Here is a 64,932-nt window from a genome sequence, read left to right as displayed (position 1 = left end):
GAGAGAAAGAGAGAGCTGTTTTTTCCCTAAGAAGTGCTCTTGGAGGACCTGGGGGTCATACACAGAAACAAAGAGAGAGAGAGAGAGAGAGAGAGAGAGAGAGAGAGAGAGAGAGAGAGAGAGAAGAAGGAGGAGGAGGAGGAGGAGGAGGAGGAGAGGGAGAGGGATAGAGATAGAGAAAGAGAGGGAGTGAGAGAGATACCTGCATGTGCCCAACAGAAATTTTTTTCTTCCCATTGCCCTGTCCTGGCTCCTCTTCCTTTACTTTTCTTTTGGTTCCGGGAAAAACCAATCAGAATAGGAGTCCTTCTCCTGCCTCCATCATTTGTGTCTGATGACGGCCTAGGAGAAATGGCATAGTCTGTTCCCCCAAGGTTCTGCTCCTTAGACAAGACAGCGACGTGGGAGCGTTTGAAGAATGCATTCTCTGCTGGGACCCTGGGACCTTGGCCCCATTGTTACATGTTTCCATGGCAATTCACAGGCTTTAAATTAAGCTTCCTGCTGAAATACTATGGTTGATGTTCTCCCAGCAGAGGCTGGTGAGGACCTGGAAGATAATTTGAACCATTCAGGTGCCTGTAGATGTGTACAAGTTCCCCAGGCACCTCCATGGCATAGCGGGGTGGATGGGAAAGGCTTCAGTGGCTCTCTGTCCAGCCATTGTAAAATAAAAAGGCAGGAGCGACTGTAAGCCTCCCACTTGCGGACTCCATTCCCCTTTGAAGGTCCATCTCTGGTCACCAGGGTCCTCCTGCCTTTCATGTTCCCAGTTTCTTCCATACACTTTTAAGGCCTACAGACTTTGTTATCTTTGACCTCCACATTTGAGTAGCGTATGAAAGAAGAGGCTTATGGGTAGAGAGCTGATTTGAATCTGATCTCCCATGATCTTCTTCCTGTGACTTTAACTCCTTTAGATCATCTGTCCTCATTTCTGGAAGAAGGTCAAAAGTAATCTACCTGTCACTTATTTAGAGCCAACTGTGTGGCCCATCCTGTGTGAGGACTCTCCACATAATGTCACACAGAGCGGGAGTGTTGTGTGGACTACATTAGGGCAGATCAGAGTCTCATGACTGTAAACAGACGGCCCAGTTTGTGCTTAGGTCGTCGCCTGGATATTTACTTTGCCCCTGATCCTTAATTCATGATTATGTCTGTCTTCGCATCTCTTACATAGGATATTAATCCTCATCTTATGGCCAGGAGATGCTCTGATGGGATAGCTTGTTAGGCTTTCTCCTTCAGCATCAAGTCTGATGTTTGTTTGTCTGGTTTGGTTTGGTTTTACAGCTCGTCAAGCCTTTGGGAATCTTTTTCTCAGATGCAGCATCAAATGTCTATTGAGACAGGCTCTCTTGATCCCCGAACGTTTCCAGATGTTGCCAGTGTGAAGGATAACTGTTCTTGTGAAAAGAAGTGATTATTATAAGCACCCTGCTGTGTGGAGGTCAATCCCCACCCCTGTGCAATGTCCAGCAATGGCAAATGACGTCACTGTTGGAAACCCGGGTCCAAACACAACTTGTTACTAAAACTAAGGAGAAGTGTGTCATGAAGAAAAGCATAAATAATTATCATGGGAATGGAATTTATCAACCAGCTTAGATCCAATTGGAACATCACAGAGAAAAGTGTAGTCACCATAGTGCTTAGCAGCTAGCTAGTGAACTCTCTCTGTGGCTTACTTCAGAGTGTTGTGTGCATATATGCTGCTATAATAAGACAGGAGAAACACAGGCCTCTGTATTCCAGGAAAGAGGACATTCATTATGAGAAGGAGACGTACTGTATCCCGTGTGGGTGTCCTTTGTTCTATGTGAAGCTTCAGAATGAGCATTAAATGAATGTTTCTGTCTGTGTTTAGCTTTGGCTTGATAGCAGGATTTTGCATTCTTGCTATGTCTGGGGGGAAAAGCTTGCAAGTGTGTATTTTAATGATTTGAATAGGTATAGAACTGTTGGTATCACTCTGAAAAATTCCAGAAGAAAATTAGTTAGACCTTGGGAAAAAAATGAAGTCAATAAAATAGATTTCATTCTCTATGTACAAGATTTACATTCTGTATTTACAAGATTTGATGGAGAATTTTGGCCCTGGGACTAAATTTGTGTTTTGTTAAAATTTGTGCCAATGGGAGCTCACTGATTCCAAAATGACAGCAGGGCCACTGGCAGAGGACCAGAGTAGGTCCTCTGAACATGGGTGACAGTGTTTTGGCTGTCAGAGTCTTTGGGGCCACTGGCAGCGGGACCAGGATTTATCTCTACTGCTTGAATTGGCTTTTTGGAGACCATTCTCTTTGGACGGATACCTTGTTCAACCCAGATATAGTGGGAGGGCCTTGGTCCTGCCTCAAAGCAATGTGCTGGACTTTGTTGACTTCCCATGGGAAGCCTTACTCTCTCTGAGGAGTGGATGGGGGTAGGGTGGAGGTGAAGGTAGAGGAAGTGGGAGGAGGATGGAGTGGGAATTGGGACTGTTATATAAAATAAGAAAAGAATATATTTTAAAAAATAAATAAATTTTAAAAAATTGTGTATTACCTGGGGATATAAGAGATTAAGTTTCCAGTTTATTCCAACAGTGACTTTCATTACAGTAGAGACAGGATCCTAGATTTGTATGTTGGGGAAAAAGCTACTTGAAGCTGTCTTCCTTGAATTCCTGAATATAAGCTGGAAACAGTATTAGTTATTTGATAGAAAGAATTGTTGAGAGGCATTCCGAATATTTAGTCTATTACTAAGAACTCGTTGGGCTTCAGTATACTTGCTGACCTTAGCTACATGGATCACTGGTCTATGTCTTTGGGCATCATCAGCTTTTGTTGGGATCTCCAAGAAGGCCCCGCTCGCTGGCTTTGACTCCAGAGCAGGAAGCCTGCTTTCCTGAGGCTCCCGATTATAGCCCAGAGCTCTTCAGTTCTCAGGACTTCTCTGCTTGCATGCTCCTGTAAGCATGCGGTCCAGTTTCTTACATCCTTATAGTATGTATGAACTCGTGCATGTTTGTGTGTAGGCATCCATCAATAGATATGTAGTGGTGTATTTATGTATACTTATAAACATATACCACATTGTTTTTTTCCTCCTTTGGGTAGCATTAAAGAAATAAAAAAAAAGTTAGGTGAAAAGTGTTTGCCAATGATGGGAGAGTAAAAATTGTCCTTTATATATTCTTTTTCTTGCATCTTACCTTATCAAAATTCATCAAGAAAATGATTTAGTCATCAAGACAAGTGCTTACCTGCAAGTCAAAAGCAAAGGCAGAGGGGCAGAATTCATCGGAAACAGCCCAATAGGGTGACTAAACAGCGGGGGGGGGGGGATATGGCATGGGAGCCGCATGATGAAACTACAAGCGATGAAACCTGGTTTCCCTAATAAAATTATTGGAATGACTATCATTATACTCAAGGTGAATCTTAGGTATCTAAACATATGATGGATGATTCTTAAGATGTTTGCCTGACGGCTTAGTGGTTTCAAGAATCACATTATATTGCTTAGAATCTAGATGGAAGTGCCAGGGCCTTCTCCAGGGATGTTCTCTGCTCTTAGGCCTAAGCAGAAGGTCAATGCGGGATGATCTGGAGCTCTTGTTGGACTGGGGTCTTATTTCACACTGCAACTCAGCAGCATCCGCAGTACCATTGAGTCATCACCAGGAGCAAATGGGCGAGGAAGCATGATTCAAGAAATAAACAAGAGTGGTATTAATTATCCGGCTAGCATACATTATAACGGATGTGAACTCATTACTGTTAAAATCGACACACAGCAGAAGGTGCATTTACTGAACTCAGCATGTTTAATTACGTTTGGGGTAATAAAGGGACTAGCCATGAAGTCCAAGGTCTCTCGAGCCTAAACATTAATTTTGGTCTAATTTTCTTTTCCTTAATGTGGAGAAAATGAAAAGGCAAAGAAAATTAAGAGACCAGTGTTAACTTCATTAAGTTTGTGAACGGAGGCCTGGAAGTTTTGTGTGCATGTGTATTCCACATTGTGATTCAAAGACATGATATTAAACCCATAACATTATAAGAATAGAGAGGCTCCCCCGCCTTTTCCAGTGTACTGGAGACAAGCCTCATACTTGAAGAGCCTCAACAACAGCAACACGGGGCCCACGAGCCTGCGATGCTGCAGAATTCCAGTCTAACGTCACAATTCAGGGGTTTTGTCACAAGATTTTCCTTTTCATCGAATCTCCTCTTTTTAAAAATCCAAACGACACCTAGACTTCTATTTTCCTTTGTGCTGTGCCTATATGTCTTCTGTCAGCAGAAAGAATGTGTGATCTTGCCCCCACTCTCACGTGTGTTTAGGTGATTTCCCAGCTAAGTAAGGACTCCAGCTCAGACCTGTTCACACCACCTGGCTCAGTGTTGGACAAAAATTAATTTTGTGTAAGGAATGTGAAGCTGAAGTCATTTATCTCTATTATGACGGATCCCCCTGGGTGCAGTTTTCCCCATTGAGGGGACAGCTAAGTTGGGTATCGGTTCTGCTGAGTACTGTTTTTATCATGTGACTTGGCTATAAGAGATTCATGATGACATTCAGAAAAGAGAGATTTGAGGTTCCTTTTTATCCACCCGGCATTTTGTTGCAGTTCAAAACATCTTAGTTTCTTTCCCTGTTGCTGTGATAAAACACCCTGAACGGAAGTAACTTTAGGGAGAAAATCTGGCCTCCTTTCCAGCCCTTCAGAGTGGTGTCAGCAGCGGTGCCTGAGGTGTCCACACAGGGTGTCCATGGGCAAGAGGCAGACAACAGTCTTTGCATACATATACTCAGCCAAGTTTCTTCATTCTATATAGTCCCGGGTCCTCTGCTGGAAAATGGACCTACCCACAATTCAGATATTTTCTGATGCCAAGTATTGCCATCAGGATACTCCATAGACTTGTACAAAGCTAACCTGGCATAGCTAATCACTCATGGGGTGCCAATAGGCCTGTCATCTAGGCAATTCTAGAATTTATCAAGTTGACAATTCTACCATCATACAAGATAAATTACAATTGCTGGTGACCTCATTCCAGAACTCTCCAGTCCATACATCACCAACTAGAGTTCAATACTGCCTTTTATCTAAAAATAAGCTTTAATCATCATATACTACACTATACATATTCAAAATTTCCTAGTTGCCACAGAAATACTTCTAAGTTTTAAACTCAGAATCTAATGAAGCAATCCCCATAAAAGTAAAAGAAAAAGAGTGACTAATTGGGCATATGTAGAACATAGAAGGCATAAAATTGGTCAGAGTAATAATAAATATCCTATGTTGAAGGTAGCAGAGGCAGAGATAAAACCCAATCTGTTCATATGATACAAGCATGCTAGCTTCCTTGATGTCCTAGGAAGTCTCTCTGGGCTGGATACTCTTGGCATGAGCTCATTCTGACTTGGCAAGTACTGAGATCATGGCATAGTCTACCACACAGCCCAATATCAACCTGTGGACTATGCACAAATACTACATCTCAATTCAAACTTTAAACACTTTTTTGAAAGTAAGAAAGTCATTATTTATTTGTAAAATGAACATGTTAAATAACCTTTTTCCTAAGTCCAATATTTTCTGTGTCAAAAGAAGAATTTAACACGGTAGCTGCTTTAGGGAGGTTTCTACTCCTGCTTCTAGTATGTGGTTTCTTGAAAATCTGTCTATTTTCTTCACAGTGCTACAGTACAAGGTTGGAGATGTTCAAGGGAAGCTCAGGTAATACCTGTCCCAGGTAGACTAATCCAGGGATTCTCGGCTCCTGACCCTCAGAAATAATTGGCAATGCTCCGTTAGTCTCAAGTGCTTCAGTGGATAGTCTCATAAGCATGAGCAGGCAAGTTCTCTGCTGCTCAGTTATAGTCACAGCTGACTCATATACCTGGGCTAGTCATAGACACTCACACACCAGCACTCTCAAGACTGTTTCCACACCACAGAATTTAATGAAGATTTCTTCCCTTCCCTTCCATATTTGTGATGTGTTTGTGTTGTATGAAGAAAGATGGCTCCATTTATCCTTAAAACACTTCATTTTTATTTTTTATATTGAGCATATATTTTTCTCTGATTCCTTCTCTTCTTCTCTCCTCCCCTCCTACACTCTCCTATGGTCCCCCAGGCTCCCAATTTACTCAGGAAATCTTGTCTTTTTCTACTTCCCATGTAGACTGGATCCATGCCTGTCTCTCTTAGGGTCTTCTTTGTTGTCTAGGTTGTGGGATTGTGAATTACAGGCTGGTTTTCTTTGTTTTATGTTTAAAAGCCACTTATGAGAGAATACATATCATATTTTTCTTTCTGGGTATGGGTTACTTCACTCTATATGATGTTTTCTAGATCCATCCATTTGCCCGCAAATATCAAGATATCATTATTTTTTTCTATTGTGTAGTACTCCATTGTGTAAGTCTACCACTTTTCCCTTATCCATTCATTGGTCAAGGGGCATCTAGATTGTTTCCAGGTTCTGGCTATGACAAACAATGCTGCTATGAACATGGTTGAGCACATGTCCTTTGGGTATATACCCAAAAGTGGTATTTCTGGGTATTGAGGTAGGCTATTTCCTAATTTTCTGAGAAATCACTATACTAATATCTAAAGCAACTGTACCAGTTTGCACTCCTACCAGCAATGCAGGAGTGCTCCCTTTACCCCACATCTCCAGCATAAGTTGTCATCAGTGTTTTTGATCTTGGCCATTCTTACAGGTGTAAGATGGAATCTCAGAGTTGTTTCGATTTGCATTTCTTTGATGGCTAAGTGTAGTGAGGAGGAGCGGGCCACTTCCCACCACCCGGCTCCCACATGGCTAGCTTTACACCCAAAATAATTACATGGAAACTGTATTCTTTTAAATACTGCTTGGCCCATTAGTTCTAATCTCTTATTGGCTAATTCTCACATCTTGATTAACCCATTTCTAATAATCTGTGTAGCACCACGAGCTGGTGGCTTACCAGGGAGATTCATAACCTGCTTCCATCTCAGAGAGGAGAGGCATGGCATCTGTCTGACTCGGCTTCTTTCTCCCAGAATTCTGTTCTGTTTTCTCTGCCTACCTAATTTTCTGTCCTATCAAAGGCCAAGCAGTTTTCTTTATTAATTAACCAATGAAACAACAAATAGAAAGATGACCCTCCTCCATCAGCTAAGGATTCTGAGCATCTCCTTAAGTGTCTTTCAGTCATTTCAGATGCATCTGTTGAGAGTTCTCTGTTTAGGTCTGTACCTCATTTTTTAAATTGGATTATTTGTTCTTTTGATGACCAATTTTGGAGTTCTTTGTGTATTTTGGAGATCAACCCTCTGTACAATGTGCAGTTGGTGAAGATCTTTTTCCATTCTGTAGGTTGCCATTTTGTCTTATTGACTGTGTTCTTTGCTTTACAGAAGCTTTTCAGTTTCAGGAGGGCTCAGTGTCTGTGCTACTAGTGTTATATTTAGGAAGTGGTCTTCTGTGCCAATGTGTTCAAGTGTACTTGCTACTTTCTCTTCTATAAAGTCCAGGGTGGTTGGTTTCATGTTGAGGTCTTTGATCCATTTGGACTTGAGTTTTGTTCATGGTGGTAGATATGGTTCTATTTTCATTCTCCTACATCCTGATATCCAGTTGTGCCAGCACCATTTATTGAATATGCTTTCTTTTTCCATTTTATATTTTTTGCTTCTTTGTAAAACACTTATTTTGTAGTTGGTCTCTATGTGTATAAGACAATTTCCCTTTTCTATGGGGCACCCGATCTCTCCTGTTCAGGGTCTGAAGCTGTGCCCTAGCTACGGCTTCTGTAGAAGCCCTCTTCACCACACCCTGGCTGCCTCTGCATCAGGATTCCTTCTTCACCCTGTCCAGTGTAGTCCTCATCCATAGGTGGGGCCACACCCTTATCCTGCCTGCACTACCCCTTCACAGTTGGTTCACCTCTGACCTTTAGTAGTAGTATGGCATGCCTTGCTCATCCAGCTTTCTTATTCCCTGCGAGGAACCCTTTCTACCACTCATGATCTCCAAACTTTGGAGTTGACAAAGAACTATTTATTTTGTGTGTGATACTGGATAGCAAAGCCAGGCCTTGTGTACCTTAGGTAAGCACTCTGTGTGAAGCTGTATCCCCAGGCCTTTCTGAAACTGCAAAAGGGTTCTTTCTAACCGTGAGGATGCAGTGAAGCCACCAAACAAGACCCCTTCATGGGTGTAAAGAAAGGTTTCTTTGGGGGAATTCAAAATTCTCATGACTACCTGTTGTGAGCAGAAAGAAGGGCAAAATGTTGGGAGAGTCTTACAAGGGTTTGGTTATGTTGCAACAGGAGAAAGGCAAGTTAGGGGAACAGCCCAGGAACTAGCTTGGCCTTTGATCTGTTAGAGGCCCATTTGAGTTAATAGGGAACTAGATACCCTTTCCAGAGGTGGGAGGTTGTAGGGGCAGATGAGAAAGTAATGGCCTTTCCTGCTAACTAGAAACCCACTTGACAGGATTTCTGAGGAGTGTTGAGTGTTTCCTGGCTCAGAGTCCAGCCTGAGCTGAGCCTAGATTGTCAGTGCTGCAGCCATTCTGGGGAATTGGGACCTAACACTGATTTGCTCAAGTTAGCCTTGAACTTTCCATTCTTCTGCCTCGGCCTCCCAGGTAGCTGACATTATGAGGAAGCATCCCAACACCTCACTAAGATGATCTTGATAGTCGGGTGGTGCCACATCAGTGTCATTCTGTATCCTTCTTCATCCTGGTGACCACAAATGCGACAGTCGCTAGTGATTGCAAGAGCCATCACAGAGAGTGTAGTAGGAGCTGCGTTCCCACCCAGCTCCCGTTTGGCTAGCTTTATACTCGAAATAATTACACAGAAACTGTATTCTTTTAAACACTGCCTGGCCCATTAGTTCCAGCCTCTTATTGGCTAATTCTCACATCTTGATTAACTCATTTCTATTAATGTGTGTAGCACCATGAGGTCGTGGCTTACCAGAAAGGATCTTAGCCTGCTTCCATCTTGGAAAGGAGAGTCATGGCGACTGACTGACTCAGCTTCTTTCTCCAAACATTCTGTTCTGTCTACTCCGCCTATCTAAGCTGCTGTTCTATCAAAGGCCAAGCAGTTTCTTTATTGATTAACCAATGAAAGCAACAGATAGACAGATGACCCACCTACATCAAGAGAGAAGTAATCCAAATGGGTCTCAATTGGGCCCTAGGCACAGAAAGCTTGCCCTTACATCTTTGCTGTGAAAGGCTTATCAGATCAGCATCTTAAAACACCAGCTAAGCCATGCCAGTTTGTCAGACCATCCATTATATGTTAATTAAGACTATACAGTGTGGTAACTTTCAGTTCTGATAAAATGCCCAAGACAAGCAGCTTATAATGAGGAAGTTTATATTGACTTACAGCTTACTTATTTCAGATCCTGACCAGCGGGCTCTGCTGTGTTGGGACCTGTGTCAAGGCAGTAAATCATGATAAAAATGTGTAATTGGGGAAGATGCTCCTCTCCTTGCAGCTAGCAAAGACTGAGAGGAATCTGTGGTCCAGATACCCGACTGAATTGACTGTCTCCCATTCTTCCCACAGGGCCACAGACTGGGGACCAAGCCTTCAGCATACGAACCTTAAAGGACACTCCTGTTCCCAGCTAACACATATAGTTAATAGAGTTATAAACCATCTCTATTTACCCGTTGCCTCTTCTCTGCACTATTACCTCCCTGGAACCTGCCCACTATCCATTTATCTGTTCATTCTTTAAGCTTCATGCTGCAGATTTTGAAAGTCTCTTTCATTGCCTTAGGATTTTAACCTCTGTACTCAAAACGAATGTACACAGAGACCCCTGTGAACTCATTTAATGCCTTATAACATCCACCAATGAACTTCCATCTCCGTGAAAATGTCCATATCCACAATCTCCTGAGGTTCCACTTTTCTGTCATAGGTTTGGGCTGGCCTTGGAGGCAGTGCACTTTTGTGGCCAGCTGACTGGTGCAGGGGCCTGGGAACTAGACTGGTGCATTGATTCATGATACACAGCGGAGCAGTACAGCTAAGATGGATGCAGAGCTGGCCCGGCGAAACCAAACAACAACAACGACAGCCTTTTAAACATCAGCCGTGTGACAGCACAATTGACAAGGATCTGGACCTCACTTTCTCCAGTGATGTTTTCAGATGATGATCATGCAGATGCCAATATGAAAGCCCGAGGATGCTACCTGTCAGCCTCTGCTTTGGTCCCCTGGTTCTCTGCTTTTGTCTTGTGTTTCCTCCTTCTCTGGGTGGAGTACCGTTCTGTGCTCTGTAGAGTAAGTGACAGCAGCTCTCGGCAAGAAAGGAGGTGCGAATCCCTTCAACAGTGAAGGGTTTATTGTGTGTGCGTGTACATTCCTTTGAGTTCATTTAAATAGACGCATATTTTCAATTTATTTTAAGAAGTGAGAAAATCAGATGTCAGTTATTTTTTTGCCTGTGTGTTTTTAACAGAAGGAATTGCTAAAACAAACTCTAAATACAGTAGAGAATTCCTTTATAAAATGCATTTGTTATAATCAGTACCAGCCACACACATTTACATACACACTAAAAAAAAAAAAGAAACCAAAAGCCCTTCTCATTTTTTTGGTTGTGAACCTAGCTTTCAATGGCTGAGCTATTGCCCCAGGTCTCTTTTTATTTTATTTACAAAGACCAGTTATGGGCGATTCTTCAGTGCAGCTCTTTCATATACTTCTTTTTTTTCTGAGTTAAATCTCAGTACTCAGGGAGACAGAGGCTGAAGTCAAGGCGGCACATGTAAAACTGAGACAGACCTGAAAAGAGAGGCAAGCTTCCCTTCAGGAGCCTGCCTCCGGCAGCCGAGCCTGAAGGTAGACCCCTAAAAACACTTGAAAGGTATGAACACGGTTAGAGTAGCCCAGGCTATACCTGAGGGTTTCAGAATAGACAAGCTGACTTCCTTTCAGGTGATGGATTAGACCTTTGTTATAGGGACAAGAACTGTAGGCCGGCAGAGCAGAATAGAGCAGGCCATTTGGCTGCAGGCTTGGGGCTGAGTGACGTGAAGTCATGCTTTGCAGTGAGACTAGGATACAGGCCAGTTATGGTCCTTACCAAGGAACTTTAGGAAGTATATCATATCCCCTGGTTTCTCAGTTTTGCCATGTTTGTATAATGACAGCTACAATGTACTTACTTGTTCTGTATAGGTGCCATAAAATGACATTCTACAATCCCACTTGATTGGCTTGTTATATCCATGAGGTGTGTCGTATCCCCTATGCAACATTTTATGGTGATCTCTTTATCACTTCATAGATGAAGAGTCAAACCCCGAAGTAGAAGGGGCATGATTAGCTCAAATTAACTTAGTAGAGTTTGGGGTTGACCAGCTCTCTATGATTTCAAAGGCCATGCTTGAGATTGTATCTGAAATGTCTCCGAGAGGACATGTGGTAAAAGCTTGGTCATCACTGACACCTAGGTGGTGACAGGCTCCAGTGGCAGGTTCTTCAGTCACTGGAGATAATGGAGTCTCAGCCCATTTCTGCCATTTTCCCTCCTCGGCAGAGAGCTGAGAGGCTTTGTCTTGTTACTCTCCCCAAAGAGACAATGCCAGTGCAAATTCTCAGTTAAGAGACATCTTGGCTTGCGGGTCCTCCCCCAGCCAAGTTTTGCATAAGCTCTCAATTAAATAAAAACAAACAAACAAAAAAATTGACCAACTATTTAGTCAATATTGTGTCTAAAAGGTTGTTTTAATACCAAAATACTAGATGGCTATAAAAGTCATTTTGTTTAATATAAAGTTCACCGTGTAATCCATTTTGTCCGTGTCCCTCTTATTTTGTCACTGACTAGCATCATTTAGAAATCACCATCTTTAGAGATAAGAAATGGCAAAGACTGATAAACTACCACGATTGGTAAAGCTAAATTACATAGATTAATAGTTGATTCTTCATTGGATTGTACACTTTTGCCTTTAATGTATAGAATTTTGAAAATAAAAAGTTATAATATCTTAAAAAAAGGCTTTGAAGCTTTAGGAAACTCAGATAAGATTTATACACTTCATACAAAAGGTACTCAAGACAAAAGGTAGCAGTCATAAAAGACAGATCAAAGTTAGGTGCCAACACTCCGGAATCAAACCAACATCAGAATCTGCAAGAACTCCCCTAACACACAGGGACAAATACTTCTCAAGCAAGGTGGCAGCATGTGTCTGAAATCCCAGTCATGGGTTCTCTGGGGACAGGAAGTTCCTTGGAATCCCCTGGCCAGCCAGTCTAGACAATCTTCAAGTTCAGTGAAAGCTCCCATCTCAGAATAAGTGGAAAGCAATTGAAGAAGAAACGTGACACAGACCTCTGGCCTCCATACCTACATGCATGCACACCCAAATGTACCTGTGCACACTCACACAAACATGTACATGCACCTTACACACAACGCCACACACACGCACACTCTGAAAACAAACTTTACAACATATTTTTTGTCTCTGGGCCAGACTCAGATATTCTTGGCCTGATGATATTACATGTGTGAGGCCACACATGTAATATATGTGTATGCACACATATATGGACCGATGCTGTCTCCCTGAAGACCAAGATGCGGCATTCACTGGGTAGCAGGCCAAGCTTTGAGAACACCAAGTGAAACCTGAGAGCAAGAGCCACATTTGAGTCTCTGGTTCCTATTTACCAACTCCCCATTGGCCGAAGCTGGTCACATGGCCTTGTCAGTCACAAAGAATAGAGGAAAAACCCACCTCCACACAGAGACTTGAAAGTATGCTCAACCAGGGCACCATCCTGTGAAAGTACCACACTATGCTGTCATGGACACAGGAAGGGGAGAATTGAGATCACTTTATGTAAAATCTTAGTTAATCCTTTTACACAGATGTGGTGTTTATCATTTTAGAGAGCCAGGCAATTTATTAACAATATGCCACAGAAATAATTTATTACTAATAAGCCCACATTCCCTAGCGGAAGAAGGCCTGCCTTGGTGACAAGAGCCCGCCAGCTTCAGGCAGAAAGGCAGTATGGACTGACACTCATTTCTTAGGCTTTTTAAAATTTCCATTTTGACTTTTAGGACACAGTGTGCCCATGGAGCCTATGATGCCTCAAACCCACAGTCCTTCTGCCTCTGTCTGCCTCCTGCTTCCTGCCGGATTATAGGCGAATTAAAGACATGCCTTACCACACTCAGCTTACAAAATCCCCTTTTAACTGGAAAAGCGATTCCTAAATATGTGATCAGCCATGGGGAGTTACTCAACTGACTGTTGTATAAGGATCCAAAAGCAAATTGTATTCTGTTGCAGCATGCTTTTAAACACAAGAAAGATGCTTATTAGAGACGTGGATTTTCTACATCCTTCCCACCCCCCACACAACTCTCTCTCAGTAGTCTCTCTCTCACACACGCTCTCAAGCAGTCTCTCTATCTCTCTTCACACACACACACACACACACACACACACACACACACACACACACTATTTAGAAAAGCCAGTTTTTTAAAAGGCAAAAGCAATGACATGCCCCCTTTTGAAGAACAGTGATTGTTAAAAACCCCAGCAGGAAAGCTGCTGCAGCAGATGAGATGCCGAGAAAAAGATACGGTATCATGGCAACAACTGGGATTTCTGTCAGGGACCATGAAGGTTACAGCAGGTGACAACTAGTGTTCAGATGCCAGCCAGAGCAGTGATTCTATGACCATTAACTCTGGAAACCATTGCTCACATTTACCAAGGCAGCTTGTGTCTCGCTAGTACCTGCATTGCAGCGTGTAATCTCGTGTGATCTGTTAATGTATTCTCATGATTGCATCTCACACTAGTATGGGCCCATATATCTGTGGATGGTCAGGAAGGTGACTTTTCATTTAGCTATATAGTTTCGATATATAGAATACAAAGTGGGACATGCTTCATAACTGGATCTATTTGTCCTACAAGGACTGTGGACACTTTAAAAACCTGCCTGTTCTTTTGCTCAGACTAACTGCACACAATTAGCTCACTTTGACCTCGAAGTAAGTTCAAACTAGACTAAAGGCATTTTGTAAATAGATTGTAAATTTAAAACTTCGCAGCTATGCACAAGGTCAGAGCCACAGATGTCCAACCAAGGTTACTAAGAAAAGCAAGCCAATTCTTTGCTCACCAGTCTGCTAACAAAAGATCTTATCTCATTGGGCTTTTAACCTCCCTCCCCGCACCATCTGATCAAGGTCTCGCTCCTGGAACTTTGGAACTTTACCTTGCCAAGGTAATGGCTCAGCTCCCTATTGCTTACCGTAGGAATGTGCTCTTGACCTATGAGGGGTAATTCCTGGAATTTCCTTATTGCTTCAAGGCTCCTGGGAAAAGAAGAGTTTTTAGGCTAGAGCAGAAGAAGCTGGGAGGAATTAGAAGTTGGACCGGAAAACGAGAATAGAAGCAGAACAATAAAGAAACTGAATCGGAAAGGCACAGAGTGAGATGTTCGTTGGCCCTCAGACCTCTGCCGGTTTCTATGTCCTCTCTGAACCCCGAGAGGGCATTGGGACTGACCCCCAGAGGCTCTGGTAAGATTTCTTTCCAGACCTTCCCTCGCCATTTGTTTTGTGGTTTCAGGGCCGGACATTTCCCTGCAATGTCTGCTCTGCTTCTTTTCCCTCACGCTGTTTTTGACAGCTATTGGCTCTGATGCCCTCTGTATGAACGAACTTGTTTTATCTTGCCTGGGAAACTGAGGCCCAGTTCATACCTTTGCCAGAGAGGGGAAAAACAACTTTTTCACCTCCCCACGGGATGGGACTTTGCAAGCCTGTTTCCTGTTTCCCTCTGTGTGAACATCCTGTCCTTACTTAAGTCAGCTTTTTGTGAAAGTAACATAGTTCCCTCTATGAAATAAAAGGAAAAACAAATACACTGGAAGTCTAGAAGGTTTGAGATAGCCATGTGTTTCTCGCCATATATTCATGGGAAACCACATAAAGAATTATTAACAGTGGAACAGGAGTTTTCCTTATTTCAGATCAGAAATGTTCCAGCCCCACATTCTAAATATACAAATCAGTCTCAGATTTCAGGTATCTCAACTGCTTTGGTTAAGTCCTTAGAACTGGCCTTTAGTAAGTATTAGCTTTGCCCTGTAAGGTCCTTAAGTCCAATATATTCAATAATTATGGTCCAGAGGTCACAATGTCATCTGATTTTTGTGAAACACTCGGGACCAGTTATGGAACTGTGTGCTATATGTATCTGCTTCAAATGGGTTTTCAGAAGTTGGTTACCAAAGTCCAATCCGCAGGTGGTAAATTGTCAGTCTGACTGATTTCCGCCTTGAGCGGAAGTGCCTGGGGTTGAGTCTGGACGTAGAATTTCCAATCTGACGTCACAGTTCATAACTGTTCATGAGCTCACTGGACAAAAACGGAAGGAGCTGAGGAAGGAAAACTATGGATATTTCAGAAAGAGATCACCAAACTACCTAAGTACTGAGGTGTGAGTCTCTGGCAGAGGTCACTATCTTGTGACCATCACACGAGACACTAATGTCTGCCTGTTGAGACCTTTCCATGTATTTCTGACACACTCTGCAGTTCAATTTTCTGTCTCTGTAAAGCTCTGAGATTTCTCAAATAGCTGAACTATTAATGAAATAGCCTGTGGTTTTCTGCTTTCTTAGAAAATGACCAGATCCATTGCTAAAAGTTCTGTCTATGCAGTGGCTTTACCTTCGCCTCCATTCCTATGGAGCTGACCTAGAATGAGGCCACACGGCTATGGAAGTCCTCTTTCAGGAATGCCGTATATCATGCAAGACTATCTATCCATATATGCTATGGGTATAGACTCCATATAAGCATGAGGGTAGAATATACACAGGGAATATAGGAATAGACCTTGTATAACTTATCTGTCCCCCTAGACATACTGGAACCCAGTTCCACGTACATCACATTTTCATTTTCTGATGAAGTTGCATGCTCAGTCTTGTATGACTTGGTTGGTCAGACAATGACCTAGTTTGAGATTATCAGTTCAGATCATATGGTGAATTGGGTCAAAGGTCATTGGTAAAGCCTAATCCCAACCTAATATTTCTTGCTCAACAGGAGAATCGGTGTCCTTGGAGGATGACAGATGCTCTGGCCCTGAAAGTCTTGTTACAGTTTACTCTGAAGAGTTGGCCGAGGGCTCCAAATGGGAGTCTTACCTGCAACGAATGGTTTAAGCCTTGCTGACTCTGTTTACCATATAACTCAACTGGGATCTCAGAGGTTCCTCCAGGAGGCTTGGAAAAGCGTGCACCAATGAATTACATATGGCTTCCTAACTCCAGCTGGTTCTAATAGATATTATGTCTTCATCTTCATGTTAGAAGAAGCTGCATGAAACAATTTGTCCTCCCCTATGGGAGAGATTTCTCTGGAGTGGCAGAGTCTGGAGTTCTTTGGGAATTTATTGCCTACCGTCTGGCATTCAAGTGTTTTAGTAAAGCTTGTAGATTGGTTGCTATCTCCTGCTTATCAGATCCAATCAGCGAAATTCCATTAACGTAATGGATCAGCACGATTCCCTTGGAGTGTTCATGGAGCAGGGTCCCTGGAGAACGGATGAGGACGTGGTGCTGAGGGTTGCTACAACCCAGAGATAGGATAGACAGAAGGGATTGCTGGCCATGCCAGCTGAAAACCAATTACTTCTGATGGCCTTTACTCACAGGTGTAGAAAAACAAGCAGCTTTGCCAGATCAATAGTTGCACGGCAGGTTCCAGAGAACAAGCTGGTTTGGTCCTGCAATGGAACTCCATTAAAGCAGGAGCAGCAGTAGCAGCAGTTTCTTGATAACGTTGATGATAACCCAGCCATTGACTAAGATCCATCTGTCTTCTGTGAAGGTTGAGCAAGTGGATAGGGAAGCTTTTCTCAGTGGATTTTCATTCACCAATGTGGCCTCCTTCACCTTCCTATGCCTTCCACTGGATCCTGCATTCTCGGGACACATTACTCATCTGCCACAGTTCCATGCACGTCTCTCTGGCTTCCGCCAACAGAAATTAACAAACTCCAGCCTTCTTTTGGTGTCCGTTGACTTCTTTGAGTCACACTTGGAATTTTTTTTGGTGGTGTGGGGTTTGCTGAAATGTAGCTTCAGAAGCCAAAAGTGGTAGGGCTAAGTTTTGAGTAAGATAAGCGATTTTAGGGAAGAAAGCTACAACAGGAGAGGAGAGGCCATTGTCTACTGTAGTCAAGAATGGAGCGGGGGGGGGGGGGGGGGGCTCCTGTAGTCAAGAAAGGTTCCATAAAATATCAGGTTTCAACTTTCAAAAATTGCAAATTTCATGGCAGTTACCCCCTTTATTACCATGAGACTGTTTTTGCCCTACCCATACCCAGTTGTCCCAATTGTGATGGTTGATTTGCATTATCAACCTCATTAGATCGAGACACACCCAGAGATTAGTAAGCTCATCTTGTACGTGTCTGTGAGGCACTTGAGTTATGAGCTTGGGTGGAATAAGAGGGGAACAGAGAGAGCCCACTAGCACAAATGTCTGTGTGTCTGTCCCCCCCCCCTTCACCTCTCTGCTTCACTGTCAGTATGGTGTGAGCTGCTTTGTTCTGTCCTGCTCCCCACCATGATTGAAATCTCGGAAACAACAAGCCAAAATAAACCCATTCTTTCTGAAAGAGTTTTGATCATGCTTTTCTTTTACACAATGAAGTTCTGACTAGAACACTAATCAATGTGAGGTTTTTAACAAGGGACTATACATGATAGCAAAAGCTTGGCTTTTGTTGTCATTTAGTGATGTATGAACTATGTTCTTGTTTCCCTGAAGTCACTCTCATCTTTCCTGGACACTACATTCAGTGCTGAGTCAGGTGATGGATTAGGCAGCTCTATAGATCAGAATTCCAATGTGGGTTTCATTGAGCTGCAAATCAAGTTATCAGGGCTATATTACTTTCTAGAAACTCCAAGAGAGTCTGTTTCCTGTGTTTTCTAATTTCTGGATATTTCTGACTATTATTGGCTCAAGACCACTATTTCTTCACTTTTGTTTTATCTATCTATCTATCTATCTATCTATCTATCTATCTATCTATCTATGACATAACAAGTCTCAAAGTATACACACCATAGCCTAGGTTGGATTGAAATAAGCCTGTGTAGCCTAGGCTGCCATCAAACTTGTGATAATACCCCTGTCTCAGCCTTCTGAGTTTTGAGAATACAGGCCTGAGCCACCACACCTAGCTTATCCTTCAACTTTAGAGAGAGCAAGGTTGTATTCTTGTTACAATTCTTTTATCATTGCTCTCTCTGCATTATGACTTTCGCTCTTCATTAGCAAGCAGGCGCTCTCAGCACCGAGGGAGCCATAGCAGTTTCTAGGGCAAAGGCCTTCACTGTAGGACTTCTCAAACACTGCAGCTCGTGTCTTCAAAGTCAACGGGAAGTCATTTTCTGTGATAGAAAACGAGCTTGAGGCAACTCGGAGGATTCGATGATGCGGTTAGCGTGGGTGTAACCTGAAGACTTAATCAGCTGCTGCAGCTAACTGGAAGGAGGAGGAGTCAGAAAAAAAGTGCACACAGGCCGTGGAGGCTGTGCTTCCCATGGCGCAATTACAGATTTATTCAGCTGTGCTTTCCTTCGAGACAAGAGAAGAACCACCTCAAGTCAGGCAGAGACCATCAAGGTTGTCTCCTTGGTCAAGAGTTGGAACAATTGCTTTGCTGTCAGCAGACCAGATGGCTTCTTTCCAGAATTGTGGATGTGGGACAGCCCAGCAGAAGAAGCCCGAGAGTAGAAGACCAAGGGGACAGGGATCTTCCCTTGAGAGCCTGGGCAGCAGAACATTGGACAAACCAGTCATTCATATTTCTTAGGATCTCATGACGTTTACTTTGCTATTTTGGGCTTTCCTGGGGCCCAGCATCGCTTCCCATTTCTCTGTTTTGGGATGAGAATCTCTATTCTATGCATAACCCTAGATTTTGGAAACCACTTGCTCATTTCCACACGTATGGAGGTGGAGAGGCATTCTACCATGAGTCTGATCCACAAGCCTCCAATTGGTACTGGTGGTTTATAAGCCATCCAGCCTATGTGCTATCACAGCTTGGATTGGGGCATTCTGAAAAGACTGATCGTTTGAATTTGTATGTATTTATGTAGTTGCTCTGTTTCAAGCATTTATTTAACCCATTAATAGAAACAAAGTGTGATGGACCAGGCCTTTAATCTCAGCACTGGGTGGGGGAGGGGCAGTGGTGGTAGGTAGATATCTGTGAGCTTTGACACCTGCCTTGTCTATATAGAGATTTTCTACAGGGTTAGACCCTGTCTCAAAATCAAAAGCAGAACAACAACAACAATAAAAACTATGTACAGAGTATTAAATGGCATTTGCAGTCATTTTTAGAAATTTATTAATATCTGTACCTGCTATGAACTAAAAGTTTGAATCTGCATGTGTGTTGAAAATGAACTCACTGATGTGATGGGATTGAGGTACTGTCTGTGGAAAGTGATCAGATTGTGGAGGTGTAGACCTATGCACGGGACCAGTGTCCTTCGAAGAGACACCCCGAGAGAACAGAGATAGAAGGGACCATCTAGGATTGGAAAGGCCAGCTGCAGAGACTACATCTGCTCACTTCTTGCTCTGGAGACTTCCAACCACTCGACCTGGGAGAGAGAAATCTCCAGCATTTGCAAGTGACCTAGTTTACAGCATGTGGACAGACCGGCTCTGCTGGAGGGAGGCAGCCCTCTGGCAGGACGGTGTACCATACAGGGAAGTAGGGTGCGAAATACAGGTTGTCCTGTTGCTGACGCTGAGATGCCCTTCAAAGCAAAAACCATAAAGTAAGGGATGAGTCTGGATGCTACTGCATGTGAAATGATGGGGAGAATGACCCTGATGCAAGCTCAGCACTGACTGAGCTTACCTGAGGACACTAACTGGCCTGTGTGCAGATGTCTTCCTGGCTCCTCACCCTCGGGACCCTGACTCACTTTCCTCTCCTGTCAGCCTTATTAGTTCATTGATTGACTTATTCATCCATATAGAAGCAGGGGTTCCAGAAGCCAGGCCAGCTTTGAACTCCGTGTCCTGCCTGCCTCAGCTCCTTGGTGCTGGGATTAAATTATCTGTTCATCCCTCACCCCTATGAATAAACTAGTCTACCCCCTTTGGAACCCTCAACTTTTTACATGAACTCTTTTGTTCTCTCTTTTTCTAGCTCGTTTTAGTCTCCCTTTTCTCGGAGAAACATATGACATCTTTTGTTGTCTACTAGAAGCTTCTGACCTTCAAAAGTAGGCATGGCCTTAGAGAAAATGGAGGGAAAACATCTTCTCAGCAAAGGGGCCCACAAAACAAGCAGGGTCACTATCCTATATGTAGAAAAGTAGATTCTAAACCAAGATTAGTCAGAAGAGGTAAGAAGGATATTTTACTCTGATCAAGGAAATAAATAACCAGGAAGACATTGTGTTATATATGTGTGTGTGGGTATTACCTAAGCCTGGCTCATGGCATTTCATAAACAATATAAACAATATACTACTGGACTTCAAGATAAAGATTAATTCCAACTCAGTAATAAAAAGTGATTTCAGCACCACATTTTTCCAATAGACAGGCCGTCTGAACAAAAACTAATCAGCTTCATTAGAACTAAATGACATTGTACACCAAGTGAACCTAGTAGGCATCTACAGAATACTCCACCCAAACACCAAAGAAGATACACCTAGTCAAAAGCCCATTGATATTTCTCTACAGTAAAGCCACTATTAAAACACAGAACAAATAGCAACAAATACAGAAAATTGAAATAACTCCATGTATTTCATCTGACCACAACACAACAAACCTCAAAATCAAGAGCAAAGTAATCTGAAAATTATACAAACTCATGGATTTTAAACAACACGCCTAGCGAATCATGAATGTCTCTGAGTAATTTTAGAATGCAGCTATAGGTTGCCTTATGGTGGCGTTTGTTATTATTTTTTAAGAGTTTATCCTAAAATTTGACTAATCCAAGAGGTTCTGTGAACTCGGAAAAAAAAAAAAAACCATCAGAAACTTCCAGAGACATTATTCCAGTTTTCTGGTTCTATCTTAGACATTGCAAATTCCTTCTAGAAGACTGAAATAGAAATAGAGAAAAAGGAGGAGGACAAGAGAGAAGGAGGAGGAAGAGAAAAAGGAGAAGAAAGAACCAGCAAGGAAAGAGAGTAGCAAAGGATGGGCAAGAGGAAGAAAACAAGGAAATGTCTGCCAAAGAGGCCGCTAGATTTCTGTAGGAAGACACCTTTTTTTTTCATTGGTATTTCTATGAATGGCCTGTGGTCTTCCAGGAACTTAATATCAGGGTGTTCTACAACATCTTGCCTACATTGAAAATATTGATTAAAAGATATTTTCAACAATTATATTTGTTAGAAGATGAATTCATTGTGAGATTAATTTACATTCAGCCCTAGTGTATCTAAGTTGTCTTGAAAAAGAAAAATAGGTTGAGTTATAGAAGTCAACAAAATAGAATTAGTTAGAAAAATACAGTAAAACAGCCATTTGGATGGTGGAGCTTCTGGCTCCAGAAAGTATCCCGTGTGTTCCAGCGTTATGTAGGAGTAGTTCCTAACAGCTATAGCAATGGAGGCAGCAGGGAGTGAATGATCAGGAAAGAAGTGGCGTGCCCCTTAAAGCAAGCTTCACTAGAAGTCAAGTGCAGATGTTGAAACTTTATTAGATCTTATGCCTAGGATTATGTTCACTATTCATGTGCATTAATTTGTGTTTGTTAATTATTAAAACTTAATGAGATTCTTCTGAAACAATATTGAAAGTTCTCATTTTGAAGTTGGCCCTTCCTTGCTTGCTTTATTTTTATTTTATTTTATTTTTTTAGTTTTTCATTATTAAACAAGAGGTGAATTAACCCCTCACATTACTTCTTTCTACTGTTGCTTTATAACTATTAATGATTATTTCTTTTTGCCTATTGCTAGCAACATTTTATCCTCTAGACAACCAGATTTAGACGTAATTTTATTATAGCAATTACAAGTTAAGCATTAGGAGTACTTGGTAAATGGGAAGAGTTATCATTTATGTATATTAAGCAGTTTATATTTCCAATCACTCAAATAGGTAGAGACTCTAGCATATATTATTTTTATAAGAAATTTCATTTAGTATTGCAATAGCCATGTCAGCTAATTGACCAGTTTTCTGTTGTTTTGCGACAAGATTTTACATAACCTAGGCTGGTCCCCAAATCCAAACCCTTCAGCCTCTAGCTTCAAGTGCCAGGGTTGTGTGGACATGCCATCATAACCTGTTACAACAGCCTATTAGGGATACATCATTGTCTTTATATCACAGAGGAATTAATGATGAGGATGAACCTCCTGGATGACAAATCTGATGGCTGAGCTACAGGGTCTCTGCTTTCCCACACCACAGTCCTTTAGAAACCCGAGGAAAGGAAAGGACACATGCGTTAACAGGCAGGTCCTGATACGCAAACCCCAATTCCTTTAGAGGTTCTGACTTTTAACTCCCTTTGTTCCGCAGTAGCTGCTTCTTTCTCGAGCTATTTATTTCTTTTTTCTCTGTAGTGATCTTAGTTATCTTTTTTTCCGCCACCTTGGCCTCATTAGAAAGACTGAAATGAACAAGGCAAGGAAGGAAAACATCTGAAGAAAAGTAGTTTTTCACCCATGAAAAAGCGTGTTTGGAGACCAATGTACCTAATAAAATAAGTCTTGCACACTAGGAGAAAAGTTTGCCACTGCCAAAATAGCAGAAAGATGGCTGAGGAGCTGGAGATTTCACCACACACACACACACACACACACACACACACACACTGCAGAAGATACATATGTGTGTGACATGTACCCTATATATTATCATTTTATAGATTATATTATACAATGCATATAATTGCACACACAAAATGATTACATTCATGCTTTTGTAATATACGTCATCCGGAAAACAGCTTATTCTACCAATTTTGTTGCCAGAGCAGAAGAGAGTTCATTGATACAGGAAGGCAAATCCACTCGAAGGCCTACAGCTCCTCAGGCACACACAGACACTTAAGGATGCTCTTACATACCAACTAGCCTGAAATGAAACAAAGGAGACTGAATGACGTATTTGAGGAGTACCCCTATTAGTGGTCCTGATAGGTGGGATAGTAGGCTCAACAGAACAAAAGAGCAAAACCGCAAAATGAAAGGTGAAATTGTACAGAAGGGTTACAACTGTAGACAGAATACTCTAGTTCGCAAGTGTTGAACAATAATCTTAAGCAAAGATTAGACAGTGTGGCCCGAATGAAAGCGGGATTTCTGGAGTCAAGCTGCCTTGAGAAGATTTCTTAATTTTTGTAGCTGTGAACTCTTTTTTTCTAAAGCTGGGCTAGAGATAATGTCTGTGAGGATCAAATAAGATAACTTATGTTAAGACTCAGGATGGCACCGGGCATGTAACAGATGCTTAGTAAGTACTAGACACATTTGTTCCGTGCAGGACGGAGCAGTGCTGGAGAAATGAATGTCCCTCCCTGGGCCTCCTGGTAACCTGGCCTCTCTGGGGCTGAGGATGGTAGCTTGGCTATTGGTTGCTTTACATCTAATATCCACCTCTGAGTCTTTCTGGGTCTGGGTTACCTCATTTCGGATGATTTTTTTAGTTTCATCCACTTGCCCGCTAATTTCATGATGTCATTGCTTTTTTTTTGTTTGTTTGTTTGTTTGTTTTTCCACTGAGTAATACTCCATTGAGCACCTCATTTTCTTTATCCATTCTTCAGTTGAGGGGGCTCTAGGTTGTTTCCAGGTTCTGGTTATTATGAATGAAGCTGCTATGAACATAGTTGAGTAAGTGTCCTTGTGGTAAGGTTGAGCATTCTTGGAATGTATGCCCAAGAATGGTATTGCTCGGTTGAAAGGAAATGGACTGCTGTGGAGGGGAGTAGGGTGAAGATGGGAGAATGGGAACATGAGAGATCAGGATGGTCGAGTTGGAGGCAGGAGGGAGGGGCAGAGTAGTGGGAGAGATATCTTGATAGAGGGGGCCATCGAGGGGTTGGGGAAAAACCTGGTGCCAGAGAAACTCCCAGGAATCCACAATGATGACTCCAGCTAAGACTCAGGGCAACAGTGAAGAGGGTGCCCTAACTGACTGTCCCTTGCAATCAGATTGGTGACTACCTTAATTGTCATCATGGAGCCTAGTCTAGTACTTTATGGAAGTAGATGCCGAGATCGCTGGCCAAGCACAGGGCCGAGCTCCCGGAATCCAGTTGAGGAGAATGTGGAAGGATTGTATGAGCAATTGGAGGTCAAGATTGTGATGGGGAATCACAGAGACAGCTGACTTGAGCTTGTGGGAGCTCATAGACTCTGGACAAAAAACTGGAGAGCTGGCATGGGATCGTCCTGGGCCCTCTGCATCTGGGTGACAGTTGTGTAACTTGTTCTTTTGTGTGCCCCCTGGCAGTGGAACTAGAACCTGTCCTCAATGCATAGACTGGCTCTTTGGAACCTGATGCCTATAGTAGGATGCCTTGTTCAGCTTTGGTGCAGGGGTGGCTGGGGTAGGTGCTTGGTTCTGCCTCAACTTGATATGCCATGCTTTGTTGATTCCCATGGAGGCCTTACCCCATCTGATTGGAGACAAGAAATGGATGATGTAGGTGGGGGGAGGGTGAGGAAGGGGGGATGGGAGTGGAAGGGAGGCTTGGGAGGGAGCAGGAGGAGAGGAGGGAGGAGGAACCGCTGTTGGTATTCTAGAGCTGTGGAATTTGCATAGTGCCAAAACAGCCCTGTCCGGCCCCAAAAATTCACCAAATAGATTAAAGATACAGGCTGTGTAAGCCTTTTTTGGCTCAGTATATTAAGTTCCTCTAGAACCCGCTCACTTTGTAGACTATAATTAGCTGAAATATAAATGCCTTTCCCAGGGGATATCCACTGTGAGAGTTTATAAGCAGATTTGTCACTCTGGGAGTATTTTAAGTAGTGGGAGGTAGTTATGAACACAAAGCCACTCCCTACCTTGTTGCCTCCGTGGTGCTCTATAGAAGGTCATCGGACTCAACTGTAAATGAAAATTCTTCTCATGAGAATTTTGGTACTTGGTCACATTGATACTTGGTCAAACCTTCTGGCAAAACTGAGAATTTATGTTCCCATGGTCCTTCCTTTGGAGCTGTACTTTTGGAGCTGTATGTTTAATAGGTCACTGTCCGATGACCCATTTTGTCGTTGGCAGCTACTCTTCAGAACTGCTGCTCATGCTGCCTGCTGGAACTGTCTTCCAGTAAGCGGGGCGTTAAGTGGAAAGGACGCCACTTGGCCTCCTGCCGTCTCTAAAGACCACCGGCTTTATGAGATTGAGATGCCGGATCTTGAACCTCTCTGGTTGCCTGATTCTGCAGCTTTCTGCTGTCAGACAGCTCTACAGGACACTTTCACGGGAAGCTTAACTTCATCTGCTGATTTTGCACTGGACATTCTAGACGGCACATATTTTGATGCTTGTCTTCCAGGTGTTTGAACATTTTCTACTTTTCTTTAAAATATAAATCTTACGTGCAGAAACATTCATCTTTCTGAAACTTTGGGTAAGGCCAGACCTTGAAAGGAAGGACAAAACTTTGATAAGAACCAAGAACTGTCCCTTTCCACCATCCACACAGTGTCAACCACTGATGGAGGAAGGACATTGGTTAATTATAATAAAGAAACTGCCTCGGCCCTCATAGGACAGAAAATTAGGTAGGCAGAGTAGACAGAAGAGAATCCTGGGAGAAAGAAGCTGAGTCAGAGAGTCGCCATGGTTCTCCCGCTCCAGACAGACGCAGGTTAAGATCCTCCCTGGTAAGCCAGCTCATGGGCTACACAGAATATTAGAAATGGGTTAGAACAATATGTAAGAGCTAGCCAATAAGAAGCTGGAACTAGCCGGGCCAGGCAGTGTTTAAAAGAATTCAGTTTCCGTGTAATTATTTCGGGCATAAGCTAGCCAATGTGGGCGGCTGGGTGCCGGGGACGCAGCCCTGCCGCCCCTATTTCAACAAACCACCCACGGCAGGCTCACCGGAAGATGGGGTGCTGGACTATTCTACCTTCTTTTTTAAGACTCAGTTCCCTACACAGTCACCTTTGAAGGTTATGTCTTCCTTTTCTCCCGTTGTCCTGTGCTCCTCAGAGAATCTAACTGCCCACCCACTGTATCTTCCTCCTGGCTCTTTCTTCCAGAACCCCTGGATTTTTTGTTCTTCCTGCACACTGCAGAAGCATTCACACCATGTGGCCTGGCCTATTCAACTGTTCAGTGTTGTGTTAGCAAGAGTTTCCTCTACCTACCCTGTATTCAATATGAAGGCCCTGTGTCAGTCATCAGGACTACCTCCTGTATTAAGAACTCTGCTTTTATAAATTGCAGTCCCATCCTATTTCCTGGTTTACATTGATTTATTCATTTACCTTCCTTTTCCATTATAGAATAAATTCTCCAAAGGCAAGGATTATGTTTTATTAGATATCATGTTCTCAGCCATTATAATGGTACTTGGCAAACAACAGGTGATAAATATGTATTTCCCAATGAATGACTGATATCTACTTGTTCCTGATCCTAAATGGGAGAATGTAGTAATTTATTTGTTTGTGATTAATTTCTCACAATGAGATGGAGCTAATTGCTAAGTATCCACCAAAACCTAGAAGGGCAGTGTTTATGGGTGAACAACAGAATCTTTATGTGTTTTTAGATTATCATTCCTATATGAGCTGAGAGAAGGAAAATTTGCAGCATATACTAATGACACTCACATGGGCTGAGGAGAGGAGGGAGGTGTAACAGTATTGTTAAGAGCCCCACTAAATGCTGGGTATGGTGGCCCATGGCTGTATTTCTGGTCCTAAGGAGGAAGAGGCAAGCAGGTCCTGGGGTTCGGTGACCAGACAATCTAGTAGAACCAGGGAGGTCCAGGTCACATTGGGAGACCAAGACTGAAGAAAAGGCTGATGGCTTTTAAAGAAGGAAAGTCTGTAAGGTTCAGTGTGGCTGGCTTTATGTTGAGGTCTTTGATCCATTTGGACTTGAGTTTTGTGCATGGTGGTAAATATGGATCTGTTTTCATTCTTCTACATGTTGATATCCAGTTATGCCAGCACCATTTGCTAAATATGCTTTCTTTTTTCCATTTGATATTTTTTTGCTTCTTTGTCAAAAATCAGGTGTTCAAAGGTGTGTGGATTGATATCTGGGTCTTCTGTTCGGTTCCATTGCTCGTCCCGTCTGTTCTTATGCCAATACCAGGTTGTTTTCAGGACTGTAGCTCTGTAGTAGAGTTTGAAATCAGGGTTTGCGATGTCAATAGTAGGTTTCTGTAGTGATATTTTGTATATGTTTTAACAAATAAAGCTTGTCAACAGAGCATTTTCGTAAAGAGATGTGAATCAATCCAGGGTTGTCAGCCAGACTATGTGTTACTATTTCAATTTTCAAGAGTGCTAGAAGCATCATTTGTTGATGATATGAAACATCTTCCCCTCTTTCTATCATGTCTTAGAAGTTTTGTTAGTGTTTTTAAGCTGGGCATTCCCAATACTCTTAAAGATTTTGTTTGCAAATGAAGGAACAATTTAGAATTTATTCTGAAATTAATCTATAATTAATCTTTGAAGAAATTACATATGAAATTAACCATATCTATAGCTTTAATATTTAGCTGTTTCAATGTTAATGGCTTCATTTGGTACCGGGAGACCAAAAATCATTCTATCTTAGGTCTTTTTCAGTTTAAAAAAAAAAGCTGAAATCTTGTTTATTTTGTTAAGAACATTTATTATGGAATCTATCCTATTAGTTGATTTTAAGCTTATTAAAACTTTTCAGTGGATACAAGATTGTACATAAGATTTTTAGCATTACTTCACCTAGTTGAAATTTCATCCAACTTGATTCATTTGAATTTTTATGATGATACAAGAAAGAGGTCTGATTTTGTTCTTTGAACAATATCCAATTTTCTCAGCTTATTGACGAGGAAATCTTTCCTGTGGTCTATCATTAGTGTCCAAGTAAACTACCCAGTGGTCATGTGGGGTCAGTATGGTCTCTGTTTCCCCCCACCAGGTGATAAACCTGTCTTTGTGCTGGGGCAAGCTTCTACAGTCCAACCATGGCCGTCTGTGTCACCTTGCACATCATACCCGACTGCCTCCTTCCTTTCTTCCCACCTCCCCTCCCCCTTTCCTTTTTATTATTCTCATTTCTCTTTGGTCTAAAGTTTAGAATTACTAAACTATCAATGAACAGAGTCAAGCAATGCATCAGAAACAGGTGGGTTAAATTCTATTTAATGAACATCTATTTCTTTATTAATCCTATTGACGATTTTATGACTTCTTATTTTACTAATTTCGCTTGTACAAACACGCTCTTGAATAATAGCTTATGCATAAGATAGCTTATTTAGTCGAGAGGCAATACTTCATTTGTCGTTCTTGTATTAACTCTGTGTTTGTGATTCCTTCCATCCCTCTTGGTGATTTTATTAGGTACAAATTTAAGCTGGATGATCCAGCCCAGGTGTCTGTACACAAAGCCCATAGATACCAAACATCTTGGTTTTTTTGTTTGGCCTGCAAGATAATACTGTTTTAATATTCTAAGTGACTGAAAGAATTCAAGACTAGTATTTTGTGATTTAATAAAATTATGTAAAATCAAATGTTAATGTCATAATTCAGGGTTTTCTGGGAACATAGTTCTTTGTACAATGGCTGTGGCTTCAACACTGAACACCTACAGTATGGATCACATTTCTGAAAAACCTAGCATCTCATCTACTTCCTGGCCCTCTACAGGTAACACGTGCCATGTTTTTTGTAGGCTCTGCTATAAAAAACAAGAAATCCAGGGTATCTTCATAATTAGGAGTTGGGGCTTCCTATTGGATGCAGGAACTGACTCCAGGGGAGGTGGAGTCAGTTACAGAACATTTTGGGTTCTTTTGGCATGAAAGACTCCTATTAAAATGGGCAAAGAAACAAAAGCATCCAGCCTGCACAGGCGATAAAACTCAGAAGCCTTCACAAGGGATGCACAGAAAGCCTGAATTACCCACCTTCGGCAGGAGGCTCTTCCCAGAATTTTAAAGGGTCTTTGCCACATGCCTCAGGATCCAAATAACATTCTAGAAAGTTACATAGGGTAGTCTACTGTCTTTAAATGTTTCCTAAATATTTATGACTTATTTCATGTGGGGTGAAGGAGGAGCCATGTCAGAGGGAGAGGTCAGACACGTGGGAGCCATCTTCTCCTCCCACTATGTGGGTTCTGGGGATCAAATACAGCCTGCCAAGTTTTTCAGCAAGCATTTTTAGCAGCTGAGACATCTCATTGGCCCCAAGAGGTCTTTTATTTACCATTAAAGGCTTTGGTAGACAGATCATTGTTGCAAAATAATTTTTAATTTACCTTCCTTTATTACTCTCTTGTCTTTTTCTAAGTTACTGTCAATTGTATTATATTATATTTGGTACAGCAAACACATTGGATTTTTCTACTTTGATTTGCAATGTCTTTATTTAAATTACTCATAATAACTATTAATGAGTCAATGGTAATTATTATTCAATGAAGACTGTGATTGGAAATATTTAAAATCCATTAAATGAACTATTTGGAGCTACATGGGGAAAATGTAAAGTAGAAGTACATTGGAAACATAGCAATAGATATTCTTTAACGACACAAATGTTATCCCAAGTTATGTCCTCATACAGTATTCATATGTATACACACACATATGCAAGGCAACCATCATGGTAAGTAAGCTTGCCTGTAATAGTAAGAGAAAAAGAGATTGTGTTTATGGAAACAATAATCGCCAAATGAAGTGTTTTTGAATACCAGCACTGGGCCAACTAGTGAACCATCTGGTTGCAAAAGTTGCTTCTAGGGAAAGAGGTCAGTGGGTGGTGTGATTTAAGTGCACACATCTTGGAAACTGCTTTCAAAGCCAGTGGAACTTCTGGAAAGACTCAGATTGGCCCATTGTGAAGAGGAATTTTACTGAATGCACCCAGGTATAGGGGAACTAGGATTAGATAATAAAACTGCCCCACTTTCCTGGGACTAACCCGGAAGCTGCATTTCACACTATGAAAGTGGTAGTGTTTGTGGTCTATACTCTGGGGGTGAAACCGAGTTTTAGTTCAAAGCTTGTAGCACACTGCTGCTTCAGAAGCTGTTCCTGCCTCCTCAGGCCATTTCATTAGCTGATTTCTTGCAGGTATCAGGTACCGTGAGCAAAAAGGAGACCAGCGTCTGACTGACACTCTGTAGGGCCCTCTTGGCTGCAAACGTGCGTTGCTTGGAATGTCTCTAAAGTGAAGCTTGTCTAACTAATCCTGCCCATGTTCAACACACACATTCCCAAATCTCTGGAGTAGTCGTGGTACTTATCAGACAATAGATAAGAGAAAATTGTTTTAAAATATTCATTGGTCTGTTTATAAATATAGTTCTCATTTCCCCACTGATACCAATATTTCCTTGAGAGCAGTAATTATTGTTTTGCTTATTCTTCAAATACATCGTACACGTTGGGTAAAGAGAGTTTATTTCTTTGGCTCATTTATTATTTATACTCTATTTAGTGTTCACAGAAAGATTTGAGCTGGTTTATAGTAGACTTAATAAAACCATTAAACAACGATTTTTTTTTACAGGGACAAAAGGGCCGACAAGATAATGGCCGATAAATGCTCTTGCCGCCAAACCTGACTACCTGAGTTTGAACCCCTGAGAACCCACGTGAAGGATGGGAAGAACTGACTCCCACACGCTGCCCTCTGACTGCCACAGGAACGCTGTGACTATCTTTCCCTACCCTCAACACAATAAATTAAAAATGCAATTAGAACACAAAACCGAGAACCATAATTTTTGCCAAGACAATTATATTGTAAATTCTAGGGCATTTTGCCACCAAGTTTGTCTCTGAACTTCATAGGAAAACAGCTCGAAGAGAATGCAGTGATAGTAGGCTGTGGTTCTAGCGCATGAGCCGAAGGGGCACTTGTCTCTTGTCGGCTTAGAATCAGTGCTATGTGATGGAGCCCCGGCACTAGTGTTATGAACTTCGTGGACGTTTTACTGCTGGTGGGTGCTAACTGTACTCGCTGTGTCCTTCCTCCCTGTCTTTATGAGATGAACATTGCTTTTGTCTATGAAACATCAGCTTGTAAGCAGCTAGCATTGGCCAAGTGGCCATTTAGCTTGACTTTCTGATGGATGACTGGGATGAGTTTCCCACGGAGACAGCCCACTGTTTCTCAGTTCATTCATCTTCCTGTCTCATTAGACACCTGCATCAAGCCGGGGAATGCCAAAGCGTTACGGTCCTCAGGACTCCGAGAAGGAAAGCATGAGAATATAGCTAAAGAAAACGCATTTCCTCCAAGTCTGTACATGTTACTGCCTTACTGAAAACAGAAGCACAGATTATGTTCCTCTCAGGCTACGGTAATGTAAAATACTCACGATGCTGTTGAAGTGACTAAAAGCCCAGGGTATGTGTTTCACAGAACAGTTTATACCCGAACAGGTGACCACTGCAGCAGGAGCCTATGTAAGGCATGGTAATGGTCCCGTGTCAACCTGCTCAGGTTAAGGGGCAGCGAGATCGGATAAAACATCATTTCTGGATGCTTCTGAGGTGCTGTTTTAAAAGACTGGCCTTTGAATCCGTGGATTGGTTGTCACCAGGAGGGAGGGCATTGCTGAGCGTGGCAAGGGCCTGAGAAGAACAAAACCCCAGGGAAGGATGGGTTTTTCTCTCTTTGTATCCCTGAGCTAGGGGCTCCACTCCACTACCCATCCCATGACTTTCAGTGTTGGAATCTTGGTTCTTCAAACTTCAGAACTCACATCGTCCAGTTTCTCAGCCCCTGAAATCAAGTGAGCTCAATACGCTCTGCGGTAAATCTCCCGGTAAATATTTCCATTTCACCAGTTTTCTTTCTCTGAAGAAACCCAAGTAGCAAATCTGCTCATGAGGTGACAAAGCTCCAGCATTTAATTAGAGTCCTGTAAGGACTTGGAATGTAGAAACGCGGCATGGTTAATCAAGGAATGCACTTTCCGCCTTCTAAATACTTACGGAATTAAGCACAGAAGCCCTGAGGGCTGGCCCGTTCCTGTGGTGACTAATTTCAAATAACAATGTTAATTCTGAGCTGTCATAGTCCCTAGAATAATCCTATAAACTTATATCCTGCTTTTAGCTAATTGTTCTTGATTGAGAAAATGAGACGTCAGCTCAGCGCTTCAGATGCTGGCGAGTCCCTGCGGTCCAAGTCCTTGCTATTACTGACTTAGACCAAGAGTTAGAAGCTTCATAGAGAGAGTGGCACAGCAGATACCCAGGCTTGGCGAGCCTGTGTCTGTGGCCTTTCTCTGCCACTTCTGCAGAAGGAGAGGTGTTGGGCGGCAACAGAGGCTTCTGCTCCGTGTACTTCCAGATGCTGACGCTGATAGAAATCTTTAGAGATCCACTATTCGGTACCATTTCACATATAAGGAAACAGAGCCATGGATTGCCCTGAGAAAAGAGTTTAAACACCTCAACAGAGCTCATTGTAATCACACTTGACTTTGTTAATCTGTTTGCTTTGGTGACTTTTATTCCCACACTCATTTTTAAGTTAATAATTGGACTCTTCATTTAATAGGCTTTTGCGAATGGTCTTCTCCATAGAAAGCAGAGCGATGCCTTAAGGAAAGGTACATCCTTGCTTTTCTTTTCTGTGATGAAGTGTTCAGGATTTGCCTAATGCATTTGGCTTGCTATCAGCTTGCTTAATTTTATGCATAAGGCAAAAATCCTTTGCCCACTGATTCCTGTAGTGCTTTGGCCTTAGTAGGATAAGATGCTTGGTGAGTTCACTTCCCATTGTTACTGTCATCACGTGCAGGCCATCCAGAGCCTGTGTTATGGAGTCCCGATGAGTGACCATGGATTAGTGCCTTTCATGGCCAAGTCACCATGACCTCTACCTTTTCCATTTTTATCAGAGTCTTTTTCTTCTTTTCTAGAGCCACAGACAAATGTGGGCTTGACCTCATGTACTTTATCAATGTAAGGAACAGAAATGAGAGCAAACAATTGCTACAGGAAACCCTAAATATCTATTAAGTGGCTAGAAAAATATTTTCAATACACCTAAAGATTGGGACAAGAACTCGATCGATCACAGTAATAGCAGAGATGACAGAAAGAAGTCTCCTGTTACAATGGGACTAGGGACGCTCAGACTTCCAACACGCATTCTTTAGAGGCACATTTAACTCTAAGATGCAAGCATCTTCCCACCCTAACTGTGTGGATAATCTTCTAGAAATAGAAAGAGTACCATTGCTGGAAGGCGTAGTTCAATGGTACAGTATTGGTCATTGAAATAGACAGACTTATAGTTTGTTCTTAGGTTAGAGTCTCAATTAATAGCCTAAGATGTTTTTGACCTTAGTATTCTCTTGTCGTGACTTGTGAGGGTTGGAACAATAGAAGATCATCATGTCTGGCTAAAAGATCTCAGCCTCTTCCTTCTTTCTCCAAGTTTCTCCATCCTTGTCCAGCAGTAGCTTCGGTAGCCCTGTGATCATCACACTTGTTTGGCCCTGGAAGGACAATGACATCTCATCTGACAGTGTCTTGGCAGGAGGATTCCATTGTCGTCAGGCAATAGAGATGATCTAGAGAATAGTGGGAACAAAGGTGTGTGTGTGTGTAGGGGGGATGACTCAGAAATAAAGCGCTTGCCACACAAGCGGGAGAGCAGAGTTCAGATCCCTGGAAGTCACATAAAGCTGGGTATTAGAGCTCAGCCCTGCAAGTCCAGGGCCGCTACAGTGAGATGAGAGGCAGAGGTAATAGATTCCTTAGACCATGTCAGGCCTCTCATCTCAGAATATGACAAGGAGGAAAGTGAGGCCTGATGCCCCACATGGCACACACATGCCCATACTCACAATTCACAGAAACACATATGAACACACACACAATACACTCACAGACTCATTCACACACACACACTCACTCAAACACACTCACATTCTTCACATACACATGCACAGCACTCACATGCACACACTCACAAACATACATATATAAACACATACATAATACACACAGACACTCTCATACTCACACACACACTCACACACATACACACACACACACACACACACACACATGAGGGTTATCAGTGCTACTCCTTACAGAAATGGTGTGTGTTTTGCAACCAGGACTTCACGATTCACAGAGCCAAAATTCTGGGTTTGTGAGGCCCAACATCTTTAAGTGAGTTACGAGTGTTATAGGGAACATATTCTATTCTTTTGCTACCATTCCGATATCCAGACTGTCATACATTCCAGGCATTGAGGGTAGTCTTCCAGATATGGCATGAATTTAAAGTGACCGCCATCCTGAAGGGTCGCCTTCTTCGTGAGTCCTCATACCTAGCACAGTACCTTGACTGTATTTTCAAAACACCAGTCAGCCAGTCACCCAGGGAAGATAAATGGTGACAGCTCTGGGCATTGGAGTGTGTATAATATTATAGTGTATCCTACATCCTTCTGTGGTTATCCGTCTTTGGATGGAAAGTATACCCGGCTGTCTGACTTAGCTGGATCTCATATCAGTATCTCAGTAAGTGTGTCCTCAGATGGCTGACAACTACTAGAGAAAAGGCTAAACCCAATCTTGTTACTTGTTCTTATGTTTTGACTACATTGTTGATGTGGGTGAGTCTCTGTTTTGTGTTGATTTCATTGGTTAATAAAGAAACTGCCTTGGCCCTTTAATAGGACAGAAAATTAGGTAGGCGGAGTAGACAGAACAGAATACTGGGAGAAAGAAGCTGAGTCAGGAAGTCGCCATGACTCTCCTCTCTGAGATGGATGCCCATTAGACTTGTCCCGGTAAGCCACACTCAAGTGGCAATATGGATATTAGAAATGGGTTAGATCAATATATAAGAGCTAGCCAATAAGAGGTTATAACTAATGGGCCAGGCAGTGTTTAAAAGAATACAATTTCTGTGTAATTATTTCGGGGCATAAGCTAGCCATGCAGGAGCCGGGGCGCCCGGAACGCAGCCCACTGCTCCACTTACTGCACTGTGTCTGTCTCACACAGGTTGCTGGGAGTAGGTGGGGAGGCTTCAGAACCTACCCATTTACAGGTGAGGCAGGACGGGCAGCCATTCACAGCCATCCATGGCTCTGGTTTGAGTTCTCACTTCCTGATTCACCAAAATAAGAAGCATCTGTGCCATACAGCCCTGCAGCTGTGACAGGGCCACTGGGGTCTCTGAGCTCTCCTGTTTCCCTTTAGGGTGTGGTAATACATCTCTGTTGTTTGGCATTTTTATCACATTGCTAAAAACAAAACTAATGTAGTTGTCTCTCTTGGTCCGGGTGAGTTTTGTTTTTCTAGAATAGAAAGTGTTGACTCCAAACACCATGTCAACAAGTGGCTAAGATTAATGTCCTGGTTTCTTCAGTGATGACCACATCAAAGGGCGCCAGCTCGATTTCATTTTAGCAAGTGTGGTATTCTTTTAGCAGAAGTAGTTTGGGAAATAAAAACTGAGGCAGTCAAGTTTGGAGTGTTTAATTTATGGCACACAGGGGAAAGAACATGACAGACGGATGCTTCCTCACTGGTTGCATTAGGATGGCAAGTCACGACATTAAAATAGACACAAGAGAAGAATTGGTTTGGAAGGTTAAGACGGAAGTGCTACGTGTTTCTGATCATATCTCTTTGCTAATTTTTCTTTGTAAAACTGTAATTATAATTCTATCTTAATAATTAAAAAATTCAAAAGCAATCCTTTTCTTATTTCTTATAAAAATAAAATTAATAAGACTTCATATTTTGTAAAATATAAAATCTTACATTTATAATATAAATATGGCTACACACTTATGTGTGTCACACATGCATCTATGTCTTTCCCAGCTCTGTAGCTAATAAGGTTCTATGAACAAGGATAAACCTGGTAGCACTAAGGCTGAGTAACATTCATATTGAATTCATATCTCATCTGGCAAAAGAAATAATATGACTGTTTCTTATTACTTGTCATTGTTACTGTTTTGTTATTTTGACACAGTTGATGAGGGAAAGCTTCTACTTAATAAACATTCCACCCAATGAGTGGAGGATGATCCAATTAGGAAACCAGGATTTTTAAACGTACGGAATCAGTTGGTATAACTCCTGACGATTGTTGGGGCTAACACCACAGGCAGCACCAGTGAGTCAAAAGGCAGCTGCTTTTGGAGGTGTTTGACACCAAACATGATCTAATTTTGTCAAAAAATCTGCCTAACACTTCAAGTGCTTACTAAGCTGAGTGAAATAGAAGAGGTAGAGACTCAAGTTGAATGAAGTTACTGTGGATGGGTTGACGTGCGGCATTGTGAGACAGGTAAGATTTTTCTTTTGAAAGTAGACTCTTATTTAACCCAGGCTGCCCTCAAATTCAACGTGTACATGAGGGTGACCTTGAACTTCTGACTGGTCTTTCTGATCTGTCTCTCAAATGCTGATATTAGAGTTACACACCATCCCCAGCTTTTCATATAAATCATTACCATGGGGGGGGCTCTCATCTAATAGAGTAAGGAACGTATGTAGTACCATACGTGACAGAATTCTTGATCCAATGTATGTACCTTGTGATCTTAGCTAAAACCACAATGTGAACATTTACATAACAGTCTAGTCAGTTGTGAACATTGATTAAATATTTGACAGTAGAAACACACATGTGCTTAATAAAACATTATGGGTTTTTGTAAGGAAAAATTTATATTTCGAGATGCATAATGGAATATTTGCATAAAATTACGTGGTGTCATGAACTTGCCTCGTAGTGGTGTGGTTGGAGAGGTAGGAGGTAACTACAGGAGAATGACCACGAGCTGAGAATTGCAGCCTGACTGGAAAGTACATGTATTTTCCTTGTCTTCTTCTCATACTTTAAATGCTTTAAGTAGAAATATCATGAATTCTAAATAAAAGTGCTTATTTTGTCTTTTGACCTTTGCATGGACATGCAATGAGGAGCATGACTAGAAAATGATGTTTGCACTCAGCTCTGCCACCAGTAACCCCAGGTGTGCAATTCATTTTCCTCTCCATGCTTGATAGAGATCTGACCCTGCTTTCTTTGGTTAAAGAGCTCTCTGGCACCACACGTTTCCAGGAAATCACAATTAAGAGGTTTCTCTCCATTTACCTTCGTACCTTTGCAGGGAAAATCCACGGTCTTTTTAAATGAAGCATGTCTTTGGAGGGGTGGACTTTAGAAACTTACCTGTCCTCTTTGTCTGTTTCATCATTATTATCAAAAGTTTGCTTTCTCCTTATATTATAGATTACTCTCTTGCTGTTTTCTTAATCACTTACTTTTAATCTATATTCTATGAGAGAGTATCAGGATCAGTTTGGGTTTGGTAACATGTGTTTTTGTGCTATTAATCAGAATGTATTATTCAAAGTCCTGAAGGCTCACAGGAAGGGCATACACACATGTGCACACACACACACAAACACACACACATTATTTTCCCTTAGTTTATACATGAAGACTTAAGACAAGTCGCATTATAAAAATATGAATATAATTTATGTAGCTAAACTGAGAGAAGTAGCGGAGCAAATGTGAATAAAGATACAACAGGGAGGCCGAAATAAGATGTAACTATTTAAGATAGTGCAAAACTTGTTTAACCAGGATTGTTAGCTGTTGAGCGGAGGGAGACAGGGTGGTAGAGACTATGAGATTCTGTGTTAGGTCTATCTGGCAAAGCAGATAAGGTGACTTATGAAGGATGTACGTTATAACAAAGCTTCACAGCTCCCAGACAAGCAACACTTTCTGAAGATGGCTTGGAATCATACCGTGTTGGGGATTATTACCTAGGGTCTGGAGAATCATATTTCTGAGGATCATTTCAGCTTGGAGTATCTTCCACATATATTTATTTTCTGTGTCATTCTGGGATAGTTGGATCACAATGCTTTTGAGAATCATTTCCTAAAGCCAGACCAAGGTACCATAGACCTGGTCTTGAATTCCAGTGGTTTCTTCTTCCTGGAGGTCATAGCACCCTCTTTATCCCTAGTCAGATATCTTTCATGTTTCTGAGAAGCTCTGGGTCTGGGACAATGGGTTATCACAGAACCCTGTGATACGTAAAATTCTTTTCTCAGGATCAGTGATACTGAACTACCCTGGTGTTTTAGATATGAGTATATCTTGATTAATATTGGATAAAGAATGAATCTGGGCTCCTGAGATATCAGTGTTACAGCTCAACCCATGAGCTTGACTCAAGGGCAGGTGTCTAGGCTTCTCTATCTTCTTTTCCGTACCTCATCCCATGCTTCTACCTGATGTGGGCTGTCCTTCTGCATACTGCAAATATGCATTGCTTTTATTGGTTGATGAATAAAGCCATTTTAGCCAATGGCCAGGAAAAGTATAGCTAGGTGAAAAATCCAAACAAAGATGCAGATAGAAGAAAGGTAGAGTTGGGGAGATGCCATGTAGCCCCCAAAGGAGTAGCATGCTGGAGCATCATTGGTAAGCCACAGACTCATGGCAATACACAGATGAATAGAAATTAATTAATGGGTTAATTTAATCATGAGAGTTAGACAGTAGTATACCTAAGCCACCAGCCCAACAGTTGTAATTGATATTAAATCACAGATTAAGCCTTATTTCATAAGCGGCTGCAGGGACCCACAAGCGGCAAAGAAACTGGTCCAGGGGACCAGTGGGACAAAGAAAAGCATTTGATGCCATTTACATCTGGCTTAGAGCTTTCGAGTACAGCATGGATGGTAATGGACAAGCCTGTCCTCTGCAGCTCCAGTGCATCATTCCATCCCTCTGGCAGGCTCTCTAAAGATTCCCAGACCTAAATCACCAAAGGGTTTTCCTGTCTACTCTTAGGCCACACCAGGGATTCTTCCACTAAGCTCTTTTCTTCCTCGTGATGTTTGTGGTGATGTTCTCTGGAGTGCAGACGAGAATGTGAGATGAGGGAGAGTTTTCCTTGGTTGCACAGAGCTGCTCCTGTCTATGTGACCATTAGCTCCTGTGTGGTGGTATGTGGGAACAGATAAATCTGGAAGGGACCATGTTTTAAGTATATAATTGTTGGGGCCAGAAAGTTCAAGACTTATTGTTTCATGCCTATCCTATATAACGAATGACAAATTAAACTACAGTGAACATAAAAGTTGTCACTCACCTTTGCCTGCAACTCTGGGTTTGACTTGTATGTATAAACATCGTTAATAATGTGCAGTAGCAATATGTGTGGGTCATCAGAATCCAGTATCTCCAAATCTCCTAAGGGTGATGCAACATCATGAGTGTTGCTACTGCCAGCACTAAGAAAACAATGCTAGGAAAATTCAGATCCAGGATATCTCTATTGTTTCTATGCAAAGTTTGCATTGTCTATGAAGAAATTCAGTAGCTCTATCAGTTAGTTGTTAGTCCTTTTTGTAAAAATTAGTCAGAAGCCCGAGGTTTTTTTCCTGATGGGAGAAGAAAGAGAAGGGACCTGGATATGGACAACAGATCTTTGTGTGCACCATAAATGATGCTCGCCCTCTCCATATCTTCATATGTACCATAAGTGATGCTCACCCTCTCCATCTCTTCGTATGCACCATAGTGATCCTCACTCTCTCCATCTGCCATTCTACTTTGTCACTGATAAATTAGTATATCTCACATGGGTCCTATAGTTCTGCAATAAAGCTTTAGTCAAATGGTTTGTAGAAATGAATCCATACACACACACACACACACACACACACACACACACACACACACAAACATCCAGAAAGTATGCTACTCAATGGCGCTTTGAAAAGCTACCAATTCAATTAGGGTGAAAAGCTATGAAAAACACGATGAATTTGAAGATTATTACAGCAATTTAGGACGGAAGCAGTGAAAGACTAGACTAGAAATATAAAAGAATGATATGGGAGCAAAACAATATATGCAGACAGGATGTCCGAATTACTAAAGACTCAATAGAGGCTAAAGGCCTCTGCAAGGTCTGTGCCTAGAGACTGGGGAAATGGGCGAGGGTAAAAATTGCGAGTTGTGGTGGAGAAGAAAGACAGATTTGAGATGCATTCGTAATTGTCATATATGTCAGGTTTTCAATTCCAAAGAAGCCATGCATGGAATAAAAACCAGTCGTTGTGCTAGGCAGCTTGCCATCAATACAACAAAGGCCTGAGATGGTCAGCTTTGAAAGAGGAACAGTTGACAGAGACTTTAGTCTGTGATTGGTGGAGTCCTTGTTTTGGGCCTGCAGTAGTACATGAGGGCAAGAATGTGTGGAGTTGCAAAACCAGTCACTTTCTGTTTGGGGAATGATGGAGAGAGGAAAGGGTGGGACTCCCGGTATCCCCGTCAAGGCCGCTTCTACCATAGTGATCTGAAAGCTCTTCACTTCCTAATACTGCTAGGCTAGAGGCCATATCCCATCACCCAGACCTTTGAAGGTCATTCCAGATCTGTATGGTAGTAGTTGTAAAAATCTCTGTCTGTCTGAGGAATAAATTTCCATTTTTCCTTCCACCTAATAAGATACCAAGAGCTATCTTGTGACAAAATTTTTATATGTGGCATCGGAAGTTGTAAGTTGGAATTGCAGTTCCTCCCTTTGAGTCCATTATTTGGCATTTCTCAGCTTTGGCTGTATCCCATTACAGTGAGTTGAAAGGTGTCTCTGCTGGGCTCCTAATTTGTGGGGTTGGAGGAGGGCTAAAAATTCTGTGACAGTGCATAACAGAGTGTCCTGTGAAGTTCACCTACAGAAAATGCTTGTTTAAGTGAAATGAAATGGAACCTACCAGGGGCAAATTTCTCTGTGGCTCCATCAGTCAGATAAGCCCTGCCTTCTTCACATGTGACAGCGGCTCATGTATCACCATGTTCCTTCAGGCCTGGGACTCAGGTAAGAGACCATTCTCTTCTGGTGTCCACAGTGACACTCTTCTTAACCAGAGAGAGTGACAAATTGAAGGCGTGGAGACCTGAAGGAGAAATGACTTGTGCCTTGCTTATTTACCCACCTGTGTTTCAGAAGTTGGCTTCTATATTGCTTAAAATACAATCTCCAGTGCTATCACATTGATATTATATGGCGATGTCCTCTCGAAAACATAAATTAAAACAGTGTCCTATGAGCCTTTGAAAATAGATGGGAGCCAAGGCAGAAATAATTTAAGATAGAATGATACTTCAATGATTTATTCTGATAACAATGTTCTTGGCAGCATGCTGGCTGAAGGGAAGTGTGAAATCTCTGTCATTCTCTGGCTATTTTTATGGCCCTTGTTTAAAATGATGAAGTATCTCATCTGTGACTAGAGTCACCTAATGGCCTTCTCTTCTCCCCAGTGCTCAGGGTTCTTCCTAGCTGTAAGTTGGTTCTTTGCACAAACGGATGCTGATTCTTTGGTCCCCAGGGAAGCAGTGGTGGCTGCATGGCCCCGATGCACTGAGAACCTGAGAACGAGAGGGTCATGGCTTAGACCTTTTAAGGATGGCTTCATGTATTTACAGGGAAGAACATCTACTCATTGTAGCAGACATATACTGAAAATACTGCTCTCAACCACGAGGAAATAAATGGTCATGGTGATTTGCTGAACCGTGAGAAAAGCTCTTCAATAAAGGTGTGAAAGTGCCATCAGAGATCTGGCTAAGGGCTCCTCTGCCTTCTAGAAACGGTGAGTAGGGGCTGGTAGGGCGGGCCAGTGGGTAAACACCTGGGCATGCAAGCCTGATGACCTGGAACTCACAAACTCACAGTAGAAGGAGGGACCCAATTCCTGAAAATTGTCTTCACACACACACACACACACACACACACACACACACACACAGTAAAATTCCACAAAAGAAAGGAACTGTGATCAGGTAAAAAGACCGTGAACATACTGGTGATAGGAAGCTGGTCGGGAGGCACCTGCTGGTACCACCCCCAAGGTTCCTAGGACCTCTTCGGCTGCCCCTTCTGTCAGCGTTGTCATGGCTACCAACAATGCTGCTCTGTTCTTTCCACGTTTGTACTATCAGCTCATACAACTCTCTAATTAGACAAGAAACCATGATTCAGACTAAATGCCAGTGGAGTTTAGTGCTGTGACAGCAGAGGAGGTGGCAGGCAAGAGCATCTCCTAGCCAACCCACTGAGTGAGCCTAAGCAGCTGCTTTTAAAGGCTAAGACATATTTGGAACAATTCACAGTAATTGAATTGAACCAATCAGAGCCTCGCTTCTAGGCATCAATCACAGTTATGCAGGCTTGGGTTTCAGACTAAGGACACCTTGCCCTTAGGCTTAGCTTTGTTTACAATAGTTCCTCTACCAGAGTGAGTGCCCCCAGGGTAGAAGTGATTGCAGGACCCTCTTTGGGGCTGTGCCTTCAGGAGCTCAGACAATTGTTTTAAGTCTTTCCATAGTTGTCTCAAGGCGTTAGCAGAGTGTTCAAGACAGCTGTTCCTGGCACAGGGGTGGCCTGCTTGATGTTAAACTGAAAATCACTTTGCTCAGAGCGTTAAGGGAGTCCAGTAGCTGATAACTAGGGGCCAAATTGCCCCACCCTGTCTCTTTGCTCGTTTATAGGAAATGAAGCTGAAGAAGAAGCACTTACAGTATAATTTTATTTTATTATTCCTATTTTATTTGAAGCCACACGGACAATTTTATTAGAGCTTAGAAGAGGAAAAATCCCAAGGTAGAGAAGCCAACTAAAGTTTTAACAGCAGCTCAGAGGAGGGGAACGGAGGAGGGAACAGAAACAGTTACACCATTTAAACTGGCGTGGGGTCAGATGCATGCCAAGCAGCTGTAGGGCCAGGAAAGAAGCTTTAGGGAAAGAGTAAGAAAGCCTGAAAGTTGCTGGGAAAGGTTAGAGTGTCAAGGAAAACATGCTTAGAGAAGAGATAAAACAAAGAGACCAGTTACCCTCTATGAGTAACCGAGGAGACGAAAGGCTTAGGACTCTTCAGGGCCGCAGCATGAGAACTTTTACCTACACTATAGTTTTAAACACACTTATTGTTACCACCGCTAGTCTTAGCAGAGTCTGACAGCGCTGCCACATGTCTTTCATATCTTTCCAGTGTCCAGGGAGGGGTGTATGTCTCTCAGTTGTCTCTAAATGACGTGTAGAATTTAAAATGTGGCTGGAAAGGGTCTGGAGGGAATTTCTTTTCAGCAAGTTGAAAATCTTTGAAGCTCAGAAGAAAGGGGATCAATATATCATGGTGGAAAAGAAGGACATGATACAGTTTCATTTGTATAAGTTAGGGCAACTGAAGGTCATTTTAGCGATGGAAGGTATAGCTCCGTTGCTACAGTGACAGCCAAGCATGCATTGAACATTGAACCTGCGCGGTGTGCATTTGTGAATGGAGTCAGCATTTCTTTTCATCTTCCACCAAACCCAGAAAAGACTCCAAGAATTCTGGTGTATGCTAGTGTTCTGTACAATGCAGAGAATGGTCTTTGATAGCTATACTTTAAATTTTGAATGACTGAATTTATTAAATGCATAGCAAAAGAAATGGAAGAATAAATTGCAGGTAGATAGGAGCATCAAGTTGTGGCGATATTTTGTTTGTGCTTTAACAAATAAAACTTGCCTAATGACAAGATTGATCTAGTCTAAAAGAAAAACAGAGCCTGGAAGTGATGACTCTCACTTTTAATCCCAGCACTAGGTGCTTGGTCAGCTCCCTGGCACCTCTTTATACAAAAAGTCTGGATTGTTTGCCTGGGGGTTTCATCCCAGCTCCTGGCATAAGCTTCCTCTCCTGGGAGTCACAGTTCAAACTCCACCTCTGAGAAAGCCCACCAAATAGTGACTCCTCCCCAGGAAGGGTCAAGAAAGCCCCCAAATGGTGACCCCTCCCCAGGGAAGGTCGGGACTACTCCCACAGGCTATTTAAACTCCCCCCCCCCCCGAGAATAAACACATGGTCTTTGGGTTTCCTGTGGTCTCCCCCTCTCTCTCTTCCCTTTTCCATGTTTTCCCAGGGCCAAGCACTCCATTAAACATGTACATCTTTGAATTCAGTTTGATTTGGTTTGATTGGGATTATTTGCATCGGCAGAGAGGTTTGTTTTAAGAAAATACTTAGCTGGGCCATGGTGGCGCACGCCTTTAATTCCAGCACTCGGAGGCAGAGGCAGGTGGATCTCTGTGAGTTCGAGACCAGGACAGGCTCCAAAGCCACAGAGAAACCCTGTCTCGAAAAACAAACAAACAAACAAAAAAATACTTAACACTAGGGAGGTAGAGACAGGAAGGGATATGGCTGGGCAGAGAGAGGAATATAAAGTGGGAGGAGACAGGAGCTTAATGCATTACTCTGAGCATTCATAGAGACAGGATCTTGCCCCTTTGGTTCTGAGGATTTCATAGAGCTAAGAAATTTAGTGGCTGGCTGCTCTGCTTCTCTGATCTTTCAGCTTTCACCCCCAATATCTGACTCAAGTTTTTATTATTAAGATCAATTAGGGTTTGTGCTACATCTGGTAGAAAGAAAAGCACCATCAATTCTGTGTTTATGGCATCTACCAGACGTGGCAGGAGTAGCGTGGACAGGAGAGCTAACTAGTGGAGCATCATCATGTCAGGTTCTTAAGAGGATGTCTGGGACGGTGACGCAATCAACTGGAGCCCCCACTGAGCTTCTCCCCCCGCCCAGAAGAACCTTCTCTTCCCACTGCAGGCATTTCTGTCTCACAGGATAAGCAGCAGTGGCTTCTGTGGTCTTTCTTACTCGTGCCATGGACAGGTGTGCTTGGACTGTGTGCTGTTCTTTCCCTCTCTGTAACAGAGTTGCAGGGGGGCCGGTCATCCCTGGATAAGGAATCTTGGAGAACAGTCTGAGATAAACATGCTTGGATCTAAGATGCGGGAGCCTGACCTCATTTCCAGAGTTAGATCTCACTTCTCAGTGAATTCAACAGTACATGACAGCTGACAATCCCGTGGACATTAGGGTAAGGTACAGGGGTTTCCGTGTATCCCTGCTTACTTCAGTTTAGTCTTTTGCTTTGGTAGAACCCACGTTCACTCCTGAAGGTGGTATGTATGTCAGCCACTGTACAAGGGAAATAGGTGAACTTCAGGCCAACTTGAGTTCAAATGGCAGGTCTTTACTTACTAACTATAGGATCTAGGAAAATGCCTCCAATGCCTAGAGTGACTTATTTAAGCGTGGTCTGATCTACAAAATGGTTTCCAGGACAGCCAGGGCTACACAGAGAAATCCTGTCTCTAGAAACAAAAGCAAAAACAAAAAAAGAAGAAAAAGAAAGAAAAGAAAAAAAAGCAAGGAAAGAATTAAATTTGTTGTTCAATGTATAATGTTTAGAAAGAGGCACTGATGTGCTGTTCTATACGCTGGAAAAACCTTGGGGTTAAAACAATAACAATAGAACGATAGCTTGGTTGGTAAAGGACCTGCACGGCAAGCACAGTGGGCCTGAATTCAACCCCCAAATCCATGTAAAAAGCTAAGCATAATGACGCATACTTGTCATCCCAGCATTCCAGAGTCAGCCAGGTTCCCAGGGCTTGCTTGCCTACAGCCTGACATACACAGAGAGTTCGAAGCCAATGAGATCCTCTTTTAAAACGCATAGATAGCTCCAAGATGGAGCTTTGGCCTCCATACCTGGGTGCACACAGGTGAACCTGCCTGAACATGCACCTACGTGAACACACGCAGGACATTTTCGAGAAGCCTACACATGATCTGAGATAAAGGCAACCCACGGACAAGCACAAATCCATCTGAACTGAAGCAGCGTTAGGTGCTGAGTGCAACGGTGACTCAACGCCAGGGAATGCAGAGTGCAATAAAGTACTATGTAGACCACAAAAATCTATCAGGAACACAGAAGCATGACATTTGCACTGAAGTAGTTCCTGCAAATAACTGAGATGAACATCCCTGGGAGGAAACGTAAAAGGGTCAGGATTCTGACGTGAAAAATGTGCTTATAATTTGTATCTAAACTATGGTAGGAAATGGCTGTAAGGTGCAGCGTAAACCAATCTAGACATGCATCATTTGGTTAGTAAACTGTTTTTAATATTTAAACTATTGATGGAGGATTTTAGATCACTATGTAAGAGACGCTACACATAAGACCTTTGTAAACTTTGTGTTAGCAATAAAATTAGCTTTAAATAGTCTGCATGGCTCTGAGTGTGTGTATATGTGTATGTGCATGTGTGTGCATGCACATGTGCGTGTATGTGTGTGCAGGCATGCATGTGTATGCATAAGTTGCCAAGTAATGCAAGGCTTGTTGGATGACCCGTAATACCCAGGTCCCTACTTGTCTCTACCTCTCTAGAGCTAGCATTACAGGGCTTCACCCTCACCCCTGATTTTTGTGTACATTCTAGATATTGAACTCAGGCAAGTACTTGTTGGCCAAGTTACCCCGTGGCCTCTGCATGACTCACAAAATACTTGTTTCGACTTTTCCTTTCTATTTATCCGCTATTTATTGAGAGATACTAGAGAAACCAGAGATCCTAACACAATCTGAGAATGCAGTCTTTATCCCCCATTCTCCCTGGATTGTGAGATGGCCTCCAGTGTACCGTCAGATACCATCCTACACATCATTCCATGAACTATGACGTCATGTACAAGGCGTACCTCACAACGCTCTTTGTTTGCTCATCTTTAATTCCTACAGTCTAGATGCTTCTGGAAGAGGGCGTTTCTTGTTTGCATTGAATTTCCAACATTATACTCAGTGTCCAGAAGCAGATAAAACACATGAAACCAAAAGGTGATGAATGATTCAGCAGTTTAACATATTGGTGAGTGAATTCCAACACGTGTGTAGTCTTCAAAGGCAGAGAAATTGGTATTCTGTGAATTTCATTGACTTACTGGGTAACACTAGGAAGGCAGAGGGCAGAATCTGTTACATCTCCAGTCTAGGGTCACATAGGAGTACGGGGCAGGTTGATTGAGTGTATGTTCACAAGTCAAGAGCATTTTCTGCAAGTAGTTTCAACTTCTCATTTGCATTTATTGCATGAGTTCAAACTATCATGACATTTTCTTAAACTGTAATACCTTAGACATTGAGTGCTAAGTTTATTTTTATGGATGTATAATTTTAACACGTGATTTCTTTTGTGTGTGTATAGAGGTACCCCCAACCATGGTCTTTAAGGTTAAGGCTATCCCTCTTCACCTGACCCCAGCCCACCAAAAACTTTTAATTATTTTTAATTAAAAATTTTAATATTTTAACTTGATATACACAAAATGTATGTAATTCTTGGACATCATTGTTACATTGGTACATGTGTGCATTTGTTGTGCTAAAATCCAAACACAATTATCTCCTCAAATATTTATTTGGAGTTTATATTTTATGAACAAAAACAGTATACAGTATAATATTTGATCAAAAATAGAAATATAGTGGAGCAAGGAAATAAAGTAGTGGAAAGATTCAATGTTTAAAAAGTCCTAAGAAGTTGGCTGAAGTCTGAGAAACAATGGTACTGTTTTAGAAAACAAAAACTAATGCTCTGAATTCTCAGAGTTTTCTCCTAACTCATGAATACCTCCTCTGTGGACAAGCTTTTGCCAGTGGATTTCCTAACTGATTACACTGGCTGTCTATTTCTGTCTTTAATTGAAAGCTGCACTCTTGGTTGGTTTATAGAGTGAAACAGGCACTGAGCCCCTGGGACAGTTGACCTCTCACCAAGTCTCCGAATTGCTTTTCTTCCTCCCCTTCCTAGACAGAAGCCAGCAGCTGCATGACAAAAGAACGCATTAGACAGAGGAGAAAGAGACAGTCCTGAGTCCCCTTCTCATTGACTGTGGCTCCTATACAGTGTGTCTGGGTTCTCCATCCTTCCTCCAAAGCAGTTACAGCTTCCAGAGCACGCTCCTTTCTCTGACTGGTCCCATATCTTCTTCATTTACTAAGGCTTTGAAGGCGTGGAGCATTTTAGACATCATCAAGATGCTTACCTAGACCACTAAAACGAGTTGTTTCTACTGCTAAGTTGTGTCTACTGTATTCTTCTGAAACCAAGCGATCATTCTTTGCACCCAGTCACACTATTAAAAAGGAGGAGAATCTTCTGGCCAATTAAACAAGCAAGCTCGGTGTAGAGGAGCTTTTTAAATGGAACCTTTCCCTGACTGTGATTACAAAATTACAGGGCAAAGAAGCTCGGATCTAATCACAAAAGAATCAAAAGACACTCCAAGGGAGGTCAGAGGAACATGTGCACATCAGATAACATCATTCTGGTAACAAATGGATTTGTTCAGTTTAACATATTAGTTGCCCTGGGTTTTTAATTCTTTACATCATTATAGTTAGTAATAATGGCCCATAAATGAGAGATTGAATTCTACTCAATCAGGCTAGGCCATTGGCCAGTTTAAAACCTAGATACCTCCTTGTTAAAATAATTTTGCTGAGCAGGGAGCACAAATACCAAGTTACTAACATGAAGTTGCTGTGTTAAATGCTGTCTAGGTTACACTCAAGTTAGCATAAGCTCCCAGGGCAAGGTGTGGGGGGTGCAGAATCAGGTAAAGGAACATTTTCCTCCCTCTCCAACCTAATGTAGTTTTCCTCGGGGGTTGGTAAGAAATACAGTTTCATAACATGTTCAACTGGTTTGTGCGAAACCCATTCAGTTTCTGTGGCAGTTGGCGCTTGGTGATTCTCAGCTTCCTCATTGGGGTTGGATCCTTTACAAAAGCCACATGCTTGCAGGGCAGGATTATCAGCAGTTTCACTGCGTGTGCAGCAGTGTTTGGCACTGCACAAGCATTCTTGGCATGTACTGTACTGAGTACGGTAGTGTTTTGGTGGATCTTGGTACAGCATATTTTCACCAAGATTTACCTTACTGATCTGTGTGAATTCTCTTACCCACCACCATTTCTTGGCAGACTGCTTGTCTGCAGCTTCAGTAACATAGTTTTGCCTCTTGCTTAATTGAATAATAACCAAAGAGATAGGACTGCCGTTACGGAAATTCTTTAATCCAAGTTAGGATTGCTGGGTACATTATGTTAAGGGACTATACAATCTAACAAATTTACTTTAATAGATAAAATAAAGGCTGCAGATATATCAAAACTCTAAGTACACATGGTTGTACTCAAATTGTCTTAGAGTGATATTTTATATCATTTGTGGAAGAACTTAATTTTTTCCCTATTTTTTTGAGATTTCTATAAATAGGTAATTCACATTGCTTTCACCCTTTCATGCCTGGCCCAGATCCTCCTGTGCTTCCACCACTCTCTCTCTCTCCAAATCAAGAGCTTTTAATTATTATCGGTACAGCCAACTCAGTCCTGTTTAGTGTTGCTCAGATGCACATGTATTCATGTGTTCAGGGCTGACCATTTGAGATTGAATACACCCTACAGGGGCGTTGCCCCTCATAACAGATGCCACTGACTGTCTACAGCTCTTCATCAGGAGCGGGGCCTTGGGAAATCCACTCCCATTGATATTGGCATGTATCCTGGCGTGATCAGTATGCAGGTTTTGTTTAGGCAACCATATTACTGGACTTTCATGGGAATGGCATCCATGTGAAGTCCCTGCATCGTAGCAGGTGTCCTGGTCTTCTTGCTCCGACAATTCCCACCCTTCCCCAGTGGCCTCTGAATCTTGGGTATTGGTTTTATTATAGATGTGCTAATTGCGTATGGGTACCACATAATCACTTGTTCCTTGTATTTTGATCAATTATTTGCATCAAATGATATCTACTGAGGCTTAAAGTAGTTATCATAAAACCACGTACCTCTAAGGAGTGAGCTTAAAGATATTGCTACTGGATTTGTCAAATTATTAACATCCTTACTTAAAAATTATTTGGAATAAAGATGGGCAGAATTTACTACTGTCTTTAAATACTTTGTACGTTGGTCCATTTTTCATGTCCAAATTTTAGCAAGTAAGGGGATTCATTCATTTAAATATCTCTAATTATGTAGCTAAAACTCAGGTTTGGAAAATAACACTGTTACAGGTTCTACTGGATAGCTATGCATAGTCAAATAATAAAGATGACATAATAGTGGTTCATCTTAATGGGACCAACAGGTCAGAGGATGCCCTGGTATGTGAAAGGATCAGTGATGTATAAGCATTCGGCTTCCGCTGTCTGGTGTGTCTGTCCTACGTCAGCTACACGTACAGCTACCTCTACTGCTTTTTCACTGAGTGAGACTCAACTCAGGTTTCTGTTACTGCTGCTGCACACGTAGGGTCATCAAAACAGGATCTTGGCAAGCGATGAGGGGTGGTAATGACTTTGATAAAAATCAGACAGCCAAAGTTTTCTGCTACTCTGAAAGTGAAGTAATACCTAACCCCAAATAAGCTCACCGTGCTCATCTAGACGTACCTGAGTGAGTCCTCCAGGCTCTTGGTGTTACCCCATGTTAGGGACACATGTTATAATTTGAAATTATTTATAGGTTGCTGTAAGCAATGGAAGTCTTGCCAGGTAGTTGTAATGCATACTCTTACCGCTTCCATGAACTTGGATTTATCTTTTCCAGTCTCTTAAATACAACCTTGCAATGGTTTGGATCAGCTTCCAGTGAAGATTAACTTTAGGTTTGGCAATAGAGTTTACTTTGGTGAGGTTACAACACTCTGCATGTAATGTACTTTCAAAGCCCAGATGGGGATTAATCAATCTCTGGTTAGGAATTACTTAACAATGCATGAGTAGCCACAAGAAACAAACTGAGAATGTCTGTTAAGTGTGGTGGCCAATGGCTTTGTTATTCAGGATTTAGAAAACCTTTGATCATTTGAATTAAAGAGGATGTATTACTAAACAGCTGGGCAAGATGGATATGGGATACATGTATGTTTTACTGGACATGAAAACATTCAGGAATAGGAAAAACTGTGTGTGTGTTTGTGCACGTGTGCGTGCATGTCTGTATGTGTGCACGTATGTGTGTGTACGTGCATGTATGCATTATGTTTGCATGTACGTGTGTGTGTGCATGTGTGTGTATGTGCATGTATGCATTGTGTTTGCATGTACATGTGTGTGTATGTGTGTTCCACGCTGTGCATGCAGAGGCCAGAGGATAACTTCAGGCATTAGATCTCACCTTCCACTTTGAAACAGGCTATCTTCTTATTTTGCCTTTGAGTACTACACAGTCATCAGCTCCCAAAATTTTGAGGATCCTCCTGTCTGTGTCTTCCATTTCCCGTACAAAGACTGGGCTTGCCCATACTTATTATCATACCGAGTTTACTAGTTCATTACTAATTAATCTATATTTTATTTCTGGGGATAATTAATCTATATTTTAATTTTGGGGCTGTCATAATAATAAGTAATAAATTTGTTGAAAAGAATAGCCGAAGATTATTGTCTTACAGTTCTGGACGCAGCAGGTGAGAATCTGAGACTCATGGAGCTGTGTCTCCCAGGAACCGAAAGAGGATCTTGTTTGTGCTTTGGTGGCAGCTCTGTGTGGTTGGCCAAGGGTCGTTTGTGACCCTTGGCTATTGATACATCATTCCGACCTCTGCTTCATCTCCACGGTCATTCTGTGTCTCCCCTCTGGTGAGTCTGTCTTTTCTCATGGCATTTGGCTTGTATATGAACATCAAATAGATGGAGGCAACGTGACTCAGCAAGACTCATTTCAGCTAAGTATACCTATCATGATTATCTTCCCAAGTTGCGTCCCATTCTGAGGTACTGAGGCTAGTTAGAATTCCAACTTAATGATTTTTTTTTTTTTTGCGTTGGCTGGGAAGGGGTCAAAATTATTCAAACCGCAGGAATATTTAAAGTGCCACAGGCAAATGTTGGGTCAAAAATTACCCAGTAAGGTTGCTACTAGATACATCCGGGTTGAAAAGGACGGTGGTTCAGGCGAGCACAACATTTGTGCCTGTAAAATTGTGGCCGTGAGAATCCCGGTGATCAGTCTGGTGGGAAAGGAAATGACACAAATGAAGAGAAGCTTTGAAGATGGAGAACACAGGACAACAGGAGAACGCCTGGAAGGCCATCCCACCCGCCAGGCCTCTCTCCTGCGGACTTCCCCACAGCTCCCTTGCTCGCACTTGTGGGCCTACACTGAGCTCAGTTATAGAGAGCTAATCTCATTAACCATCTTCCCAATTATAGCTAGTTTATGAGTTTAATAACCGCTCACATCTTATGTCCACTCAGAAAAAGAAATTTCTCCTCAGAGTCCTTTTAAAATTAGAAGCTTCTGCTGCTTGAAGCCTACAGGAACTTTTAATTTAGATTGTTTGTTTCCCAGTCAAGTGAACTGTCTTCTTTTTGTTGTTGTTATTATTGTTGATCTTTCATAAGCCTATAGTCGGAAGTGTCAATGAATACACAGGACCTATAGCCGGAAGTGCAGTGAACCCACAAAACCTATAGACAGAAGTGGTAGTGAACACACAGAACCTATAGCCAGAAGTGGCAGTGCATTCCTGATGGGAACTAGCTCAGCAGGACGTTGTCAAACACGCAATAGCTAAGTGCCGGGAAGTTACTGTCTCCATAACCTTGGTCATTAGAAGTGAAGATTCCCCATTCATCTATCTTGGACATCTTTCTGTCAAAACCAAATTAATTTTAGCACTTTTCTCCCCAGGATTTTGTATAGTTCATGTTTTAAGGCATCAAGGTCACACAATTTCTGAGAAATCTGGTCTATCAATCTATGTTATGGTAATGTAGTTAAGTGAGCAGGTTTGCTACAGTTCATCAATGAACCCTGCATATGAAGAAAGGCAATATAGATTAATTACTTCAATATTCCATTGGGATAATTAAAAAAAGACTTTGTGTTTAATTTGGTTCATCAAAGCTTTTCTTTTTAATAATATATCAGGTGTTTCTTCCTATACCTCTTTAAGATAGGCAATCTAATTAACAGTGCAGTAGGGATGGAGGCCACAAGGCTTATAGGCTGGGGAGTAGATGGCTGCCAAAGGGGAGAAAGTTGGGTTTCTTCAGGGGTGAGGCCCCTGGTAGGTTGCCCACAGTACAGTGGTCGGCTCTTTCTCACATACATGGTAACAGCACTAGCTAGGCAAAACTAATGTGTGTGTGTGTGTGTGTGTGTGTGTGTGTAATATAAATTGGGAGGGTGTGGGGTTTGCATAGAAATGCCCCCATAAGCTCAGATATTTGGATGTTTAGTCACTAAGGACTGGCAGTATTTGAGAAGGATTAGGAGGTGTGGCCTTGGTAGGGAACACGTCACTGGGGGTAGGCTTTGAAGTTTCAAAAGCCAATTCCAGGCCCAGCCCACACCCTCATTGTTCCCTGTGGTTAGGGTTGTAACTTCAGCTACTGATGCAGTGGCAATGTTTGCTGCCATGTTCCCCACTATGATAGTGGACAAAGCCTTTGAAACTATAAGCAAGCCCCCTAATAAACGCCTGTTCATGAGAGTTACCATGGTCATGGTCTCTCTTCACAGCAATAGAACAGTGACTAAGACAGATAGGATATGGGAGAAGGACATGGGAAGAGTTGGATCAAAATAAAATTCAGCCATTCTTGAAGGAAATAAATTGTATGACAATAAATTGTATAAGTGTGTGTGACATGGGAGAAAATGAGAAATTCCCACTTATGGCTCAATGGACTATAACAAGCTCCTGGTTTCATTCCTGAATTCCAAATAGTCACTCTGAGCACAGATTTCCTATAGGCATGTGCAAAGAATTCAGTTGTAAGGTCTTGGGATGTGAAAAGCGTGATCTGTGTGGTGAGGGGAATCACAGCACTCTGAAACGAAAAGACCTGCTTGTAAGGGGCCTGGAGCACACTGACTAGGACTGAGCCATGTGAGCCCCACAGAGCTCTGGTGAAAAGGTTGTGAAAGATGAAAAACATTCCTGAGGACTGAGACTCCTCTCCAAGATTTATTTCTCTCTTTTCGTAGTTGTGAGGCCCCACGTGGGTGCTGGAAGTTGATTATGGTGATTATGGGAAGAACAAATCAGATGGTTTTAAGCTCTGGTTCAAAAGATGTCAACTTACATTTCCTTAAGGAGTATGGTGGTGCATTGGCCCAACTATGTCTGCTTTCGGAGAGACAGCTGCTCATCCACGTGTGCCACTGTGTCTCCAAGAAGAAAAGAATCTCAAAGCTCATCGGTGCATCCATTAATACAGTACTCACTCACATGGTAATATTTACTCAGTGCCCACTGTGCGCCAGGCCCTAGGCCAGCTGTTGAGATAGCAAACGTCATAATGTCAACAAGGAGAGAGACTGCAAGTGAGTACTTTGTCGACTCTTCCGAAATCAACCTACCACCATTATGTCTGGACTCCACACATGCAAACACACCCTACCCCGACCAGCGATGATGTCCCTCAGCAAATAGGAATCAGACTATGAACTCATGTGAGGTGTAATGGCACTTAGAAGATGAACTATTGTTGGTGAGTCTAAGAAGTTTAAACTTTACAAATGAAAAAAAAAAAAAACGGAAAAACTCAGATGAAGTGGCCATCCATTTTTGTTATCAAGGATGGATATATCCACCCAGACACATAAAGAAGTTTAATTTATTATAATTTTTCCTTTTTAACTAAAAGATTATGAAAAGTGACACCTCCTCAAAGGCACAGATATCTCAAAGTTAGCCATTTGAATGTGACACTCTGAGCTGTGTGCGTGCACAGAGGTCACCACAAATTTTATTTTGTTCAGTTGTGGACAACTCTCTTATTTCCTTTCTTTAAGACCCCTCAGTGTATAAACTGAATCTGAGGAGTTCCAACAGTGCACCCAGAAGCTGCAATGTGGGATTCTCCAAAAGGAGAACCAGGTTTTTCCCATTTACACATGTCGGACCGTGGTCAAATTTGCTTTGTGTTCCTTATCTGCACTTAGGAATTCAAACAAAATTTATCAGGATTAAATTGTACACACTCTGTATAAAACCACACGCTGCCTACAGACAACAAAGTATCGTAGCCCTTGCTGTGGCAGCATGCCTCCAGCAAGAGTAACTCTCCTTGAACCTCAGGCTTTGGGCCCTGCACCCTAACTGTAAAGGCTTACAACAAATCTAAAAGAATCCCTTACTACCATGCTAACAAGTTAATCTGCTGTCTTCCTACACATACTGGCAGAAGGCACGGCAGCTGGATCAGAAGGAACAGGCGTTCACGTGTGGGACACCATCCAGAGTTCCAGAAACTGCCAGATTCTGACCTCACTTCCCACAGAGCAGTGCTAACGTGACAGGCAATTCCAAAATCACACAGCTGGGAAGGGAGCTCTCACTAGACCCTGCCCCTGCACAAAGAACTGTAGGCAACTAGGGGATGCTTAGAGCAGGAGAAACAGTCTTCCCAGAGATGAGGTCCATATCCAACATCCAATGGTCAGTTCTGAAATCATGAAACCATTTGCATACAAGTAACAGTAAATGAACTGAAAATATTGCACTTAAATATGCACACACACATGTTTATCAACCTGACCATATGAAAGAAAAAGAGGCTATGAATTGGGGAGCGAGCAGGGTTGGGGGACATGGGAGCAGCTAGAGGGAGGAATGGGAAGAGGGTAGGGATGATGCAATTATATTTTAATTAAAATACATTTTCCAAATATCTAAAATTTTAAAAGAATAAATAAAATATTTTTTAAAAAAAGAGAAACTCAGAATGTATGGGATGGAAATCTCTTCTAACAGGAACTAAGGATACCTAATATTTGCCACAGAGGGAGATACACTGTTCATACTCCGAATAGTAAATCCAACTTTGTCCCTCACTAACAGAGGGCCACTATCAAACTCTCAGCTTGATTCCTATTCAAGCAACCCTGAACAAGATCAGTCCAGAGGAAAGGCGGTTAGCATGTTTGCTTCTGAGATGGACAGGGAAGGCAGTTAGCACGTCTGCTTCTGAGGACAGGGGGAAGGCAGTTAGCGTGTCTGCTCTGAGATGGACAGGGCAAGGCGGTTAGCATGTCTGCTTCTGAGATGGGCAGGAGAGCTCCCACAGAGAACGGCTTCCTCAGTCTTCACCTTTCCAGAAAGTCCTGCTCAGTTGATTGCCCTTCCTTCCTGCACACGTGACTCCTCTAATGAAAACAATGTTTAAGAAAACAGCCAGCTGCCCGCCTCCTCCCTGTCTTCATGCTCGCCCTCTTCTTCACCATCCAATATTTTCTGATCTTCTGCACTTGGTTTCTCAACTACGCATACTCCATTTATATTATGGGATGGAACCTACATACTGAAGAAGTATGTGCAAATACGTCTGTGAACACCCATGTGAGCACTATGCGGGTGTTGAGATAGAGCACTCTTTACCGCCATGACTTAGTAGTGTCAATCCCAGATGTGCAAACTGGAATCTGGAAGCTATGAAGCATGGACAGGGGTCTTCACAGCGGTGTGTGATGGGTGTATGCATCCCACACCCTGTAGTCTTACCCATTCAAATTCATTCCCTCTCCTTACATTGCTACCCAGTGTCCTGCCTCCTATGAGAATAGTATTGTAATTACTCTCTAAATGTTACTAATGCACCTTAGTCTACCTGATTTTTAGAAATTTTGTGAAATAGAATTGTGTTTTGTGTTCCCTTGTGTTTGTCTCTAACTCAACACAATGTTTTATGAGAGTTACCTGTGTTCTTGGGCAGAGCTGAACTTTTATTGTTGTAGTTTATTTTCGTTCATTCTGCATGGGGTTTTATTGTATGTGTCGTTTGCAATTTATTTGCCCATTCTTTTGTCGGTGATTGTTAATACTTCTGTAATATTAGCAGTGGTTCCATAAGCATTCTTATAAATGTGTGCACTTTTTATATCCTAGTCCTAGGCTACCTACACAGAAGTCAGATTGATACATTGCAGTGTCTATGTATCTTTCACGATAAAGATTGTTTTCCAAATGAACTTTTCCATCTGTACACACACCAGCAGCATATTAAGGTTTCTGTTTTATCATAGTTTACTTTATTAAAATGGAAGAATGCTAAAAACACTGAGAAGTACTTATTAGTGACAATTCATAGTATAAGAAGGTCAATCTAACTTTAAATTGTAATCAAGCTGGGCATCCCGCTAATCCTGCTTTCTAGAAAACCAAACGAGACACAGATGCAGTAACTCACTTCAAAGCACACATTTGGAGCAGCAGAGTTTGGCTGGTGAGATGGTTCCTAACCACTCTGCAATGACATTATCTCTCTACATTTGTGCATGTTATAGTAATGTTTTTCTCTTCATTTTTCCTAAGTTAGTAGGTCTATGTACATGACAGTGTTTTTAACTTAACGTTTTCTCAGTATAAACAAGATTGAATAACTTTTGGTACTTTGTGGGGTATTTGGATATTCCCGTTTTAGAACTTCAGGCTAAAGTCTCTGCAGTTCTGGTCTCTATTAGCTATTTTATTCCTTTATTTTTAGCTCTTTCTATGTCTAGGAACCGGGACTTTTAATTTCTGCATATATGCGTACATATATAAATATATGTGACAATTGTTTTTTCCAGAGTCTATTCACACTTGATTGATTAGTTTCTCTTAATGGTGCATGGATTTTTAAATTTTAGAATGGATGTACAATGTCATCATCCAAGTGACAGCTTTCAAGATGTAAAAAATATAATTTTACTCATTTTCATGTTTTTAAAGTTTACATACATATGCACACTGTGCATGATGTGTTTGTTTCATTGTTGCATTTGCACAAACCTTTCCCAAATGCATAATAGACCTACTCAAGAAACGGATAGAATCCTTACACTACTTCTGTAACCCACGGTGGTGGTGGTGAGGGCTGTCTTCATCTTTAGTAGGGAAGGTAAAGAGAAAGCGACTTGATCTGTGACCATAGAGGAAATACCAAGTCAAAAGCAACTCCTCATTCCTGGGGAGAACGCAGAGAATGCAGACTGAAGAAGACAGGGATAATAACTCCCACACCACCATCCAAGTCACCGTTGACCTCACAAAACAGAGAAATGTTCGAGAAATGACAGATAAACGCAGCCAAATATTAGCTCCGGTGACAGCTGTTATCAGGTACAACTTTGTCGTGAGAAAATTGGCACACTGCCTAGGATTTACAGGGAGCTCCTAATATAAAAATTATTCGCCCCCTTTACACCTTTAAGTGAAGCCCTCCAGTGTTGCAGAATGTTATTTTAACTTGGCAAAGGTGTGTGGAATATTCCTTTAACCATGTGGAGGTGTGTTACATTTGTTTCTGTTGCTAACAGTGTAAAAGTGTGTCACATTTGTTTGTGCTGCATTTGCTTAATTGTGAAGATGTGCTGTATTTGTTTCAGCTGGCTTGTCTGAGTCACCTGATTGGTCTAATAAAGAGCTCAACATCCAATCGCTAGGCAGAACAGGGATAGGCGGGGCTGGCAGGCAGAGAGAATAAATAGGAGGGAGACATCTAAGCTTGAAGAGAACTGGAGGATTGAAGAGAAGGGGGAAAAAGAGAGGGACACACCTGGGGGCAGAAGTCAGGTAGCTGCCAGCCAGTTAGACCCTGGAGGAAGCAGGAAGGTAAGACATACAGAAGGAAAGAAAGGTAAAAAGCTCCGAGGTAAGACATAGATAAAGAGAAACAGGATAATTTAAGTTATAAGAGCTAGCAAGAAAGAAGCTAAGATAAGGCCACACGTTCATCGCTAACAAGAAGTCTTTGTGTCATGATTTGGGAGCTGGTTGGTGGCCCAAAAGAAAGGCCGGTGCACTCCAGCTCAGTTTTCTTTTATCAGAACGGCCCGTCAATTCATATTTACTTGAGGGAATTATTAACTTGCAAGCTCTATGCTACCTTTTAGTCTGCCATGGATATGATCATCTTTCCCACATCTGCCTGTCACCTTGATGACAACATGCTGTTAGACCTACGGAACCAGAAACAACTCTAGACTGATTCACGCGATGTTTGCCGTCAGAAGTAAGCAAAGAACTCAGCTACCTTAGTGACATTTATAGGGGTTCAGTAATGGGAAACAATTGAAGATATCCCTTCTTGGTGAAGGTGAGATTGAAAAATAAGTTGTTGGATCTGGCCTCTCCAACAACAGCAAGACATAGTGCCTGGTGACCTATTTTTGCTCTTGGGGGCAATATATTCCTCACTAAAGTTTAGCAATCCTTTTATAAGTAACCGGATGACTGCTAATCTTGAAGAGGAAACAAAATCAGATAAGGGCCTGCAATAATTGTGGTGTGCAAACCATATGCTGGGCTGTTTATTCCATTTGACCAGGCATATCTCAAAGGGAGGGTGTTTGATATAGGTACAAAGTTGCCAGAATTTGCAGAGAATATTGGTATTTTTCATGGTAAGTACTCCTTAAGATACAGTTTTGGAGTTCTGACTGTCCTGGTAGTTGAATGTTTAATCATTATCACCTTGTTACCACATAACTTGAGGAGACAATGATAAACCAGTATGTCTGATCCCCCAAACAATGAGAAAGCAGAAACACCTATAGCGTCTACTCTCTTTCTCTACTGTTTTTTCCTTGTCTTCCTTGAACCTGCGGCATCATAGGAAAATTTCCTAAAATCCTTAGACTGAGGAGGAGAAATTTAGTTTGTATTATCTGAAAATATAACCCCTAAGTAGGCAGGTAATATACTCCTTTTCCGAGAGATACTGGACAACGGTGGAGAGAATTCAGTTTAGGAGAACAGATTAAGGGCAGTTGAATTCTGGGAAGTGGGGTGTGACTAATGTTTTGACCAGATGCTTAGGAACCAAGCAATACAATCAGAAAATGCTGACAAGGCCGTTCAAGAAGAGGCGGGGATTCAGGCCTTCCTGAATGTGCACGAAACCCTGCAAATGTTTTCGTCCCCTGTGTTCACTGAAGGTGGCCACTGAAGACTTGATTAGCCATGTGGACAGAGTGTCCTTCTCTGTGAAGGGCACCTGGCCAGGTTCCCAGATATCCCTTTACTGCTTCAAAAGGCACCGCGTTCCCTTTTCTCTTCCTTGTGAACTTGCAGCACCTGCCAGCTCCCGCCACCGTCCTCGCCTCTTAAGTAGGGCACACAGGTTCCTTTTCTTTATTTTCTCCCCTGTTTCTTCCCTCTTTTGCCTCCTCTAATAGCTTTATTTTAAATATGTTTTCTACTCTACATCCTGGCTCCTAAAAGTTATCTTTTCTTTCCTATCTTGTACAGCTGTCACATTTAGGCACTGAATTGTGATTTCAGGCTCATATTTTTCCCCCGGTTTTTATAGTTCCCCTGATTCTTTTCAAAATTTTCCGTGTCACTTCTTGTTCTTCCCTGTCTGATACACATGGCTTTCTCTGTTGTTTCTCTGTTGTTTTTATTTATAAACACCAAATGTAACGCTTGATAAGAAGTCTGATAATGGTAATATTTATTGCCCTTCTGTTCGTTCACTGCTAATGTTGTTTATTGCTTGTGGCAGCTCATTTCCTTGCATGGTTTGGCTACTGTTAATCGTACACTACTCAATGTCCATGAAAAACCTCATCCGCCGGGCTTCCTCCAGGCTTAGGACGCATGTCCTTCCTCCAGAAGTCATTTGCATTTTTCTCTTTCTAGTGTTTAAGGCACCATTAGCGGCACAGCTTTAAATTTATAGCTTTGGTTTCTTGCAAACACTGATGATAAAAAACTGGCGTAATAATGTGGGAAGTAGATGTACGAGCTACATCTCAAGATCATTTTCTTAATATACGGCTTTCCTAATCTGCCTAATGCTAGTGTAAATTTTCTGCAAGTTCTAGGGTTTGGTGTGGGAAGGAGCAGACTTAATTCTAGATCCTTCTTCCATAAGGAAGTCATTTATGTTTCAATAGTACCCTGAAGGCAATTCTCTGGGGACCCCAGTTGTAAGATATGTGGTTTCTTATGAGAATTTCCAACATTAGAAGCAGGAGTTATGTAAGGACATTTTCAGTTCTGTAGTGTCAAAGGCTGGGGTGCCAACAGGTTCACTATTAGTTGAGGGTACACATTGGAGATGGTTGTTTTTCTGTATTCTCATGAGGTAGGAGGGGCTGGCATCTTCCTGGGATTTTTCTTGTAAAGCCACCGGTCTCAGTTGCACCCCTAAGCACACACTGAAGGTTACACCTCCTGATGTCATTGCTTTAGGCATCATTAAGTCTCCACAAATGGCTTTGGACAGGGGTGTAAGCAAACATTCTTTACATAGGGATCTTATTTTACCGCAGTCTGAGAGAGGGCTTCTAGGCTGAGCAGGACTGGGGCACCCTACTCACCATGCTCAGGTGTCATTTCCTCATATTTCAAACTCATTTTCTTTTTACACTATTGGAATGTTTTCAATATTAAGAAGATATCTTCACCAGTATGTTGGAGGAGAGAACCACTTGTTGGTTCCCAGCTGCCTGGCTAGCTTAGACCCAAAATAATCACACAGAAACTGTGTTAATTAAATAACTGCTTAGCCCATTATCTCTCACTACTTATTGGCTCTTACATATTAATTTAACCCATTTTTATTAATCTATATATCACCTCAAGGTCATGGCCTACCAGCAAAGTTTCGGCATGTCTGACGCTGGTTGTGGCTCTATGGTATCTCTCTAACTCTGCCTTCCTCCTCCCATGCTATAGGCCAAGCCAATTCTTTATTCATTAACCAATAAAAGCAACACGTAGACCGAAGGACCTCCCACACCACCAGTATTTTTTCCTTCGTGTGTTGTGTGTGTGTGTGTACATGTATGCATATCTCTCTGTGTGTATGTGTGTGCATATATGTTTGGTCAGCAGCCTAGCCGGTCATGAGTGACCTCAGCAAATTTTCACCCCATCTTTCACGTATATCTTTTTTTAGCATTAGAAAGTGTTTAAACTTCCCAGCAGCATGAAAAACTAGCAACAAGTCTCTGTGTGGTCATCCCACACTGTAAACCGATGGTGCACACTGGTGAGTTTCCATGGCAATGGTCTTTTGAGAACAGCTTTGTGGATAACTGTAGGGAGAAAGTAAAACAGACCATTTTGAATGTATTCTACTCCGCCATCAACTCATCGTAACATCAACCAGCTCTTCATCACTAGGGACTCATCGGCCTCACGCTCCATGCCGGCTTTGAAAGCTGAGAAACTAGTGAGTGTTCATTCTGTGATGGGAGCAGTGTTGTGTCCGTCTCAGAGTGGGCGTGTCCACATGAGATGGTAGACGATAGTTCATGGGCGTAGAACAATGTTGTGACCATCTCACAGTGGGCGTGTCCACATTAGATGATAGATACACGTGCTGTAGAATAATTTAATTTAGAACACGTTTTGTACACTGCATAGGATGTATATCATTTTACAGTTTTTGTAACACTGATAAAGGAATTAAAGCAAAGTTCAAGGCAAAAGGCTGACTCAGTAAAGACCATTCATTATGGAAAAGGCTACTGAACAAAGATGATGCCCACATAAGTGGTGCCACTATGGGTTTTGACCTTGTCTTTGGAGTTAGACTTTCACATAAGGAATAAAGAATATTAAAACTACTTCAGGAATGTGCCAGAATGAACATGAATTCATGAGGCCTCATCTCTACCCAAAGGACCACACACAACTGAGGAATGCTTTGGGTAGGAGGGATGGTCTCCCCTGGAAAGAGCCAGCAAGGTTGTCCACTGCCAAATGCTCAGCCCTGAAAAGCCACATACAGCCAACATTATTCATACTGATCAGGTCATACTTAGGAGTATATATGAATCTATGTGAGCATATATGAACATACATGAAATAAAAATGAATGATAAAAAGAGGCCATGAATTTGAGGGGAATGGAGAGGACTTGGAACTGAGAAAAAGAAGAGAGAAATTTAATTATAATCTAAAAAAGACTTTCTTCATGAAGTTCTTTTGAACAGGGGATATTCCATCATAACATTATTAGAGGAAGGCAATTCTGTAGCACACTGACTCCATATATAAAACTTAAATTTAAGTATTCTGATATGCTAATATAGTATAAAATAATGAATACTGCTATATGGGATTTCTGTGCTCCTATTATGACTGAATAAAAACATTGTTTCAAGGGTGGAATAAAGAATTTAAATTAAAAAATAAAATGGTTCCCCAGGATTTGTTTTGTGAAGTTCTGCAGGCGTTAACAGAGGCGCGGCATGGAATCTCGTTATTTGTTCCTACTCAGCCGGATGCCTGTGTCTCCATGTCTGTATTCAGATGGAGCAGGGCTTTCAATCTTACCAGTGGACTGATTCAGTGTGTGCGCCTTCGGAAAATCAAATTCTTCACGCATCATTTCTTCATTCGGTCAACCACGCATCAGACATTTAGCAAACAATTTCAGGGATTTGTTGTACAGTAAGTTGATGCAGCAGAGAAGGAAAGAGTGTCAAATAGGACTTCATGTTTACATTAGCAAGGTTTGTAAGACTTAAAGGAAAATTAAGTGGTAAAGTGGTTAGCAGAATGTTTGGTTGCTGATTTTACAATCATGTAAAGAATTTGTCTTAAAGGAGTAGAAAATGAGATAATAGTTAAAAATCAACAGGAATTGTCACTAATGTAACCATAGTTATTACTTCGGTGGCCACACTATAACAAAGATTATAAGACTTTCATTGCTCTGTCTCTCTTTTGTGTGTGTGTTGGTATTAAATTTGAGCTTTGCTCATGGTACAGCTACCACTGTGCTGTGTTCCCTGTTGAAGACTGCTATTAATATAGTCTTTCCCCCAACACTCCTCCATTCAATTAAGATATACTGCCCTCTCTCCCCCAAACAAGCAAACAATAACACGAAGCCTGTTATGTGTGACCAGGGCAGTGAGCAAACATCAGGGCTCGTAATTCAGTGGATGCTATTCCTACTTGACTGGCAATGGTTGTAGTGAGGCTCTGCTCTGCCCAATCCCACTTATTTTATTCAAAACCCAGCTGCTATTAATAAAACAGATGCGAGACCTATTTGTATGAACCCAGATGCCCAAGGCACTAGCGCCAAATGTGAAGTGGAATGAACGACTTGGGAAGACAATGTCTGCCTCACGAAAATGTAGAATTCGGATGAGCAAGATGTCCTTGGAGAGAGTAGAAATAAAAGCCAAATGTGGGGAAAGACTGCGCCCACTTTAGAATGTGGGTGGCACGGTTACAGAGTGAGCAGAAGTCAGTTCCCTTAGACTGACAAGTAACGTTGAGACTTTTGTTCCCCATCATTCCTGAGAATATGAGCAGTGACCATCTGCAGGTGCAGGAGGGAAATCTCACGGTAACTGAAGACACAGATTCTCAGGGGGAGTTTGTACCAGACCTGCAGATAAGGTGAGAGGTGTGCACCTTCTGGGGAAGAGCACAGCTCACAACACACAACATGCTACTGGAAGCGTCATCTTCTGGGAATGAGCACAGTTCACAACACACAACTGGACGTGTCATTGTTTTGGCCTCCCTCCCTTGCCCTAACACACAGGTCTTTGGGAGCGTCCCACCTGAACAGTGTGAGTCACCTGAGGGCCGGGGAATTTGTACAGGTCACGTACACTTACTTTGCCTCAAACACACCTGTGCTAGTAGGTTGTAAACGAGAAAGGACCAACAGATGCTACAACTTCTTTCCCTGTTGGTATTCTGAGGGTCTGGTTGAGAAGAATCCACAAGATTGGT

General features: G+C 42.0%; 1 long non-coding RNA gene across 1 annotated transcript; it reads left to right on the top strand.

Annotated features, from left to right (window-relative positions):
- The first annotated feature begins 25,938 nt into the window (after positions 1–25,938).
- Positions 25,939–30,948, top strand: LOC126513270 (uncharacterized). The gene is made up of 3 exons (XR_007595282.1): positions 25,939–25,959; positions 28,843–28,959; positions 30,829–30,948. It is a non-coding gene; the product is annotated as an uncharacterized lncRNA (long non-coding RNA).
- Positions 30,949–64,932: the final 33,984 nt, after the last annotated feature.

Source organism: Alexandromys fortis, unplaced genomic scaffold (genome assembly GCF_014885135.2).
Source record: "Alexandromys fortis isolate MF-2015 unplaced genomic scaffold, M_Fortis_MF-2015_v1.1 scaffold_127, whole genome shotgun sequence".
Classification (NCBI taxonomy): Eukaryota; Metazoa; Chordata; class Mammalia; order Rodentia; family Cricetidae; genus Alexandromys; species Alexandromys fortis.
Note: the sequence above shows the minus strand (reverse complement) of the source record. Positions and strands in the feature narration are given on the sequence as shown.